General features: G+C 42.1%; 1 protein-coding gene across 3 annotated transcripts; it reads left to right on the plus strand.

The window, feature by feature from the left end:
* The first annotated feature begins 1,458 nt into the window (after window positions 1–1,458).
* On the plus strand, window positions 1,459–42,753 carry PPP4R2 (protein phosphatase 4 regulatory subunit 2). Of its 3 annotated transcripts, XM_034775782.1 has the most exons (11): window positions 1,475–1,628; window positions 2,026–2,177; window positions 2,351–2,432; window positions 23,894–23,972; window positions 27,045–27,215; window positions 33,876–33,969; window positions 35,942–35,979; window positions 37,779–37,853; window positions 38,187–38,330; window positions 39,081–39,349; window positions 40,364–42,753. In XM_034775782.1, exons 3-11 carry the CDS (start codon window positions 2,408–2,410, stop codon window positions 40,675–40,677), a joined length of 1,209 nt encoding a protein of 402 aa, XP_034631673.1. In that variant the 5' UTR covers window positions 1,475–1,628; window positions 2,026–2,177; window positions 2,351–2,407; the 3' UTR covers window positions 40,678–42,753. The 3 variants fall into 3 exon arrangements, with proteins under 3 accessions (XP_034631671.1, XP_034631672.1, XP_034631673.1); XM_034775781.1 differs by lacking the exon at window positions 2,026–2,177 and having other exon boundaries at window positions 1,471–1,628; XM_034775780.1 differs by lacking the exons at window positions 2,026–2,177; window positions 23,894–23,972 and having other exon boundaries at window positions 1,459–1,628.
* Window positions 42,754–72,089: the final 29,336 nt, after the last annotated feature.

Here is a 72,089-nt window from a genome sequence, read left to right on the forward strand (position 1 = left end):
ATGCCTAGAATAACAGTTGACTGCAATATTTGGCTACTTTATTTACAACTTCATTTTTATGGGCATTTCCATTTCCTTCTAGGAATAATCACCATGGGTGCCTTAATTCTACAAAAGTGTTCACAGTAGACAAGTTTCTGTGTGTGCAGCTGGGTGGCTGGTTAAAATCTGCAGATCTGGGGGCTCAGATTCCCATGAATCCCAGGCCTCTATGCTTCAATTTTAGGGCTTGTTCATAGGCCAGTTTACACCCCTGCTGATTCTGGGACCCAGTCCAGGGAAGTATGGGGAAGATTGTACAGATTTTACCACCACACTTGCAGAGTTGTGGTGTTTGTCCTCTGTGGGTTTTTGTGTAGGGAAATGTATGGACCATTATAAGAATACATATTGAAAAGCCATTTCTAAAACTGCTTTTAGAAGTCCATCACACTTCTTCAGTATCTGTATTCAGTGCATGGGTCTGTTTTCTCCCTTAGCACAGGCTGTCATTTCACTTAAACTTCCCAACAAAAGTCCTATTTGATGATGTTCACTCTAATGTCCTGATTTTGCAAATTACTACGTGTGCTTAATTTTAGGCATGTGAGTAGTCCCATTGACTTTAATACATTGTTGGGGGGGGGGGGTTGGGAGGCCCCCAGTCAGAGTGTGGAAGGTGTGTGCGTGTGTGTGTGTGTGTGGGGGCAGGTTGGGAAGCCCCCCAATCTGAGTGTGGCAGATGAGGGAGGAGGTTTGGGAAGCCCCACCATCTGAGTGTGGCAGGTGAGGGAGGCGGGTTGAGAAGCCCCTGAATCTGAGTGTGGCAGGTGGGCGTGGGAAACCCCCCAATCTGAGTGTGGTGGGGGAGCGGGTTGGGAAGCCCTCCAATCTGAATGTGGAGGGTGCGTGCGTGTGTGTGGGGGGGGAGGGTTGGGAAGCCCCCCAATCTGAATGTGGCAGGTGAAGGAGGCGGGTTAGGTAGCCCCCAGGCAGAGTGTGGTAGGTGAGGGGGTGGGTTGGGAAGCCCCCAGTTAGAGTGTGGAAGGTATATGGGGGTGGGTTGGGAAGCCCCCAGTTAGAGTGTGGAAGGTATATGGGGGTGGGTTGGGAAGCCCCCCAATCTGAGTGTGGCAGATGGGGGGTGGGTTGGGAAGCCCCCCAATCTGAGTGTGGCATGTGAGGGGGGTTGGGAAGCCCACCAGAGTGTGGAAGGTGTATGGGGGGGAGGTTGGGAAGCCCCCCAATCTGAGTGTGGCAGGTGGGGGGGGCAGGGGTATGCCTGCGGGCCCCACAGCCCAGGCCTGGCCACAGCCGCCGGAGGGTTGCGTTTTGTGCTGATACACCGGCCCCCGCCTAGCGCAACCCCCTCGCCCCCCCACAGTCTGTCTCTCAGGCAGGCGGTAGCAGCCTGGGCCCCGCCCCCCCCGCGCGCTCCCGCCCCCGGTGGGAGGGGGCGAGCCGTCGGGGGCGCGCACGGTGACGGCCCGGGCGCCATGTTGGAGCCTTGCTAAGCCCGCCGCGGTGTGTGTTTGTGCCGCTGCCGGTGCCTGTTTCCTGTGCGGGGCGGGGGGCAGGAGGCGGGAGCGGCGCAGAGAGGGGGCAGCGGCGGACCATGGACGTCGAGAGGCTGCAGGAGGCGCTGAAAGGTGGTGGCCGGGCTGGGGGGGGGTCCCCACGCGGGAAGGGAGCGGGCGAGCGAGCGAGCTCTCCTCCCCGGGGGCGGCAGGACCCCCTGCGGGTGGATCCCTGCGCTGAGGGAGGCCATGGCCCCCGTGGGGCAGGCGGTGGGGAGGAAAGCCCCCTCTCTCCCCGCCCACGGGCGGCAGAGCCCTCTGGGACATGGGGGAGGGGAGATGCTCTTCCCCCCCCCCCGGGGGTGTCCTGGCTTTCAGGGGGGGCTGCTGGGGGGTGGGGCCCCCCCTGCTTTTCCTCCCCCCCCTCCCCCGGTTCTCCCCCCCCCCTCCCCTTGCCCTGCCGGAGCCGAGTGCCCCCCTCCTCCCGTGTGCCCGCCCCCCCTCTCACCCCGTCCCTTTCTCTCCCCAGCCCCGCTCGTGCTAGCCTCGTCCTGCCTCCCTGGACGCAGCCGGAGTCCAGCAGTCTCTCTCTCGCGGCTGTAGCCGCTCCAGAGAAGTTGCAAATCAACTTCGAGTGACTTACTGCCCATTCCGATGTAGACGGTTCCCTCCTCAGAAGCAGTAAGAGGCTCGCAGGGCCCTAAGGCTGCGGCTCGAGTGGGGTGGAAAGGGGGTGGCTCTGCTTTCCAGCACACTGGGACTTGGAAAAGCTGCTTGGGGGAGCTGCATTTACAGACCAAGTCCATTAATGTTGACTGGGATTTTCTCCCCCCTCCACCCCTTCTTACCTGCAGATTTTGAGAAGAGGGGGAAGAAGGAAGTGTGTCCAGTACTGGATCAGTTTCTTTGTCATGTTGCCAAGACTGGAGAGACAATGTAAGTCTGATCCCTTCCCCCACTCCCCCCTCCTCTTCCCCAGTTGAGGTTTATAAGAACTCTCTCAATTTTGGGCCCAGAGATAGATTGAATAATGCCCAAGTTTTGTTTGCATATAGGTTGATTTGGTGAGCTAAATATATTCTCCTTCGTTCTAGTTGCAGTTCTTGATGGCTGAAGACCTCTTGAGTTTTGTTCAGTTTATTTCCTTTCACACTTAGAGTTGGTACACATTAGTCTGATACACGGCTACCCCTCTGATATTAGTCTGATGTTGATTGAGAAGTTTCTCCTTATGTTCAGGGTCATCTGTCAGGTTTCATTGATCCTATTAAATACAATGAGCCTGTTGCTTTTTCTGCATTTTATATAATACTCATATCAATTTTCATAGCCTGAAAGAGGAAAAGTTTAATGTGTATTGTGATCTCTTTTGAATGTGATATCTGATAGCATGGTTCACAGAAGTGAATGACATAATTTAGATTAATTTTTGCAGGCTGTGTGTAGCATACTCACAGGCTCTCTTACATTCAGTTGCTGCTTTTTATGTGGATGGGGGAAATAATTTAGGCGCTCTTTGCACAAGAGGCATATGGGAGCTAACTTGTTACTCTGCATTTCATTAGGTTCTCATTTCCCAGTCTGCACACAACTATTCCCATTTCACTTTCCCCAGACTTTCTTTCATAGATCATCATTAAGTGGGGCGGGGGCCATTTGGTTTTTTCTTGGAAGGGGTATTGTAGTTATAAAGGAGCTGGAATATCTCTCTCCTTGTCAGGGATAATCTCTGGTGCTGCAGTGGGTGACTTCCTTGTTGTCTCACTATTTGGCAGGAAGGAGAAAGGCTTCCCTGGGTGCATTGCTGGTGAGTTGCTCTCTTTCTGGCTCCCAGGCTGCCTCCTTGTTTTTGAGGCCTAGTACAGCCAGAGCACAGGCTTGAGAAAGGAATATATGTCTAGAACAGTGTTTTATTAGGAATCACTGATTCACAGAGTCTTTGTTCTAATTTATAATGTGTCTAAGTTGCAAGAGATCTGTTTTTAATGTAGTGTGCTATTCCTGCTTGAATTTGTGGCCTTGAAGGGAAAACTGAAGTTCTGAAATGTACTTTGCTTTTTGAATCAAAGGCTTCAGTTTAGCAGAAAAAGGCACAGCTGTAATACAGATATTTTTGCTTAATGAGTCTTTATGCTGTCTTAATTTAGGAGAAATTCTATTTTTATAAAGTGTAAAATTACTCTTTAGATATGCTAATTGCTTACATTTGTCTGAACTTTTCTTTGAGGCTTTTGTTTTCTTGTCTATTACTTTCTGTTTTGGAAACTATAAAATATTTTTAAAATTGATTGCAGGGGAAATATTTAAGAAATCACTTTTGATAGAGCCAGGTGATACAATGTAACAGTTTCTGTACTGTTAACTTTTGCTTGCTTTTTGTTTGGGAAATATGTGGATTAACTTTGTACTCAGTTACACAAACAAAGGCCTTGATCCTGCAACGGGCTCTGTGTTGTTTGAGATACAAATATTTTTCACACTTTATACAAATGATGGCCCTGTACATTCTCAGTAGTTTCTTTCTCTTTTGTTATCCCTCTGTATTTTTCTAAATACTCAGATATTCCAGTTGCTCTAGGCTGTTTGTTAATAGTTTCACATTTGTTAGTAACAGTTCAACAAGTCTCCAATGTTCTCCTTTGTACACAAACAAGGCAATATATGGAACTACATGTATGCAGGCTTCACCGTACATTTAATTCTGCTCCCATTAGATCTCAAGATCTGCATTATTTCTTTGTCTAATATTTTGCAAAATTTATTTACCCATTGCATATTGAAATATTCAGAGGCGATGTTTGTCAAAATGAAACTAGTTCTAAGGGTTGCTAAACCTCAGTAGCAGGAACACAATTATTTAAATAATTAGGGCCCTCTTTTTAGGGTGGGTCCTCTGTTGGAGATTCTGCATATTGGCAACATTTCTTTTATCAGTGCTATGTGGAGTTGTACATATTCCTGATGACACACAAGCTAGTGAACAAAAAGGATTTGCGTTAGTGGGGAAGGAGGTAAATGAGATAATATAACATGAGGATATTTTGCTTTCTGTCTTGTCTCAGCTCTCCGAGCTCTGGTCAAGTGAAAAAATTCTCTAAGTTATGCCTCTGGTTTTCAGGTAGAAGCATTGGGGCTTTCATAATGTTTCTTTCCAAACTTTATATATAACTTTATAAAATAAGGCTTAAAGAATAGGGTTTTTCCTTCTGTGGCAACTGTACTTTCTGGTAGGTAAACAGTTACTAAATTTAATTAGTATGGCTTTAAAAATTAAAATGAAATATGTCAAGAAAAAATGGTCTTGAGGTTCTCATAGGAGCATGGATGTGCTATATATTGCACATTTAATAGCCTATGTCTTAATCCTGCAAACACTAACTTATATGAATTGTTCCATCTGACTCAGTGGGACTTATTCACCTGAGTGAAATTACTTGGTGTGTATAGGATTGGGCTAGTATATGGTACATTGTGAAGCCTGGGTATAAATGTGCAAATGCTGAACTTGGTTTGCAGCATCTTGTAATAAAAGCCTGATCCTGAACTGGCTCAAGAATATGCATAACTTTACTTATTGGAGTCTATGGGGCTATTACTGTGAGCAAAGTTAAGTATATACTTAAGTGTTTGAAAGATTGTGGCCTGAATTTTTAACCAAGCACTATTGAGCTATGCAAAATAATGTTGGTTTCTTATAATTTGGGATATATACTGAACAAGAATTATGCCCAACCCACACTGTCTGAGAACTGGTGGTTGCAAGTTGTTTTTTAGTACCATCTTATTTGTAATGTGCATGTGAAACATCTTTCAGCTAACAGTTTTTGGCAGAAAGCAACTCTGCTGACTAAAAACCCTACCTGGAGATCTGTGAAGTTGCACAATTATTTTCTGCCACTCTGTAGGCCTTAAACTACATCACTCAGTAGTTATAAAGAAAAACAATCCAGTTGTATCAGTTGTGGAGCTGCACAAACCCTAATGTAATGTAGAAAAATGCTATTTTTCAGGAAGTCTCTCTAGGTGACTGGAGAGCTAGTATTTATGACATTTCCAATATTGCGGAAGTAAAATCTGATAAATTGAGCAATTTTTGTTGACAGCTACTTAAAACTAGGTGTGTGTTGGGAGGGGGTTGTTTAGTATTGCCACTTAATTCAAATGCCTAATAGTTGAAAGAAAGGGTCTCTGAATTAAGGATTAAATTATCTACCCTTTCAATAAATGGCAGAAGAGCTTCAAATCCATTTATTTGGGTCCTTTGAGGAAATGTAAAAACAGGGAAAGAAGATTGGACATTCCTGGTAATTCTAAGGTAGAAAAAACAAGCAGAGTTTTAAAAAAGTTTCGGGATGTCTTCATACACCCCAAAAAGCATAGATTATCTTTTCCCTCCCTTCTGTCTTAGGCGTCTCCTCTCCGCTCTCAATTCAGGTAACCTTTAATTTTGCAGTCTTAACTATTGCTTTTCCTATTGTAAAAGATATAATGCAGATGTTTTATTAGTTATCTATTTGTTTCTAGCGTCCTTAAGATCCTACCAAAACCTGGAGAAATCTGGGCTCAGGGCAGGAGTGATTAATTGTAAAATAGGTTTAGGCCTTTTCTCTGCTTGGGAACAGCTATGATTCATGACCTGTGACCAGGAATTGGTGGGGTTGCAGTAGTGCTTACTCTAAGTGCCTCTGAGTACATTACTCTGTGTTTATCTAGTTTTGGTTTTTAACTTTTTTACTTTAGGCTGTGGACTGCATAGTTGGTTCTTTTCTGTAGTCAGGTTTTCCCTCCTAGATGTTCTTGTCTTCTAAGTTTTCCCAACTTCTATCTAACTGAATTCATAGGAAGCTACCAAGAGTCAACCTTTCAGTTTCTAAGGTCGGCCTGCATTTGAAAAATACCTTGTAGTGAGTTTAGCATGTAGTGGTCTCTAAATGTTCTGTGCATCTGTATTCTCCCTAAGGCAATACAGAAAGGGGCACATTTTTAACCTCATTAGTATTTTGGTCCATTTTAATATCTCTTTGTTTAGTCCTGGTGATGGAAAGTCTTTAGTTTTTAATTGAACTCTTTTAAAACTTCCTCTGATCAGTTCTGTTTTTTTTTTTTTTTAGTTGAACCAGAGCTTAAAAAGGGATTGCCAGTTATAAAACTGGTCTAATGATGAAAATAACTATAAATATGGACAGAAGTTCCTCTAATTTTCATTCTGGCATTTCAGCTATATATTTTGGCATTTTGTATGCTAAATTCCTTTCTTGTGTTTCAGTGTATTTAAATTTTTGTAGCAACATATACTCTAACTTCAAAGGTTCCCCCCTATAATTTAAACCTTATTTTTATGAACAATGTTCTTGTTTTACTTTAAATTTGCTTTGCTTTATACATGGTTATGCTAGTGTAGAGCTTTCAGTAGTGTGGAAGTAGAGATAAGTATAGATAAGATCACATTTATCATCTGACTTTCACTTGTAACTTTTTGAAAAGCTCCAGGGGGGAGGGATAGCTCAGTGTTTTGAGCATTGGCCTACTAAACCCAGGGTTGTGAGTTCAGTCCTTGAGGGCGCCACTTAGGGATCTGGGGCAAAATCAGTACTTGGTCCTGCTAGTGAAGGCAGGGGGCTGGACTTGATGACCTTTCGGGGTCCCTTCCAGTTCTATATGAGAGGTATATCTCCATATTTTATACTAAAAGTTAGAAGTTTGGTCTCAGAATAAAATTGGATTTCTTTTGGTAGAAAAAATAAGAGGCAAATTCATTCAACTGTTTGAGTTACCAGAGAGAGATAAATAGAAAAAATAATCTTGATTTTTTTTTTACTTCAGCTGACCAAAAAGGCAAACTTTTAAACTTCAGCCAGAGGACATTGGTAGTTCTCAGTGAAGAGTGCATGTTTTTGCTTAGTCAAGTTTCTAATTAACTACCACTTAAAAATTCTGTGCTAAGTGCAATATAACACTTTCAAATAAATACGGTGCATGTGACTGTTAATGTGCACACTCTAAAAATGAAGTTAGTGGTCAGTCTTTCTTGATTTTCTTCGGGGATCATCCATCCTTGATCCCATACCAAAATGGGCTTATTTTTGAATGTTTGACCATCCAATAAGAACATAAGAATGGTCCTACTGGGTCAAACCAAAGGTCCATCAAGCCCAGTATCCTGTCTTCCAACAGTGGCCAGTGCCTAGTACCCCATAGGGAATGAACAGAACAGGTAATCATCAAGTGATCCATCCCCTGTCGGTCATTCCCAGCTTCTGGCAAACCGAGGCTAGGGACACTATTCCAGCCCATCCTGGCTAATAGGCACTGATGGACCTATCCTCCATGAATTTATCTAGTTCTTCTTTGAACCCTGTTATGGTCTTGGCCTTCACAACATCCTCTGGCAAGGAGTTCCACAGGTTGACTGTGCATTGTGTGAAGAAATACTTCCTTTTATTTGTTTTAAACCTGTTGCCTATTAATTTCATTTGGTGATCCCTAATTCTTCTACTATGAGAAGTAGTAAACAACACTTCTTTATCTACTTTTTTTACACCAGTCATGATTTTATAGACCTCAATCATATCTCCCTTTAGCTGTCTCTTTTCCAAGCTGAAAAGTCCCAGTTTTATCAATCTCTCCTCATACGGAAGCCGTTCCATACCCCTAATAATTTTTGTTGCCCTTTTCTGAACCTTTTCCAATTCCAATATATATATATATTTTGAGATGGGGCGACCACATCTGCACCACAGTATTCAAGATGTGGGTGTATCATGGATTTATATAGAGGCAACATGATATTTTCTGTCCTATTATCTATCCCTTTCTTAATTATTCCCAGCATTCTGTTGGCTTTTTTGACGGCTGCTGCACATTGAATGGATGTTTTCAGAGAACTATCTACAATGACCCCAAGATCTTTCTTGAGTGGTAACAGCTAATTTAGACCCCATCATTTTATATGTGTAGTTGAGATTATGCTTTCCAACATGCATTACTTTGCATTTATCAACATTACATTTCATCTGCCATTTTGTTGCCCTGTCACCCAGTTTTGAGAGATCCTTCTGTAGCTCTTCGCAGTCTGCCTGGGTCTTAACTATCTTGAGTAGTTTTGTATCCTCTGCAAATTTTGCCACCTCACTGTTTACCCCTTTTTCCCGATCATTTATGAATACGTTGAAAAGGACCGGTCCCAGAACAGACCCCTGGGGAACACCACTATTTACCTCTCTATTCTGAAAACTGACCATTTATATCTACCCTTTGTTTCCTATCTTTTAACCAGCTACCAATCCATGAGAGCACCTTCCCTCTTATCCCGTGGCATCTTACTTTGTGTAAGAGCTTTTGGTGAGGGACCTTGTCAAAGACTATCTGAAAATCTAAGTACACACTATCCACTGGATCCCCTTGGTCCACATGCTTGTTGACCCCCTCAAAGAATTCTAGTATATTGATGAGGCATGATTTCCCTTTACTAAAACCATGTTGACACTTCCTCAACAAATTATGCTCATCTATATGTCTGACAATATTGTTCTTTATTATAGTTTCAACCAGTTTGCCCAGTACTGAAGTCAGGCTTAAATGCTTGTAATTGCTGGGATCACCTCTGGAGCCCTTTTTAAAAATTGGCGTTGTTAGTCATCCTCCACTCAATTCAGTTTGTGAGGTTCTGGGATTAGTACCCCAAAGTACGCTCCGGCCTACAGAGCACAGGAGGGTTGACTGAAGGAACTCTCCCATTCGTCTCTTCCCAGGTGGTAAATTGGCTCCCTGGCTGCTATGGAGTTATTGATGCAATGCTTATGCTTCAAGGATTATCTGTGTAGTAATAGTGCAATTTCAGTGCTGTACCCTTAGGCATCATTGCGGTGTATACAAACTGTACTGGTGTCTCCCAGAAATGTGAACTAGTGTGGGTCTTTTTTGTTTTGTGATTTTTGGGAGTGAAGGGAAAGGGACCTCCGGTAGCTCACATTGTGGAATTTGGGTGTTAAGCGCTTCTGAATCTGTCCCACAGAAATTAAATGTCAAAGATACATTAATGCAGAATTAACATTTTGAGAAAAGAAATGGAGAATCCAAGATCCTCATAATAATGCTAACATGCCACATTGAATGTATTGTGTATCAGCCTTGCTAAAGTGTCAAGAAATTTTTCCAGCCTAGGCAATAATGTAGGCAATAACAGTAACATCAATGTGTGTGCAAGCATATGCTGTCACATACAACTCTCTCCAATGCCACTGTATGTACTTTCTGTTATGTGAATACCAGGCCTTATAAGCTCACTTCACACCATTGCTGTTCTTCTGACAAACATCAAGCTGTTCCTCTCTCAGGCTTTGTCTGCACTAGCACTTTCATTGGTAAAATGTTCGTCAGTCGGGTGTGAAAAAAACAACCCCTTGACCAACGTAAGTTTCACCGACAAAAGTGCCAATGTGGACAGCGCTATGTCAACAGGAGATGCTGTCCCACCGACATAGTTACCATCGTTTGGGGATAGTTTGCTGGCATAGAGCAACTACGTGGGAGACCTTACACCTGCGCAGCTGCAGCGGTACAGCTGCCAGGTCTGCAGTTTAGACATAGGGATGCTACACTTACTATTTAAAGCACAAAAAGTCCCTTTTTTTGCACTAAAACTGGGGGAGCATCTACACTTGTTAATGACTTTTTGCGGTGAAACACAGAAATTTCACCGCAAAAAGAAAACTACTTTCACGAGAGGCATATAGCTCTTATCGCTGTTGTGAAAGTAAAGACACGTTCTACCACCGTAAACACCTTTTGGCCTCCGAAGGGTATCCCACAGTTCCAAAAGTGGTCACTCTGGCCAGCATCTCCACTGCTCTGATGTCAAGTAAACGGACGTCCACCCCTCCCACTGTGAGCCCCGGGAAGTTTGAAACTCCCTTTCCCTTTGCTTGTAGATATGGCAGGGAAAGCAGCCAGACAGCAGGGTTGTTTTTTTGTTTGTTTTTGTTTTTAAATGCCACGAAAGAAACAAGGAAGTAATGGGGCTGCTGGGACATGAAGCAGGGCAGCATGGGACACTGAGCAGGGACCCAGAATGCCTTGCGCTCACCCCTCCCTTCCTACAAGACCTATGGAGAGAGCTGCACTGTGGGATAGCCGCCCTACAGCGCTGCTCTCATCTAGGATGGAAGTGCTGCTAGTGACACCTTAGGCATTAAGTGAGTACACAAACCAGTGCTTTTCTTTCACTGTTTCCCTATCACCGGTGAAACTTACAGTGCCAAACCTCTGCAAGTGTAGACATACCCATAGCCTCACACAGACAATCCCCCCACCTTACCTTTGATTCACTCTATACACCAGCTAATTTAATCACACCCTGACCCAGGCCTAGTCAGTTTCCCCTTCTATTCATTCATTAACCTTGCTTCATCAGTTCTGTTCCCTCTCTCCACTAATTAGGTTTCTTTTTCCCCTCAGCATCTTCATTGGTTCTTTTCTTATACTCTGGACTTATCTACACTTGAAATGTTACAGGGGCACAGCTGCTGTAAGCACTTCAGTGTAGACACTACCTATGCTGATGGGAGGGGTTCTGCCATTGGCATAGGTAGTCCACCTCCCTGAGAGGCAGTAGCTAAGTGGACAGTGCTAGGATGACAGAACAACTATCTATACTAGGTGTTAGGTTAGCTTAACTAGGTTGCTCAAGGCTGTGGATTTTTTGTACTCCTGAGGCCTTGGCTACACTGGGGCTGTACAGCGCTACAACTTGCTGTGCTCAGGGGTGTGAAAACACCCCCTCCCCTCCCAAGAGCAGCGAGTACAGCGCTGTAAAGCACCAGTGTAATCAGAGCCTGCAGTGCTGCACGCTCGCTTGCAGCGCTGCAAGCTATTCCCCTTGGAGAGGTGGAGTACATACAGTGCTGCAAGAGAGCTCTCGCAGCGGTGGTGGTGCGACTACACTCGCGCTTCACAGCGCTGCCATGGCAGCGCTGGGAAGTTCCGAGTGTAGCCAAGGCCTGAGTGACGTAGCTGGGTTGACCTAACTTTTTAGTATGGACCTGGCCTCTGTCTCTCAATATTGGCTCTTCAAAGATGCAGCAGCTGCTTTAGTACCTCCTTTGTCCTCCCCAGTTGGGACTTAAATTTAACTTCCCATAGGGGCTTCACTTCTGGCTACTTCTCTTGAAGTGCTACTCTCCCAGATCCTTTGTTCAGGCTAGGAGTTCTGTCCCATCCTAAATCATGCTTAGAGAGCACAATTGTTGTTTATCTTGCTCCTGCTTAGAGGGATAAGCCAGCTCTCTTGTCTCTTCCTCTCTGTAGACCTTGGGAAGGGATTGCTGAACAGGGCAAGCCTTGAGAGAAGACTGCAGAGTGGTAGTGCAGGACTGTTCTGGTCTAGACCTCAGATAGTAGATGTTAGGGAAGGGAACAGACCTTGCCCAGGTAATTGAGTCTCGAACAAAGAGGATTCAGCAGAGGGTATTGCAGCATCTCCTCAACTTGGTCTTTTGCTCCCTCAGTTCAGCAGGAGTGGCATTCCCACCACAGACCTGCCATTGTAACAACAGCACTGGAAAAGTGATTAAAACAAAAGTATTTTACAGTCTGCATAAGTTGATTGGTGATGCTTGCTTGGAACAACTTACTGTTTGCATTTCGTGAACAGGTAAATGGGATTTTGCAAAGCCATTGTGTGTACATATCAGTGTATTCAATTTAGCAATTAATAACCAAAAATGTTAAATTTCTATAATCTGTCAGCCTTCATTAGCATTTTAAAGGGAGAAGAATAAAGGATAGCTGAAGTAATGCATCCTACTTAGTAAAATTACCTAAAGATATACTCTTGTTTGAAAATGTCTGAACCCTAATTCAGATCTTGTTTACCTCCAGTGTGCACTACTGTTCTTCACTGAAGTAAGTGGAATTACACCAGTATAAACCTTGTGTGAGATCAGAATTTGGCTTTCCTGGCAAATATGGAACCTGCAATTCATGACCAGTGGAGCAGCACTGATGATCACCAATTTTGCCAGTGTAGATGCAGCCAGAGTGTATTCCTAATTCTTTAGGCCTGGATCTAACGTGTCATACGCCCAAAAAGAAAGCAAGGACTTCGTTTACACAAATAGTCAACAAACCAAAAGAACATCTTCTGAATTGTTGAGAAATTCCATGTTTTTCCCCTTTAGACTTTGTCTTCACTAGAGGGAAAAAAAGTGTTAATTTATTCATTAACATGAGGTAAAATCATAGTGAAGACTCAACTTGTGTTAATACTACACACCGCTAGCAGGTCCAGGTAAACCCTAGACAGCCCATAGTCCACATATTTCGTGCTTCTAACTTGTGTTAAAACTACAAACTGCCTTGTCTTCACTAAGATTTTTACCTTGTGTGTGTCAGTTCGTGTTAGCTAACATAGTAAGAAATACTTTTTTATGACTCAAGTATAACACCCCAATAAATACATAATCACGAGTGTTACATTCAGTGCTATAGATTTCTTTATGCTCCTACAGCTATCATTAGCTCACAACTTTTATTGTTAAGCCTGTAGAACTTAAGGGTTTGTTTGCATGCTGAAAACATTTAAGAATGTAATTTTCATTGATGCACAGGGGATCTTCATACATAAATCCTATTATCATTGTTGGGAATTTCCCATGTTAATCCTCAGTGCATCGATGTTGCTATTTTCACTGTCTCCAAACCAGAAGCATTGAAATGCTTTGGTATATCAAAATAGCAAGTGTGCAGGAGAAATCAGGGAGACTAAATAATTCTTAAAGTTGAGAAATTTCAAATATTTGAATCTAGGTTTAAAAACAATATAAGATCTATTATAGACTGATAGTGACACTCTCTTCTCACCCTAAATTACTAACTAGTTATCTCTACCTAGTACAGCAACACACTAGCTTTCAGATAGTAATTTTCTCTCCTGGTTCCTTAGCTCATTCACTAGCTTTGATGCAGCATAGGGATGACATATAAGTATCAGGAGTGAAATTCTGGCTTCATTGAAATAATGGGAGTTTTGCCATTGACTATAATGGCAACAGGATTTCATCCTAGATATTCAGAGGCCATCAGAAAAATGTCTTCCATTTCCTCCCCATCACCAAACAGTTCTGATTGTGTGCACAGTGATCCTTATCTTTTACCCCCCCAAAAAAATAAAAAAACGTGGGTGTTAAAGCATTTCCAAAAATAGTAAATGGTAATTATCTGTTTGGATACTGTTTGCATCAAGGCCAGGGAAGAATACTGCAAAATATGGCTCCTAAAGCCTGTGTTTAAATTGGATGCAAGTTTGCAAGAGTGTCTTATTTCTTTGCTTCATCCTGAATTTTTAGATAATCCTAGTGATAAATCTATTTCAGCTGTGCTTTCCCAACATTTGCTAATACTAGGAGAGTGGAATTGCTCATTTCATGCTGCTACTGCCAGTACCTCTGGGGAAGTACTGTGTTCAGAAGCATATCTTTCTCCACTATGGGTGCTATACAAAGGGGTAGGAGGATGACAAACCGTGAAAGGAAGAGCTAAAAACTTTACTAGATTATTTTGCTTTGTTATTGTATTTAAAGGCCATAGTGTGTACTGAGCAAACCCACACACAGAAATAAAAGAAAATGGAAGATAAAATGCTCAGCATTCAGTTTGCTTCAAAGTCAGCAATAATAGTAACTTTGGGGAAAGCTATTAACGTAATGAACGCTCTCTCTCCCCGCCCCCTCCCCCCCCAAATCACAGAGTATACTGAATGAAGCCTTCACCTCTCTGACTTAGTTTTCAGCTTGTCCTCTGGTTTTGAATTTTCATTTTTTATGACCCTCTTAGAGACAATACAGCTTCTTTTTCTTTAGGTTAGCTGGAAATGGAATGCTTGATTGTACTTTCTCAGTAAAGCTGTTTTTCAAATTTTAGTTTTTTTACTCTTCACTGGGCTAGTGTTGGGGGGGGGGGGAATAAAAATCCTCCTTTCCTATATCTGAAACAAAATTTTGTTTTGTTCTATGGTCTCAGGTGCACAAAATACAGTAGTAGGTGTCCATTGTTTCCCTTTTCGTTTTACTTTTTCTGGTATTATGACTTTTTTTTCAGAAGAGATGGAGTCCTCTTAACATTTAAAGTAACTTGGTAATGAACTCCTTAAATTCAGCAAAATCTAAAGATTGCCATCCACCAGGACTCCCCAGACTCTAATGCTACAAGATCATGGCTAGTTCTCCAGAAGTTCAGCATCTCCCCAGGATAATGTGATTTTTTTGTTTGTTTGTTTAATTAAACCTTTAATCTGTGACACAATTCCAGAAAGACCTGAGATAATTGCATACCTTCACTTCAGATTATTTGCTCTGATCTAAACCTTAATTCCCCCCCGTTCAGATTCCTTTAGACCTCATTCTGACTTTCCATTCCACATATGTTACTGAAGTTTACAGTTTTATTCTACATTAAATGTCCCATCTACTGTGTGAAAACTGTGTTGATCTGTTTATTATACAGTAGTTTCTTACATGGTTAAAACAAGGTGTTAATCTTAGTGTGGACAGATCTGAAATCTGCTTTAACTGTATTCTTTGCTGCAGTTCTGTTAAGACAAGTGCTGTAACTAAATTAATTAAAACATTCTGCTGCACCTCAAGACCAAACCTTATAGTAGTGTCAGATATTACAGTGTTGTTACCATGTTTTCCAGTGTGCTGCCCTCTTTTAAAAAAAAATAAAATAAAATAAAAAGAAATAGGACGGTAGGGTGTTCAAATATGTCTTGGATAGTTATCTTCAGGAACACGCCAATGGGCAGATGTGTGTTTTGTTGAGGACAGCTGCAGTTAGTGTACACTATTTTATTTATGTATGTATGTGTATATTTTGGCACAACTATCTTTGGTCTGCAGTCTGCCAGAGATCCAGCATTGGGGTACCCTTCTGAAATCCTTTGGATTCTAGGATTTTCTGCCTTTCTAGTTTTTATGCTGCCTTTTTAGAGGCCATTTGGATGCTTCATTTTGTGCCAAGTTCTTGGTTTAAACATAGTGTTGGAGGTTTTTTGACATTTTTTGTTTTTTTATTAAATAGTTTTTTTTTGTTTTGTTTTGTTTTTTTTTCCTGGTCAAAAATGTGAAGTCTGGTCGTTCCAGGAAGGATAATCCAAAAGCTAGTGAGATAATTGTAAAACTTACCTGGTGCCTGCAAAATGCATTCATTGGTAGGAAATGGCTTGATACTGAATGAGAACAGATGAAAGAAGCTTCCCCCTTTCCCAGTAGTCAGGGAGCCGGGGGAAGAGCTCCCATGACAGATAGGGGAAAAGGCTAGGACGAGGGGGAGAGATGCTTTTCCCACTTCCACAAGTGTAAGGCCTCCAATTACGTGGGTGGTGGAGCAAAAAGGGGAGTCTTCCACTTCATTGTTCTCCCTTCCAAACTCCCAAAGAGGTAGGAGGAACAGTATGATTGGGCTCTTCTGTATACAGTGAAACTTTGGATTTTCTGTTTAATTGGCTAGGATAAGCTTTTGTATCAGTATGATCTTGCACAACTTGGTAATGCACTAAAAAGTGAGTGTATTTCATAAAGAACTTAATGTGCTTATAGTTCTTGCATTAAATCAAAACATAGCACCAGATTGCTGAATGAACTACTGTTTTCTTTACGTTCTTTGAAAGGCTTGTTAATAATGCATTGCTGTAATGAAGCCATGGTAACAAGAGGAATGAAAACCTTAGCAGACAATGTCAAGCTATGGGGGAAGGCAAGCAGTGTTCCTTAGGTTGGGAAAGTATTCCTCAAATAGAACTGGTATAACTTAAAGGAACTTTGACAAGGAAACTGTTGGCTAATTTGTGCAACTTCTAAGAAGCAGTTCACCTTAACCCAACTCATCTTCATGCAGTGTAATGGCAACTTAGCTACCTTTGACTTCTCCCTTTCTTTCTTTCCTTTTTTATCCAGGTTCTCAGCAAATCTTGGTGCTTTTATATCATTTTTAAAATTCACTGTTTCCTCTCTATTTCCAGTTCCATGCTATCGTGGTCTTTCCTATGAAGTATTATAATCTCTTCCTCTGTCCTCGCTAACTTTCTTCTCTCTCAAATACATTCAACTTCCAGCAATTAAAACACATCTTCCTGTTCTGCTTTGACCATGTTATTGTTCCCAGCTCCTTATGTCTTTCCCCATAAGGGTCAAACTCCTTGCCTTCGTTGTACACAATTCTGCCCTCATCTCATCCTTTTGTTTCCCATCTCACGTCTTTATCTCTGTCCACTCTTCTTGCTCCTTTTGTCTATTCCTCACCCTCCGTCCTTTGTCTTTTTATTCTGTTCCTGCTTATAATGAATTCCCTGTCTCTGTGTGCAAGCCACCTCCTCTCCTTCTCAAATCCCACCTTTTTACTTTGATTCACATTAGTGACTTTCCACTCTAGTGCTGCCCACTTCCTTATTTATTTACTTCAGTCTCTCTAGTTAAAAATTTCAACCTATGATCTACACTGGGGCGGGCAAAGTTTTTGGCCTGAGGGCCGCCTCGGGTTTCAGAAATTGTATGGAGGGCTGGTTAGGAGAGGCTGTGCCTCTGCAAATAGCTAGGCGTGGCCCAGCTCCCCCTCCCCCCGGGGGACTCCTGCCCCATCCCCCCCACTCCCTGTCCCCTGACCACCACCCCATCCAATCCCTCCTCTCATTCCTGACTGTCCGCCCCCGGACCCCTGCCCCCATTCAACCCCCCTGTTCCCTGCCCTTTGACCGCCCCAACCCCTATCCACACCCCTGACCACCATCCCGAACTCCCCTGCCCTCTATCCAACCCCCCCGTCCCCTTAACGCACTGCCTGGAGCACCAGTGGCTGGCGGCGCTACAGCCACGCTGCCTGGCCAGAAGCAGCCACACCACCACGCAGCTCAGAGCACTGGGTCAGGCTGGGCTCTGCAGCTGTGCTGCCCCAGGATCTTGCCACCCAGAGCATTGCGCTGGCGGCGGGGCAAGCTGAGGCTGTGGGGGAGGGGGCTAGCCTCCTGGGCCAAGAGCTCAGGGGCCGGGAAGGAGGGTTCTGCGGGCTGGATGTGGCCCGTGGGCTGTAGTTTGCCCACCTCTGATCTACACTCTATCCACTATAACTTTTTGTTTGTTTTAAATGTTTTTCCTTCCCCTTCATGTCTGTTTTCTTTGTGATCTGTGTCTGGTTGTTAGAGTGTAAGGTCAGAGACTGTGTGTGTGGGTTTTTTTTATTATTGCATGATACTTCCCAGAATCATAGTGCAATATACGTTTGGTTACTGTTGCTATGTAGCAGTAGTGATTAACAGTTGTTAAAACTAGAACATTGTGTCTTGTTTGATTTGCTGAGTGCAACATGAAATGGAAAGTCTTGGTTTAAGAAACCAAAGTGCACTATAACATTAAAGCAGTGGTTCTCAAACTTTAACAACCTGTGAACCCCTTTCACTAAAATGTCAAGTCTCATGAACCCCCTCCTAAAACTGAATATTTCCAGGAATTTTTTCGTCTACCTGCACATAAATTATAAAAGCAGTGATCTTGGAAATATAAAATTTGTTTTTATGACATGCTTATTATGCACTATTTATTTATTATTCATTATTATTTATAATTACAGTATTTTTATTACATTATGAAAATGGCAACACATTTCCAAGATCTCACTTTTGTAGCTTGTATCACTTTGAATAAGCCTGTTATAAGACAAGTCTCCTATGTTTCGTCAAGGCGTATCAGATGTGAAACAGCATGAAGGTATTTAAGAAGCCACCTCAGAGTTCCTTCTACACAAACATTCAGGTCTTGAGCAGTTCAGGCAAACAACGCACATTACAACAAAGCTTAAATTTGTTCTTCATAATAATTTTTAAAATACTAGCTGCCTATTTAATTTTAAAAACAGCAAAAAATATCTACCTCCCTTTCCGTTTCTTATAAGGAGTCTTGAAGTTTAAATCTCCTCAGTGTGATAGATGTGCTTGCTTTGATCTGCTTAGCTTTTGGAAGTCCAGGGGCTCCGGGGTGCTGGCCCCATGCTGCCCCGGGGTCCCTAGGGACAGCTCTGTCTGCCATTAGGGAATTTTTCCCCCAAGAACCCCGTGTAACATTTCACTGCATTAAAGGATAGTTGTTTCCATGTTTGTTTATATTGCTGTACCATTTTAATACTTTAGTGTTTCAATTCTTGGGTTGCATTAGCCATTATTATTGACAGAAATGCTGCTTGTTACATATTTGCATCATATCTGGGGATTAACTTTTGTTCTTCCTATGCTGTCATTGGCATTAGATATATTGATAGAGGATGACGAAGCTATTCGAGCGTTTTCGAAATGTGTAGAATTTGGGTATTTTTTAAAAGTAATAATTCAGCCTAGCAAAACTAGAAAACTCTGGACAGCAACAAATATTTAAGGCCAGTTGATTTTTTTCATCCCGAGTATTGATTCTGAAAGTATTTGTACAGTATTTGTGGAATACTCGTAGGAATGTGATTTAAAATATTATATAGTTACACATGTAAATAAACTGCCATCCAGGGTTCTTGATAAGTTGCTAGTATAAATTCTCAAAAAGAACAGGAGTACTTGTGGCACCTTAGAGACTAACAAATTTATTTGGGCATAAGCTTTCGTGGGTTAAAACCCACTTCATCAGATGCATGCAGTGAAAAATACAGGAATATATAATATATATAAAACATGCATACATAGTACATGAAAAAATGGGTGTTGCCATACCACATCACGCAATCCATTGTCTACAGCCAAGCTCTAAGATACAACCGCATTTGCTGCAATCCCTCAGATAGAGACAAACACCTACAGGATCTCTATCAAGCATTCTTAAAACTACAATACCCACCTGCTGAAGTGAAGAAACAGATTGACAGAGCCAGAAGAATACCCAGGAGTCACCTATTCCAGGATAGGCCCAACAAAGAAAGTAACAGAACGCCACTAGCCGTTACCTTCAGCCCCCAACTACAACCTCTCCAGTGCATCATCAAGGATTTACAACCTATCTAGATGGACGATCCCTCGCTCTCACAGATTTTGGGAGACAGGCCAGTCCTCGCTTACAGACAGTCCCCCAGCCTGAAGCAAATACTCACCAGCAACCACACAACAAAAACACTAACCCAGGAACCTATCCTTGCAACAAAGCCCGTTGCCAACTCTGTCCACATATCTATTCACGGGACACCATCATAGGACCTAATCACATCAATCACACCATCAGTGTGTGATGTATGCCATCATGTGCCAGCAGTGCCCCTCTGTCATATACATTGGCCAAACCGGACAGTCTCTACACAAATGAAAAAAATGGACACAAATCAGATGTCAAAAATTATGACATTCAAAAACCAGTCGGAGAACACTTCAACCTCCCTGGTCACTCAATTACAGACCTAAAAGTTGCAATTCTCCAACAAAAAAACCTTCGAAACCAGACTTCAACGAGAAACTGCAGGATTGGAATTAATTTGCAAACTGGAAATCATTAAATTAGGCTTGAATAAAGACTGGGAGTGGATGGGTCATTACACAAAGTAAAAACTGTTTTCCCCTACTGTTACTCACACCTTCTTGTCAACTGTTTTGAAATGAGCCATCCTGATTATCACTAAAGTTTTTTTTTTTTCCTCCTGCTGATAATATCCCACCTTAATTGATTAGTCTTGTTATAGTTGGTATGGCAACACCCATTTTTTCATGTTCTCTGTGTATGTATATCTTCCTACTGTATTTTCCACTGCATGCATCCTATGAAGTGGGTTTTAGCCCATGAAAGCTTATGCCCAAATAAATGTGTTAGTCTCTAAGGTGCCACAAGTTCTCCTGTTTTTGCTGATACAGACTAACACGGTTACCACTCCGAAACCTATAAATTCTCAGTGTCAGGAAAAAACTTGTGGTACCTTATTTACCTGAACTTGCATTTGGGGAGAACTACTTCCTTACAGTGTGTAGATCCTGATCATATGTCAGTGGCAAGTTCTTGTAAGCAAATTCAGTGGGTGCATTGTCCTGAGAGTACTGTCCTGTCCATGCAGATTCCTCAGTTGTGTTTATTCACAGAGCTTGATGTGCAGGGTTTCTTTCTAAATTATTCTTTATGTAAGAACTTCATACATAAAAGCATTTTCTGTTTTTATTTCCATTCAGCTGCTGGTTGGTGGAAGCTTTCTGTTGTTCAAACTCTGCTATTCCTCAAGGAGAAAAATTCTGTTGGTTCACAAACTCTTCCCCCCTCCTCCCCACATTGTAGCAAATAGTTATATTTAGAGGTCTTGTATTTTAGTTTGAAGAGGGTATTCTCAAGGCATTTTTGACACACTACAATGTTGCTTTACTACTTGAAACGGAAATCGGCTCATCCCCATTTTTTTCCCTTTGATTACTATGCTGACTTCTTACAGGAATGCTTCAGGTGCTGAACTATTGGCATGCATTGATCTTTTCTAAACATGACAAATGAGTGAGCCTTTGAAAAATAATAAACTTCACAGACCTATCAAACAGCCTACCTTCTTTGATAGTCTCTTGTAAATAGATGGATTTTAAGGGTCTAACTTTCAAACTTTAGGTATGCAAATTATATGTCTAACTTGTGCATGTAAGTTCCACAGTTGAATTAATTTGATCTACAAATCCAAGTATATGTATGCAATTGACTCAGCTGGTTGATTGCATGTGAAAATTCTTCTATGTTCAGTGTTGGTATCTAAGAAAACCAAATTCACACCCTCAAACTTGTAAGTTAGACCATGAAAGTGAAGTTTGTGCTTTAGCTGCACCTACTGGTAAAGCTATTAAACAAGTTAGGCTTGAGTGAGGTGATAAAATGTTTTTAAAAAAGATTCAGCGAAGTTGTGTTCAGCAGTTCTTCTAAACAAGGAACTTATTTTGTTTGTAGCATTGCTATCTAGATAAATGGCTTCTTTCAATGCCCACATGAGAAACCACTGTTCCCAACAGTCTGGGAATGACAGGCTTTCTGCCTCTAATCCTATCTGTTGGTGACTTCTCTTGTCTTTTTTGTTACAGCTAGTTGCTATCCCCCTCTGCTGTCAAGAATGGGTTACTGCACTCATCAACAGCCCTACTCTGCCTCTGTGCCAGAATTTTTGGTTGCTTTTCCTCCTTCTCCCTTCAGCCTAACAGTTTTGGTAGTGAGATACTCCTCGGAAGCTTTGAGGGAATCTGGGGATGTCTTGTCTATGGCTTTTATAGCCATTGATCTTTCTTTACACAGGGCTCCACTTCAAGGGGCTTCCACTCCTGGCTCAGTTCTGTAAGCCTGCAGCAGCTCACTGGAAAAGAATTTGTAGCTGCTGGAGGCTGTTTTTCCTGGGCCAAGACTTGGCATTTCTTGGTACATAAAATCATCTTTCTTCTGAAGCTTAATCTGAATATGGCACCAATGGAGAAAGAGGAGTGAACAGGTTAATCAGAGGGGAAATCTCTGGAAAAGACTAGACTCTGAATGGTGCAATTTGGAAGGGAAGAAATAGAGTTAAATCTGGAGAAGATCAAGTTCTCTTTGGTCCAAAAGATCAACTTCTCTCCCATCTCAGCCAAGATTGCTAAACAGAAAAATCTTGATCCTGGTAAATGAAGTGAGAATTCTTGATGATTTTATGGACATGAAAAGTAATAGTATCATAAAAGACTGAATTTTCCTCCATTACCAAGCAGCTGTGAGCTGTATAATTTCATCTTGAACATGCTTTCCACTATCTGCTCCTGTTTCATCCAGTATTCTGCAAGATCCTGTAGACGTTTAAAATGAGAACAGGGCTTCTAAGAGCATAGCGTGTGATGTTATCCTGTGTCTTGTCTGATCTGTGGACTTAACAGAGTTGCTGTTGGTCCTTATCAGTCTATTGCAGGAGTACTCTCCAAGGGTACCACTATGTGGAAAAATGGGCTCCATAAAGTTCAAAATGGCAGCTCTTCAACAGGATTATCTAAATTCCAGCATTGTCTAGTGTTTAAATCATCGTATTAGGGATCAGGAAATTTAGGTTCTATTCCTAGTTGTACCACTGACCTGCGTGCCTCTTGGACCAATTACTTAGCTTTGCTTGTTCTTCAGTCTGTAAAATGGGAACACTACTTTCTGCTTGACAGGTATTTTGTCAAATGTTTTGAGATCTTGGATGGAAGATGCTGTTAAAACTGAAATCAGCATTATAGCCTGGAGAGGTGCAGTGTATTAAAGTAACTTAAAAATAAACTAAAACCAAGTAGATTTCAGATTCAACTTGTAGGGATAATTTCTGCCTTGTGCTTTGAAAATGTGATTCCCATATGCCCAGGTGGCACCAATATTTTCTGTGGTTTCAGGCATTTTAAAATGACACAGGACACTGTTGCCAACCCTCATGGCAGTAGACTTCCACTATAAACCTTCATACTAGACAGTACATATTAGACCACATGGATCTGATATCTGTCTACAAATAATTGAGAACCAATGATATTGTGTGAAAGGATAAATAGTAGTATTTAGGAAGAAATAATAAATTGAATGAAAATGAATAAGAGGAAACTAACCTAGGTTGGAAGTAAGGGGAAAAATCTTAATGGAGCTGTGAAATCTTTAGTGCAATAATGGAATCTACTTTCATGGGCTAATGTTCTAGAAAGTGTAATCCAGCGCTAGCATGGAGGTGATTTAGTGCGTCTCTTCTGTCTGAGTTCTGAGATTTGCTCACTTATTATAAACAGAGAAGATTTCAGAATAAATAGTATGTCTCCTTGAGTCTGTCATGGTTACAGTTTTGCAGAATCTGATGATGCTAGCATTGAGGGTTAAACTTAAAAAAAACAAAACAAACAAAAAAAACTAAAAATATAATACATTGGAAATGATATACTTTTTGCTTTAGGATTATGTAGCTAATTAGAGTGGTAAACACAAACAATTATTCTGTTCAGTTTATCTATGCCTTGTGATTTTGGGATTTTCTGTTTTTTCCCATATTTCTGCCCGTTTATCTCTGCCCTCATGTTTTTGGTATGGGTCTTTCTCAATCCCACCTTTTTTCTTGTCTAGTTAAGTTTCCATCCTCCCTTTTTTTGGGGGAGTGAGGGGTAAAGTGTCTTTTCAAGGTATGTCACTCACTTTTAAACCCAGTTTAGCCCCACTGTTATATTTTAAATAAAAGAATTTTATTACTTTGAATACACAAAATACACATTATTTCAAACTTTGAATGTTGTTGCACCTCCATTTTTTGCCCCTAATCGTATGTTTTAAAAAGACCAATGCCTCATATCTGAATCTCTTTGGGAGGGGATCTTGAATTATATTCTCCCCTCTTCAAACCCCCGCCCTCTTTAGTCCTATATTGACTTTGTCTTAATTTCCCTTTTGTCCTTGAAGATTATGTGGAATCCTTTTTCCAGCTGAAGAAGGCTAAATGTGGCTTCATCAACTATCCAGAATCCTATAAACCACACCAGTAGGAATAGATTGAAGTGTATTAAGATAACATATTAATCAGTTTCACAATTCTACCTGCACTGCTGAGGATGTGCTGTGTTGTGAAAAGGCCCCAAACTTTTCTTTGCAGTGCAGGTTCTATGTAGTGATCAACGTAGAGAAGCTTATTCAGAACCTGCCCATAATATCTGTAGTAATTTTCTGACCCATCCTTTTTTAGTTTTGTGGCAAGCTCCAATACATGGAAATTATTCTCATTGGCATCAAATTTAGATTGAAGTTATATGGTAAATTGCACTTCAAAAGATTCTCTATAAAAGTTGTTTAAAAGAATCGTGTAAGTTTGAAAATGACTTTCATAAACATGTTTTACATCTGAATCTTTAAGCACCGACAAGTCTGGGAGACAGATGAGTTAAGGCACCAAAAAAGTGTCTGAGTCGTTGTAAAGTTCTCCTTTCACAAATTAATATGGAAGCATATAACTTAAGCCTATTCTAAAGAGACACTTAAGACCAGTAACTATATAAGAGAATAGTTATAGTATGCACATCTTTTAGGTTAGCACAATTCTAGTCTGTTAGCCATAGTCCTATCTTACCGTCAGTACCTTGTCAGATTTTGTAGACTGGAGGAGGGCTGAATAGATAGTATCTTGTGTTAAGCAAAAAGGTGAAGGCAAAAATACTATTCACACCAACGTGGCCATTTGGAAGTAAAAGATGAATATATCCCAGCTCAACACAAATAGAAAAACACTTACTCCCTTATTATATAGGGCCTTGCTCCATTTTAAATTGAAGTCTATAAGACTCATATCAATTTTTAATTTGAATAAAGGAAATTGTGTGCTGTTTCTAGAAGCTAGGTTGTCTAGGTTGGTTTGAATGTATATTAATTCTTTAAACTCTAAATATTTCTCAGAAGTGGTTTCTTACACAGGTGCTAGAATGATTCTTCTGTTTTAATTTTCCACATGAATTACATTATAATTAGTGTAGATAGCTATATGAATTAAATATGGACAAAAATAATCAGTGTTATGTTCCATATTATTAGTGGTAAGAAGCACCTGGAAGAAAACAGAGCCCTTAATCTCCCACTCCCTGCAAACCCTCCCACCTACCTCATTTCTTGAACGCTGTGGACAACACCACCATTCTGCCTTCCACTCTCGCTCTAGGCCAGTGGTTCCCAAACTGGGGTTCGTGAACCCCTGGGGGTTCACGAAATGTTACAGGGGGTTCTTGGGAAAAAATTCCCTAATGGCAGACAGAGCTGTCCCTAGGGACCCCGGCACGGGGCCAGCAGCCCGGAGCCCCTGGACTTCCAAGAGCTAAGCAGATCAAAGCAAGCACATCTATCACACTGAGGAGATTTAAACTTCAAGACTCCTTATAAGAAATGGAGAGGGAGGTGGATATCTTTTGCTTTTTAAAATTAAATAGGCAGCTAGTATTGGTTTTTAAAATTATTATGAAGAAAAAGTTGAAGCTTTGTTGTAACGTGCGTTGTTTGCCTGGACTGCTCAAGACCTGAATGCTTGTGTAGGAGGAACTCTTTGAGCTGGCTTCTTAAATATCTTCATGCTGTTTCACATCTGATACTTCTTGATGAAACATAGGAGCCGTGTCTTATAACAGGCTTATTCAAAGTGATACAAGCTACAAAAGTGAGATCTTGGAAGAGTGTTGCCGTTTTCATAATGTCATAAAAATACATTAATGATAAATAATAATAGTGTGTAATAAGCATGTCATAAAAACAAATTTTATATTTCCAAGGTCACTGCTTTTATAATTTATACTCAGGTAAAGGAGAAAATCTCTGGAAATATTCATTTTTAGGAGGGGGTTCGTGAGACTTGACATTTTAGTGAAAGGGGTTCACAGGCTGTAAAAGTTTGGGAACCACTGCTCTAGGCCCTCACATCCAGGCTATACCTAAAATCTTGCCAATTCTTTCTGCACCACATCTATAAGATATGGCCTTTGTTATCTACTCGCACAGCTGAAACTCTCGTCTAGGCTCTCATCTCACACCTTGATTACTGCAATATCCTTCGCTCTGACAAATGAAACATTGCCCTGCTCATATCTATTCAGAATTCTACTGCAAAGATCATTTTCCTAGTCTATTGCTTTGATGCTGTCACCCCCCTCTTTGAATCCCTCTACTGGCTGCAATCTCATTTAACATCAAACATAAGTTGATTGTATTCACGACCCTTCACCGTGAACTCCTGCCCTATCTATCACCTCGTTCACTGTCTGGCAGTTGCTGCTCACCTCTGATCGAGCCATGATGCCCACTCGTTTAAAATGTCAAACAAGCATATGTATGCTTTCTCCTATGCTACCCAACACCCATGGGAGGTGCTTCCTGTAAACATCTGCAAAGCTATCTCATTATTAAGGTTACATGTTAGTCACGGGTACTTTTAGTAAAAGTCACGGACAGGTCACGGGCAATAAACAAAAATGCACGGCCCGTGACCTATCCAGGACCCACTATATACCCCTGGGTAAAACATGGTGAGCTCCTTGGGACAGGAACTTTTTTTTGTGTTCTGTTTGTACTGCATCTGGCACAGTGGGGTCCTGGTCCATGCATAGGGCTCCTAGGCCTACTATAATGGGAATAATAATTGGGATTGCTGATCCTAAGTGTTCTCCAAATGTAGAATAAAATTATCCATGTAATGAAGAGCTGACAATCTAACTGTCAGTAACTTAGTTGCACAACTGAAGAATAAGTTTATGTTCAGCTCTTCTTCAGGACTGCAAAAGAGCTTTTGTAAAATTTCATATCTAAATTTATTAACTAAAGTGGTGTTGACAGCCTTCTTGTTGAAGATAAAATGTTTAATTTTGTCCTGTCTACTATCCTTGGAATAGTCTTCTAAAATGTCTCACCATTGGCTACAGTAAACTACTTGTTGCTTAAAAATATTAAATCTTTGAACTACCTGGTTATAAAAATTCATGCTCTTCTAAGATTTTTGCTATGCTCTAAACCAATTATAACATGGATATTTTTCATGCGTCTTAAGTCACTTGTGTTTTGTTTTTTTTCCCCTCCTTGAATTTAGGATTCAGTGGCCTCAGTTTAAAGGCTATTTTATTTTCAAACTGGAGAAAGTGATGGATGACTTCAGAACCTCTGCACCTGAACCAAGAGGCCCCCCTAATCCCAATGTGGAATATATTCCCTTTGAGGAGATGAAGGAACGAATCCTGAAAATCGTCACCGGATTTAATGGGTATGTAATTTTTAACCAAATCTTATGTTTTTGAATAATTTTTTTTCTCAAGACTAGGCAATGTATTAGCCTTCACATATGACCTCTTGAGGTCCCTTCCAGTCTTATTGTGATTTACTTCCACATGTTTATTCTGCTCAATGCTTGCCATAGACAACTTCAGCTACAAATAAATCGGTACCTATCAATTTAAACGTATTTTATTGTGATCTTTTAAAAACCCAAAGTCCGAAATCTGTCTTCTAATGATTACTCTAATATCTTGTGACATTGGTTAGTGTCTTCAGTTGTTTTAAAATCTGTGATTAACTTTTTCTTTAATGGACATTGTTCATATAATTCAATAAGTATACATAAAGAGGCATGTTGATAGAAATCGGTACTAAAAGTCAGATTTATTTTAACCCATTTTTAGGTGCGTCGGTTTTTATGAACTGTAACCATTCAGTGTTTGTCCCCTTAACTTGCATGTGGCAGTTTAGCAGCTCATTGAGAACAATAAATTCTGTGACAAACAGTACAACAAAGAGACAGTGTATCTACTATGACTTGTTAACAACCAGTAAACACATGGTTGTGTTTTTCACCTACAAATCTGAATCTGTAGTTTAAAGTATACTTTTAGCATTTGAAAGATTACTTGTTTTTCTCCAGACTACAAAGTGTATTCTTTCTTGCTGTTTATTGCTTTTGTAAAAGGACTTTTCTGAAGTTCACTTTTGTTTCATTTAAATAAAGCTCTTGTTTTTCATGGGCGTCTACTCTCTTATTTGCTATTTCTTTGGAATGGCTTGATAGCACTTTCTTGAGCTTAAACTCAGTCACAAATTTATTATCCAGTTAGTGTTCTGTTCATTTGCACCAACCACTTATCTGATGTATTTTCAGCTTATCAGCAAATGGACATGTTGGAGCCTTCCTCCATGTTACCCCTGAGAATGCTAACTTTAAAGGACTGTGATGACGCCTCTTGAGAGTCATATGCTGGACTTAGATCAACGGTTCTTATCACAGTTCCCTAAGACTGACATAATTTAAAACATAAAACATGGATTGTGCTTCAGAATTGACTCTATCGAAATAAATGTTTTTGCATGTTGAAAGTTTCAGGTACTTTCACATTCAAATATCTGACTTAAGTGTGATGCCAAGAATTTCTCCATGAAACCTACAAATGGTAACATGATTTCTTACGTTCTGCTGGCTAGTATTAATGGTAGCCTGCTTTAAGGAAGTAAAAACTTGTCCTAATGTCTTGGCTTTTTGTTCTATTATTTCAAAGCTGTTTTTTGCTTATGTTGCATAGCTTACCTAAACTCATAAACCACTCAGAGGAAATGAATAGCTAGGCAACCACCACATCATATAGTTCCAAGGCACACATGACAAAACTTCTAGGTGTCTGAGCCTTTTACACTATTAAAATACTGTGACGACAAAGCAAACTTTTAAAAAGTGTTACTGTTACACTAAGGAAGAACTCCAAACACTTTCCTCATGTGTTCTTTAAAAGTGGAAACCAGCTAGTGTCACCAGTTGGAAAAAACAGTGGCCATATAATAATTGCCTTTAAACAAATGCTAAAATTCAAAACTTTTCACAACCAGGAATGAAATAATCCATGTAGCAACTCATATATAACTTTGTTATAATGAGGCTATGATTCTGAAACTTCTTAAGTAATCACAGTCCTATGGTGTGTATCTAAAGCAACATATAACACAGACAAGCTGCAGTTTGTACACTCTGATACCTGATTTGCTCATCACTATCAGTTAATTAAACTGATTCAGTTTAACAAATTCAAGACCAGTTCTACATTCAGACCTGTATTACAACAGCAATACATACAGTTCAAAGGCTTAAAAATATGGTCTATGTATCCTGCTCCATAAAGCCCATGATTCTGATAAAGCCCATGACAATGAAGACCTTAGCAATGTACTATAAGTTTCTGTTGGCAAAGTAAAAAAAATAACACGTAAGTTACTAGAGTTGTTGCATAAAATACATGTGAATTTTTGGTAATGTGACGTTAGACACTAGAACGTAAATAAAACTCAATTCTGTGTCCTCAGGTTCATCAGTCTCTATTGTTGAGCTATCCTTTCCTGCTCCTGACAACCAGGCAGCAGCAACCAATCAGATGAAGATTTCATATCACAGCACCACTACACCACCAGTATGTTCTTGTCTCTGTCAGGCTGTCCTGCAGACACCACTTCTCTTTTAAGAATGTAGGGTTTTTTCCTCCCTCATGGAGATAATGGAGCCTCTATTTTATCTATACCATTGCTGTCACTTAATGAACTCCTTTGAAAATCTTGACTCCAGAGAGCACCAGTTGCCCCAGAGCAGTTATTTCCAGGCCTTTTACCATTTTAGTTCATGTATCTTCTTATTCAGATCATTGCAGGTAGCCTAACAGAAAATGTGGATGCTTACTGTGATCCTGACCTAACAGGTTTTCCTGGCCTTGCTTCTAGGATGCATAAGATAGGAAGAAAAAGGACACATTTAATCTTTCCTCTTCATCGGTAAAGGAAGACATCATACAAAAGCAATTACTAAGAGATGATTGCCTTCTCTGGGTAATCAGTGACTTTGGCTGAAATGACTTTGACAGATAGAATAAGTATGCTTTTTCTTTCAGGTGGCTGCATAGTGACAATGCAGTGCTTGTTTAAACCCAAAATATCAGTTTGTATCCATCTGACATTGTATGGGGGTAGGGCCAGATTCTCCTGCCACATTTAAGAAACTTAAGAAGTTTCCCATGTCCCTTTTCCCCTTTTCTAGTAAATTGTGAATACTTCCAAAACTAACCACTGGAGGTGTAGGGCTCATGGAAAATTCTTTACAACAAGAAGTAAACTCTTCAGTAGTACAAATAGGGCTAATTTTCAGATTTATTCCTTGCACTCTTGCTAATCTGAGTTAGTTTCTGGCTTTTCAGCACCACTTCAATGCTCTGGTGTGTGGTGTTTTTTGTTTTTTTTAATAGAGGTAAGCTTCCTTAATCTTTGATATTTTTGGATGGGTACTGGTCCTCAGTTGTGATTATTGGGTTAGGAGAACTTTTTGCATGGGTACCTTAGAGAAATATTCATGTTAGAATATACAGACTTTGTCTTTGCTCACCTTTAATCATGAGACCAACTAAAGAAGTTTCTCCACATCTTGTCTTCAGTCCTTTTTGCTTAACACACTATAACATGGCTGTCATGATCAGGCTCTCTTTACAGCACTCTGACCAATGGCACTGGGAAGTGCAGTTCTGATCATTTTCACTTGATTATGGAATTCCTAATCCCTTTGGTCACTTGAAGCAATCTTTGGCCTTATCATGCAGTTTGTGCATGGATTTAACTAAGAGTTTAGAAACCTATTTAGTACTGTAGGTGCAACTTCCTCAGTACGCTCACTCTTAAATTCGTTTGAATGTCCGTGCACAAAATTGCACTTATTTTAATTAAATTGGTTTAAAGCTACACCTTTAATTTCTATAACATGTACTTGTATATGACTTTTACATAGTTCACTGTAGCTGAGATGTCGTTGCCTCTGGAAGTCGGCTAATTAAAAAAGTCAACAAAAAACAGTAACTCAATGTCAGTTTATTGTAAGCACATACTTTGATGCTTGGTGCCATCTACTATGCATTAAACAAAGTTCACTATTTTATAGACGCTTTAAAGGAAACAGTGTTGCTGTTGGCCAGAACACAGATTATAGTATAGGTTAAAATAAAAAATTAGAACCTACAATTTACTTTGAAGCTGCAAATCTTACATTGTATGGGGTTTGATATCACCTAAGTAAGCTGAATCCCACTGAGTTTTATAAACTACTTCATGTATGTTAGTCTTTCAAATTGTTTTCCAAACATCAAATACCTATTAAAATAAATTAACAAGATTCGACGCACTTTCACTTTTTTTATATGCTACTACTTAAACTATAGGTCTGAGTAAATGGATGTTTAAGCAGACAGGTAATTTAAATTTACTGTTTAAAGATTAGCTGTTACAGCCTTTGGTAGTATACTACTGTCCTGTCCCTCCCGATAGCCCCCCAAAAGTGCCCAACAAATAAACAGCAGTTATATCTTTATGCAGCTATCCACAGATTTAGATATGCAGCACATATATGGGTGAGTTCACAAATCAATTAAATCCTCCTGAACACTTACCAAGATTGGGGGAGAGAGTGAGTGAAACTACCAACAAGGGGAGCAAATTGAAGAATCTGTGCAGAGGTTTTCTGGTTTGGCATCTCTGAGTAGAGTCATTAAACACCTTGGCCAAAACTTGATGAAACACGAGGTATAACTTAATCCATAGCAAAGATGCTCTGAGCAGTATTAACAGGAAGTGAACCCTCACAGTCTCAAGGACATTCTCATTGAGTAAATTGAACCAAAAGGAATACACAAGCTCATTTTAGTCAAACTTTGTAGGGAACCAAGTTAGAAAAAACAGTCAAAATATCATTTTGGTCAGTGGTAGGCAGATGAGGGGTCAAACACCTGGTGGAGAAGTAAAATATGCCTGCCATAACATTCACTAAATTGCTATCTTTCAACTTACTTTTTTGATACAAAAGAAATTTACAGTGAAGGTTTGTTCTGGGAATATTCTTGTCCTCTTGCTTTATCACTCCTGTCGCAAGCCTCACATGCATTTAATTCTCTGCCATTTGAAGGAGCTATGTACTGACCCACAAAGATTAGCCTGTCAGACTGACTGTCTTTTTGTTCTTCAGGAGTGAAATAAAGATGAGATTCTGTCATGGTTTAGGTGTATGATGATAAACATTGATTAATCCACAGTACAGTTGATATGCATCATCTCTGAGGTATTTGGAGGTAGAGATGTTGACAACATGCCAAACATAAGATTTCTCCTAGATTCTGTTTACAGCATACCTCTTAGTTGTTTCAGATTATGGTTTATATACCTTCCACTGTACCATAACACATGGTAGAATCTGCAAAACGCATTAAAATGAGTGATATTTAGTCTGGTACAACTTCTGTTTATAGGGAAAACATTGGCACTTAAGGGCTTTCCAACAGAATTAATGCCTGTAACCACTCACTGGTTGAAAATGGTTCCTCCTGACTAAGATGGCATATTCTTGGTGAAAAATCAGATCAGTGTATGTTTGAACAAGATCAGTTTTTTATTTAATGAAGTAGGCATAAAATATGCTCTTTACCCATTGCAAACTCGATTCGTTTATATTTTTTTATAACAATTAGTAGTCTAATTTCTGAGTAACACAGTTGTAACAGTTCTCTGCAGGAATGGAATCGTGTTGCGTATAAACTGTTTTGGTGTAATTTTTTAAAAATTTCCTACATATCTAATATATGTCTTATTCTTCACATTGTACTAAGCACTTTGTGTTCCAAGTGTAATGACTTCAAACTCAGACAAATTCAGTTAGAATGCTTAAAAAGCAGTATTGCATTCCTGTACCATAAATCACAAAGTTTTGCTAGATGCTGATTATTTTGTAACAAAATATTTACCTTAAATGTATATTAATATTGCTACGGGAAGTGCATGTAAGATCAGCTAAACTTAAATATTTGATCCTGTTATGCGTTGCTAAAACGAAAATTTTCAGTTGATCTTGCTAGTGTTTGTGTGAAATCAATTACTAAATTGCTAGACAGAGGACATATTGTATGAACAAAATATTATATGGGTATATAGCCCTGTCCTATTTCAATGCAGCAGAAAAACTAATCATACTTGTTTTGTTTTATTTGAACTATTTATCTGAACTATTATTAACTGACTGTACTATTTACAAAATTTAATGCATTTCCTATAAACTGTAAAATCAAAATAGGTCTTGAGAATCACTTATTTTTGCCTGGTGTAGGAAGGAGTGTGAATCTTTAATTGTGTTAAAGCATTTTTTACTGTTGCTGTTTCACATATTTTGTTACCCTCATAATTTACCCAATAAAAGTAATCTTAAACTGTGACTGATTTTGATTTCTTGAATTGAAATCTACATGTAACTTAATTATTGAATACAGTGTGCTTAGTGAATTGTGATTTTTTTGGAATGATGTCTTTTGGGTTTTAGTTAGTTTTTGGTGGAGGATGTATTGCCCAAAAGTGTGCTGTGTTTCCTAAGTGTTTATGCAAAATGAGAAATGTAAATCGGAGATTAAAGCTATGTCTGCAGTTGGAGCAAAGAGTGTGATTCCCAGCTTGCATAGAAATCATTGCACTACTAATTGAGCTACTTGCTAAAAATGGTAGTGTAGATGCAGTAGCGTAGGAAGCGGCAAGCAGTGACATGGGCTATCTACCCCAAGTACGTACCCACAGCGTGTGCATACTTGGGGCAGCTACCCCATGCCACGGCTGCCCATGCTACTATGGCTGCACTACCATTTTTAGCATGCTAGCTCAATGAGAACTAATGAGATTATGTCAACATGATCTGGGATTTATACCCCTACCTCCAAGTGCAGAGGAAACCATCTATCCGTTTACTACAAGCTCTTTCAGTCAAATTCTACTTCCTCTGTTTGAACCTTTTCAGCCTGCAGGGAGAGCAATAATGCAGTTGCTTCCTAGCAGCCTTTTACCCATTAAGTACCATTTACATTGTTCTATATGTATTTCATTGCAGTATCCCTTTTACTATTCAGCGACTTTGTGAGTTGCTGACAGATCCAAGGAGGAACTATACAGGAACAGACAAGTTTCTTAGAGGAGTGGAAAAGGTATGTCTTCCTTTCAGAGGCATTGGAACTAAATTGTAACTACCCACTATATCATATTTAAATGACTCCCAACGTTTTATTGGCTTCATTATGGCTATAATAGCAACTCCAATATGGTTATTTTTTTAAAAAGATAACTGCAAAAAGCTATTCTAAAATGTTTTTTTTACCCAAAAGCAAATAAATGCCAGGATTAAGGCTGTCTCTGTTAATCAGTTTGTAGTGCTCCAATATTGCAATATATATAGGATTTAATATCACTCACTGTTCTGAGCCCCCCACCACTAAATAACTGAGCCATATGCAATGGGTGCAGCCATGTAAGTTATCAGGTCTGGGCAGTTCTTCCTTCCTCGCTTTGTGGGTTTGAACCAAACTCAAAAATCTCTCCTTTAGCTTTTGTTTTTCAGATCTTTAATTTTGTTAGCACATTAAAACCCTCATTCAGTGCATACAGAACTTGTTTTGTAGTATTTATATAGAGTGTTTTCCAAAAGCATGCAGTACTACTTCCAGAATTGATGTCAAATTGTTGTTCTCCTAGGAGGGCCCAGTTATATTTAGGGCATGTGTAAGTCATTGATCGCAAATTAGGGCCCCATAGTGCTGCTGATCTATAGTGGATCTGCCACTGATGCTTGTGGCTGGTTTCAGGGTAGATTATAGCCCTTATCTAGTAACCAAATTTTTATCTAGTAAAGCTGATGTAGGTGTTCAGCAGTGAGAGGAAAAAACATGCGTTTCTTTAGTTGCACCACTGTTTCTGCCCTTTGTGCATGCAATTACCAATATTGTGTGTACAATTGCAGTAATACGATGTTAGAAAATGTGGCTCTTGATCACTGATATCTAAAACTAAAACCCCATTGAAATGAATAGAGCACCCTTAAGAGTTGTTTCAGGCTAAGACAGTGCTACAGTGTTCACGTTCAGAAGGTACTTGAAATTCTGAGAGTTACAGACTTAGGCACTCAGGTTTGCAAATCTTGGCCTAGATTATATATATATATATATAATTTTTTAAAGTGTGTATTTTACAGTCTGATTTTTATCATGGGGGATCAAGAGCAGTCTGACACATACTTTGAATCCTCTGGTAGTTTGACACCTTTGTTAGCAGAAAGCACTGATTAGTTTTCTATCTGTGTTGATGTTGTGTCGAGACAGGTTCATGTTGTTGGACCATGTTTTGTGCTGTAATTAGTAGCAACCAACCAACACGCATACTGGAGTATATAACATTGCATGTTATCTTTAATTGCTAATTCAGAAATCCCTGTTGTATGATTCTTATAATGCATACTAAAAACTGCATTGGCATAGTCATCTTGTAGATGCATTAGCTATCTTTCAAACAATAATCAGTCATTTTTCTGAAATAAAATAAAAGGTCTTATACCTTTTTCACACTAAGGTTTTTTCTGAAATTCTCACTGTTGCTGTAGCACTAGTGAAACCCTGCCTGGGCTAGGACTGATGGGAGTACTAGTATAAACCAGCAGCTGGTGATTACATGACATAGGGTAAAAACTATTATAGCTTTGCTTCACCTACTGCTGTTAAAGAGCACTGGCAGCAGCTTGGGATTTTCACAGTTCCATGTGAAGTATCAGCTTAAGGTAATCAAAACATCTTAAGTTACAAACCTCACCAAAATGGCTTAAATTGCTTTGACCTCTACTGTAGCATATTGGAAATTGCAGTGTGGTGGAAACCTTGTTTGGTTTGTAGTCTTCACAGTAGCAAAGCACCTTTACCACTGAGGATTTTAGGAGGTAAAAATTACTTCCAAGGTTGTATTTGACTTCAGAATAAGCTAACTTAAAGTTCTGTAGAGAATATTACTTTTATCAGCTAGAGTTTTTTAAATCCAGTTGTCATGTGTTAATCTTCAAGTTTACAAGTTCTGTCAGGATCAGAAATGTTTCATTTTTCTGCTTCTAAACTCTCACTACATTTTTTTGTATTCCAGAATGTCATGGTTGTCAGCTGTGTATATCCATCTTCAGAGTAAGCATAAATTTACTTTCAACTACTTAAAGATTTGGGATTATATTAGGAGGGTTTTTTTTGTGTGTTCTCCTTGGTGCTGGCAATAATGGTGTATCCTCTTGCCAACAATAAGACATGCACTACAAAAATTCAACTTCCATGTCAATGGGTTAAACAAATGCCCTTCAAAATCTCACAAACATTGTGTGGCAAAAGTGGTGATGTCCTGCAGACATGTACTGCTTGCTGGTCTACCTGTGTGGTAACTTTGGGATGAAAAACAAGCTTCTGAGACAAAATTTACAGCACGGTTTATTAATTCAAAACCATAGATGAGTGCATTAAACAATGCCTGTATTAGAATTGCATCAGCCCCACTCTGTTACAAAGACTGACAAAACATTAGTATAAAACTCTTTTCCTCTTCAGAAATTAATTCCTTCTGCAAAAATACGCTCTGAACAGCAACTTGGCATACAAAGTGATGCTTAGTGGGGGCACAAAGATGGGGTTAGTTTGCGTCTTTTAAAAAACAAACATTGACGCAAAAGTGAAAGGTTCAGAGATTAGAATCTCATTGGAACTGAACCCAAGGGAATATAGATTCCTGCCTTCCACAACTCGTTTCAAGAGAGGATTCCCACATCACCCATCCCACTACTAGCAGGGTTGTCCTACAGTAGGCAGTTTAGTGCTCCTATGACATCTTGTGCTGTTCCATCTGTTTAGATAAAACTAGATTAAGTGTGAGTGCCTGGAAGATTGCAAAGTAAAGTACAGGATCTGGAGTCAATGACGGGGCAGTGAAAGGGAGTAATTAAAAAAAACAAACAAATCTACAGTTGTATGAAAGAGGAAAAACAGACTTCAGAAAAGTGGCTGTAGGCAGTTGAGTTGTCTAGAAGAGGAAGCACCAAATTATCTTCTACCTCAGTCTGTCTTCCTGGGCCTGCAGAAGCTACTTTCCCAACTACGAGAAGCCGTCTCTCTCCCCCTCCCCCCCCACCATACTAATTTGAAGAATGTAGGTAAAGCACAGAAACAAGCTCTTGCAATGCTATTATCTTAAGATGAGGCTGTAGAATCATAGAAATGTAGAACTAGGTCATGTAGTCCAGTCCCCTGCAGTGAGGCAGAACTAAGTATAAAAATGACAGTACTGTGCCCTGTCATAACAGTTAAGCATGGCACATGTCGCACAGGCATGTGAAAACCCCACTCATCACATGTCAGAACCTGAAGGATGTTGAGTGGGATCAGAGAGCGTAGGATCTGAAGGCATTCTTGCTGGATCAGAATCTATTCTGTGTGGAGAGTATTGTTCTCCAAAGGGTGTGGTGTAATGGGGAAATTGACCTTTAATGAAGGCCTAACGTGGTGGTGGTGGTTTTATCTTTTGCATCTATCCCATAGTCATGCATGACATTTTACATAGCCAGTAGACACGGTTGCTGCCCGCAGAGTTTAAAATCTAAAGCCCCAATCCAGCAAACACTTATGCATGCGCCTCACTTTAAATATGGGCATAGTCACATTGAAGATAAATTATGCCTTTTATTTTATTATTTAAAGGAAATTAGAGGATGTCAAGGAAGATATTCGGGGTATAAGGAGCAAAGGCAAATGACAGTGCACTTAATCACTTAATGGATATTGAAGTCAATGTGGTTGTAAAAATAAACCCAGTGTATAGGAATATATTATTCAAATCTAGTAATCTCTAATTACTTTTAACCAAGAAGATTTTTTTTTTAAATTTCCTTCTGTGAACTAAGGAACCTTAAATTGCTAAGTATAATATTTTTGATTTCTCGTAGGAAAAATAATTCCAATAGTTTAAACAGGATGAATGGTGTTATGTTTCCAGGAAACTCACCAGGTTATTCAGAGAGGTAAGTTGAGCAGTTTCAAGAGGCAACATGTGCTTGGGTGGGGGTGTGATAGGATGAAGAAATCTTATGGTTTTGGAAGCACCTGGCCCAGACACCCTGCCATAGTAGTGTATTACAGAATGCCACTGATGCTTTAAAATCATTTTTAATCCAGTTCATATACAGGTGAATTTTACTGATTTTGCATGATAGGATGTATGTTGGATTTTGGGCTAAATAATGCAGCTTTGAAAATTAAAATATTCTAGCATGTTCCTTTTCCAGGATTTCTGAATCTAGAGTATATTTTAATTGTTTAATCAAAAAGATTAAAAAATGAATTGTATTTTTTAGATCTAATATAAATGGTCCTGGAACTCCCAGACCAGTAAATCGACCGAAGGTTTCCTTGTCAACTCCTATGACAACAAACGGTTTGCCTGACAGCACGGACAATAAAGAATCAAACTTGCAGCAAAAGGAAGAAAAAAACCACAGGTTTGGGCGGAGTAATACATACTGAATGTTTCATTATTCTCATGCTTCACATTTACAATATTGTAAATACTTTTAAAGTAAAATGTCCCTTTTGATAAGGATTAGTTATTCAATAAGACATTTCAAAAGTACTGTGGTAAATACTCAGCTGTATTAGATATGTACTTGCTACTTTTTATTTATTGACCTGATATATCTAAAGTGAAGATTTGTATTGGACTGTGACTCTCTTCAATAGAATTGTCTAGTTGAAGAAGTTCCTCCGCTTTCTCTGCTGAGTTTTTATACATTTATAGTAGTCCAGCTCTTTTCTGATTGTGTGGATATCTAGTAAAAAAGTGTGACTGAAAAGTGAGTAATGTTGAGTTAAGAGGGGATCCCTAAGTTTCCACATTTAACTACTGCCAGGATGGTACGCTAAAACCAGTACATTTAAAATCATAAATGCTTGTTACTTATAGATCAGCCTTTCCTCAAATTATAATAAACCATAATCCAGACCCACCATTTATCAGCCCAATTATGCAGCTCCTTCCCAAATGCTGGAAAAAAGAATGGTCTTTACTTCATGCCTGAAAATTTAATCTATCTGGGCATTAGCCAATAATGAGCAGATTGAGTTCTACAGTGTAGGATCTCTCCTGGAGAATACCTTGCAAATAATGTTGATCTCAGATAAGCAGTATAAGAAGTGAGGCAAGATGTGGAATGTTTTTTGGTACTCACACATGACTTCTTTGGATCTTACAGTGAATCACCAGCATCTGAATCAGAAGGTACTCAAGGCAGTCCTGTAAAAAATAAGCACCCTGAAGATGACCCTGTGGAAGCAGAGGGACATGAAGTAAAAAGACTTAAATTTGACAAAGAAGCGGAAGCAAGAGAGACATCTAACCAAACTGCCTCCAGTGAAGTCTCTTCAGTCATGGCAGAAGAGTCTGAAACATCTTCTACACCTCAGGATAAAGAAAAAGATACTAGCTGTACCAGACAGCATTGTACAGAGGAAGAGGAAGAAGGTATTTCAGATTTATCCAAATGTGTAATGTTTTTCTAGGGACAGGGAATCCTCTAGGTTGTATCTAGATCTACTTTGGGACCTTCCTTCTCTTGAGGATGCCTGATTGGGGTGAGGACTACACTTGACAGTCAGTGTAATTCCTAAATTACAGCGAAGTGAACGTAACGTGATGCTTGTCCTTAAAGCTGAGCATCACACAGCAATTTGTAACTCTCTCAAACAGTGCCGGGGAGCAAGTCAGAAACCTAACAGCCTTGTGAGTTGTAGTGCTGAGTACTATCCAGAAGGCCCTGAAGCTGGCACTAGTGCAGAGTAAACAAATACATATTGTATCTAGAAGAGGCTGGCACGAATATGTATCTGCAGATTCTTCCTCTCTTCCGTTCTGATTCCCTACATTCAAGGTTCACAATGTAGTTTGTAAAATATCCTGCTGGGTGGAACTGTGATGTCCACATTGTGTTCAAAACAATTTTGTGTTGTCACAACTCATATCAAGAAGACTGGCTACTCTTGGGAAAAGATATGGGAATGTGGGGAAGTAAGAAAAGCCCATTCATCGCTTAAAAGCTTCTCTGTATAAAGTCACAAGGTTTAATGGTGTCAGACTACATTCATGTTTATATTGTAAACACTGTATATAATATGGTGTTGTGGAAGTTAAAAGCAACAGAGGGTCCTGTGGCACCTTTAAGACTAACAGAAGTATTACTTCTGTTTGTCTTAAAGGTGCCACAGGACCCTGTTGCTTTTTACAGATTCAGACTAACACGGCTACCCCTCTGATACTTGTGGAAGTTAGTAACTTTAGTATTTTTAAGGTGGTTCAGAGTTTAAAATTTACATCAACTCACTTTTCTATGGAGGAAAAATAGATTAATGCATTTTTATATTCTAAATAAATCCGTTTCCTAGTGTAAATGTTTGGGTATTCAAACTAACTTAATACTATTGTTGACTTGTTTAAAAAGAATGTACTGTTAATACTGATTCATGAATTAAATGCTTTCAGAGTCCTTCATGTCCCCAAGAGATGTTTCTCCAGAAAGAAAAGATCAAGAAAAAGACACTGAATCCTTAACTGTGAATGAAGAGATCTCCGAGGAGAATAATCAAATGGAGGAATCTGACCAGTCTCAAGCAGAGAAGGTTTTATGTTCTGAAGACAGTGAAAATAGTGGATCTGTCATTAGGGGAGCTGACTGCAGTGAAACTGAAGAATTAGGATCATATGCCAGTGAAACTCCTGAAACTTCATCAGAGACCCCTATGGAAAACAGCGATGAAGCCACAGAAGCTGCAGAAGAACCTATGGAGCAAGACTAATAATTTAAATACACTTAGATGCAGTATTTTCCATAAGGCTCTGGTTTTACACTGTATAAATAATTTTATGTAATAAAGTGGACCTTTAGTTTTACAAGAGAAGCAGGTTGTAAAATAAACTTCTCCATGGATTGAACCCTGAAAGAGTCGTACATGTTAAGAACTGTGAATACCAGCTCCTTCAGGTCCTGCTTACCGCTGACTTTTTGGTTTGGTCAAATCAGTGGTTTGTGTATAGTTTTTTTTATTTAGAATAAAAGTTTTTAAACTGGAAGGTAATAATTATAATTTTGACAACCTTTTTGGAGATTACCACATTTAGTTATATGTACGCAAGAAAGCTTTTTGTCTTGTCTTTCTCTGACAGCTATAGCAGTTACTACATATTTTGGTTACAGTTTCAACATTAACATGTGAATTATAGGGTTTCATGCTGGTTTCCAGACTTTTATTTGACTACATACTATGGAACCTTAAATTGTGTGTTTAAAATGTTACTTTACACACACACATATATATACACACACACACACTATTCTAAGGGGGGAAATGTTATATTTTTCTGTTTCTACAAAAGATGAATACAATGTACACTTTTTCTATTGGAAAAGACTGAGTTCACCTCTCAAGGCAGTTTTTTGCCTCTGAATAAACCAAATAAAATCTGGCCCATATGGAACACTGGAAATCTTAGCATTGTTGGAAACACCAAGTGAAACACATTCCAAGAAAACTGTTCAGACTACAACACTTTTATATACTTCTGAGGTGCCTGAGTGAAAGGATTTCATTTATTTATGAGAAAATGTGCTTTATGTGGAGGACAGAGTAATCAAAACTTGATCTTAAACTTTTGTAGGTGGAATGTTTGCAAATCTAATAACATCTCAGAAAAATTGGACAGCTACTTGCCTTTTGAATGCTTCTCAGAGCATTGTGAATATTACAGAGGAGTTTCTTTCAAAATTCTAATGTAGGCAAATGTCATTGGTATGATACACCACTGTATTGGAAGAATTAATATATTACCTTAGTTATGTACCTGAGCTAAATGACTAAACGTTTTAGGGGTGCATAGAAATCACCATAATTTGTATAACATTTTGGAAGTGAACTAAATATTTTTGAACATGCTACTTTGACAGCCAGTGTTACATTTTTTTTTTTCAAGCCAGCTCAAAGCACAACTACTGCTTTAAACTCACAATGTTTTCAAATTCCCATATTTAAAGACATGCAAACTGCAACCTCCCAATCACAATTACTGGCTGCCAAATTTATACCTGTTTCTTCAACTGTATCTTTTTGATATTTAGAGTTTTTAAATTTCTGTAAAGTAGATTTTTGTAGATTGTAATGAGTGCTCACTGCCATTGTGAAACGGTATATAATTGTATAATTTCTGTGTGTAAACTGAATGCTTGGGCTTTCAATACAGTATTCATATAAAGCAATAAATATTAATGTTATAAAACATTCGAGTACATTTTTATCACAATATGAAAGGATCCCATTTTTTAGTTGATGTTCAGATTCCTGAAGTACAAAAATGACCTCCAAAAACGCATGCTAACAGTTTCTTGTTCTATGTGGTATGCTTTATATATACGTTTGGGGAAATACAGGTTTTGAATAATACCAGAATAATTTGGCTCAGTTTGTATATTTGTAAGGTAATGTACTACTTACTGACTTTGCTTGCCCATCAAGTTCAAAGCAGACAGGATGTATTCAGGTGAGAGGCTTGTTAAAAAAATAAAATACTAATCCAAAAGGATTTTTTTTTTGGTTCCCTAGACAGAACAGAAATCAAACATTAACAGCTTATTTTCTTTCATTGTGCTGAAGGGTTGGATATGTATCATAAAAATAAAAGGACTGAACCAAAATGTTGGAATTAGGAAAGTTTTTCAAAAATGACGTAACATAGTGACATCTTACCTTTTTTGGAATTTTTTTTTGGAAATATTTTACCAATGAGAACAAAATTTTAAAATTAAGTTGAGAGATTTCTGAAATTTTCTTTAGAATGTTTATTTGTGAAAATATTGTCAATAAACCTATTCTTTAAGCACCTATGACCTTTTGATATGTTTATTTTAGCAAATGTTTAGTGTTGCAGAACTGTTAAAAACTTGCTTGAATAACTTTGAGATATGTATCCCCTTGTAAATCAGCAAATGTTGCTCTTTTGCAATGAGTGATTACTAAAGTAAACTCATGTTTGAATATACATCATACATTAAGTGTTGATTGCTTTTAAATATATCTGCATTTAAACAGTAGTTAATTACAAAATAGCACAGGTAAGTGCACACGTTGCTAACATTCTGTACATGCTAGTAATTGGTATTCAGTGGTTCCAAAGCAGAAGCATAGGCAGATCTCTAATGTGTATGACTGCATAGACAACGGTTTCCTACCATTATAAATGCATATAATTACATGTACTCATATCTCCACACTTCCGGCTTGATTTAAAAAAAAAAAGATGAATATCTACAAATATCACAACTGCATACATCGTGTACAAGCTATTTTAGTATTTACATACATGAATTAAGCATGTAGCTTATGTGCCATCTCTTTTTAAAAAAATCAGAAACTTATTTATTGGCCACCCTCACTTATAAGGAGTAGCCAGTTAGAGTAGTCCTACTCCAGCTTTGAGTTAGCGTTAGTCTTTCATACTTAAGGCCACAAACACTGAGTCAACGTTCAGAATGTAAGGTGTGTAAGATGACACACTAACTATAATTGCTACATTGCTTATTAAGTAATTTTTTTAATTAAAATGTCTGGATACTATGTAACACTATTAAAGCTTAGCCCTGGCTTCTGCGACACTTATGCTATTGTTAGTTTTATGTTACAGCAGATGTTCATGTTTCAAATATTAATACTATATTAGGGTAAAGCTTAAGATGGAATAAGGCCCTTTAGTTTCTCTGCACTGGAATTAGAATTTGGAATGTAGGTCAGGTTCTTGGACAGAAGTCTAAATGAGTGATGGCTCAGATGGAGTGCTTTGGCATGCTCTCACCTTCGGTATTGTCCATTTATGATTCCAGAACCAGTGGGCCTACACGAATGAGTTCAGCTTTACAGAACGAAAAGGGATACATAGCTCCTTATTTCACAAATTGAATTTGTGGTAAGACCCAAACCCTTCAGTTATGCCCTTCTTTGGATTATCCAATGTAAAAAAATTTTCTATTTTAGGTTGTAAGATCTTCAGGGGGAGGGTCTGTCTTTTGCATATCATACAGAGCCGAGCACAGGTTGGATTTAAATAATTAATCCCTTTTGGATCTGCTGCTCGTCTAGATGGGCAAGGTAAAAATCGATATCCAAAATTTTTATATCAAATCTATGCCTAAGGTTCCTCAATACACAGCACAAACGCCATCTGGCTATTTAAACATTTCAGCAGGGAGTACTTAGTAATTTAGAAACTGACTTAGAACTGCATTCAGCTCTCACCTGCTGTAGATGATACATGAAACTAGCTGAAAATTGTATTTCTTTGTCTGAATCACTGGGCACTTTTTGTTGTATGTAAGCTTTCAAAGTTCAGGAAGTGCACTGGCTGCAGGGATCCAAGCAAGTGCAGCACTGTGACTCCAGTTATAGAAAGGCACAAAATATTGTACTTGCCTTTCGTGGGTCCAGTACAAAAGAATGAGATGCATCTCTGAAAGAAACTAAAAACAAGAACTTTCTCACTCGTGGAAGAACTTGTCCAGATCTGGAGCTTGGTCATATCCTTATTTCTAGGAGTCAGGCAACTTCAGCTTTATTCACTGAAAATGACTGGCCCGTTATCATTATTAGCTGTCAATGGGAATCTATTTAATTCTTTAGACACAATGGATGCATCTCCTGTCTGCAATTGAGATATATGATACAAACATTCCTTTTAAAAGTCTGGCAGTTTCCTTGCATGTATTATTCTATGGCCAAACTTAGAAACACTGGGCCACCTCAGTGCAGGTAAAGGAAATGAGATTTTCAGGACCGTTGAACACTGAGTTGAACAGCGGTTCAGCCTAATGTTTGGTATGAGTCTTCTGTAATTGATACATTAGGAAATTCAGAGTTTAATGGGCCTTAAGCTCTTACTGTCACCTGTGTGCTGTCTTGGCTTATTGTTAGGTGGAGTTTAATATAAAATAAGCATAAATACTGACTGGTTTCAGACCTGTTAAAATGATTTCCCCCCCCCAAGCCTTTATTAATCAGCTCTGCATAGAAGAAAAAGCTATTGTTACACTCATGCAGTTGTTTATTCGTATGCTGTATTACCGAGCATGCCTTTCATACTTGATCTTCCATCTGTTCAAGAAAAGTATTCCAGCTTTTTGAAAAAAGCAAAATCAAACCAGACCTGTTCATAGCTCCAGGATTGTAAACAAGGACAGTCAATCCTGTTCTTACTCAGACCTGGTCTATGTTCTCAGTTCGAAAGGAGGCATGGCAGCCTGATTTTTGGGAGGGGAGTTCAGGAGGGAGTCAAGGAGAGTGGTGTTGCTTTGGGAATTAGCTGCTGCTAGTGCATATTTACCATGGGTGTTGCTATACTTGTGACTACAGGGAGTGCAATCCTTGCTGGTCAAGAACTGTAATAAAGAAGTAGTTAGCTGTAAGGTGCTAACACCCTCTCCAAATTGCTGTATGTCACCCTTCTTCACTGAATGTGCTTTGTTGGAGGTGTGTGGGTGCAAGAAACCCTGGAGCCGATTTGGGGGGAGGAGAAATAATGACACGGCTTGGTGGGTCAGATTTTGAGGAGTTACTGTTTATAGCAGGTGTGGGCAAACTTTTTGGGCTAAGGGCCACAGCTGGGTGGGGAAAGTGTATGCAGGGAAGGGGGTTGGGGTGTTTGTGTGGGGGGGGTGCAGTGTGCAGGAGGGGCTCAGGGCAAGGGATTGGGGCAGAAAGGGTGTGGGGTGATGGGGGCTTGGTAAAGGGTTGGGGTGCAGAAGGGATGTGTCGGGGCTCAGGGCAGGGGTGCAGGATTTATGAGGGGCTCAGGGTAGGGGTGCCGGAGCGATGCAGACTATGGGAGGGGGCTCAGGGCAGGGGGTTGAGGTGCAAGGGGCAAGGAGTTGGGGGCGGGGTGCAGGAGGGGTTCGGGCTCCGGCCCGGCACCGCTTACCTAAAGCAGTTCTGGGGTGGCAGCAGCGCGCACTGTCCCCAGAGCAGGCTGCCTGCCCACCCTGTCCCCGGCCCCACGCCGGTCCAGGAAGCGCTGCAGCCCCTGGGGGAGGGGGTGAAGGGCTCCACATGCGCTGCCCTTGCCGCGCCTCCAGGTACCTCCCCAGAAGCTCCCATTGGCCGCAGTTCCCCATTCCTGGTCAATGGGAGCTGCGGGGGGCGGTGCCTGGAGGCACGATCAATGCACAGAGCCCTCTGCCCTCCCGCCCCGGGGCCGCAGGGAAGTGGTGCCGGCTGCTTCTGCAGAGCGGTGCAGGGCCCATAGTGCCATGGGGGGCAATCCCGCTGGCTGGATCCAAAGCCCTGAGGGGCTGGATCTGGCCCACACACCATAGTTTGCCCACCCCTGGTTCATAGGGATGGGAGTGCACCTCTGGTAGCCTCTGTTTTTCCTTCTGTTCCACCAGCTACCAGTCTCTGGGTCAGATGGTGGAGTCAGCCACCACTGACCCCATGTGCATTGTGCTAAGGCAGAGCCTGCTGGCTCCTATGTGTCTCCTTTATCTGGATGTTCTGATTGATGGTTTTAAAAAGAAAGGGATGAAATCAGTGGCAGATACAAAACTACACCAAGGGTGGCAGGAAACTTCCAGGTTATGTAAGGAAACCTTAGAACCAGGGCATTTCCGCCTAGAGCTTTCCCTCTAGAACTAACTAGTTTAAAAAAAAGTGTGGCTGAGAAGCAGCTGAGGACAGTTCTTGGTTTATAAATGTGTATGTCCTGGGGGAATTTTAGGTATTTGTGCCCTGATTCTTTTAGTGCTTGTCTACATGGTGAATGGAATCAAAATAACTATTAGTTGTATTCCCCACTCTTACCTATTTTGGTGTTGTTGTGTGTGAGAACAGGCTTCTTGTGGTCCAAGCACTTATGTCAATTTAATGAAGCTGGCAAGGAATCGACTTAAGTTCTATCAAAGCAGGGCACTGCCACAGGCAGACTGATCCTTTAAGGGGAGTTGGGCTCAGCCTTGCCCTGTGATGTAGCAGTTAACCTCTGGCTGATCCTGATCTGGTGCCTCAATTAAAATTAGCCATCTCAGCTGTGAAAGGGTCAGGGTGGCTATAGAGACAGGGGAGATTGCAGTGGGAGGAGCAAGGGGACTTCCCTCTCTCTGGGAAGGGCCTGGTGAAGGCAGGCTGGAGAGGACTACAGGGAGCAGGTTAGGCCTGGAGAGAAACCTGTGAGAAGCTGCCGGAGTCCCTAAGGAGGGGAGGCAGTGGGGAAACCTGCTAGGAAGAAGGGCCTCCAGGGAAAAAGCCCATGGAGGCAGTGCTCAGTCAAAGGATAAAAAAAGGAAATCTGTAGTCCCCAAAAGAAGGGGTGAGGAGCAGGGAACTTTAGCATAGCCTGAGAGGGGCAAAGGATCTTCTGTTTGGAAGGGGACTGTCTTGAAAGGTGACCCAGCTGGAGGGTCAGAGACAGGCCATCTCTAGACCAAAGAAGTGGTGGGCAGGAGTGCTCGAGGTGAAGATCTCTGCAGTGTCATGTAGTGAAGATGGGATGCTAAAGCAGAGAGCGGAACCACTTACGAGCACTCCTACTGAAATGCCCACACATAGACTGGCATTGAAATAGCCAAAGGTATGAATCAAATCATATACGTATAGATTCCTCCTCACTTAAAGTTGTCCCAGTTAATGTTGTTTCATTGTTACGTTGCTGATCAATTAGAGAACAGGCTTGTTTAAAGTTGCGCAATGCTCCCTTATAATGTCGTTTGGCAGCTGCCTGCTTTGTCCACTGCTTGCAGGAAGAGCAGCCCGGTGGAGCAAGCTGATGCCGGGGGGGCTTCAGCCTCCCAGCAGGCTATCAATTGCTGGCAGTTCAGCTGTCCCTCCCCCCACTGCCATGTGCTGCTCCTGCCCTCTGCCTTGGAGCTGCTCCCGGGAGCCTCCTGCATGTTGTGCCGGGGGTGGTGGGGAACAGGGGTGTTGATGTCAGGGTGTCCACCTTCTCCTGCACCCTATCTCCACAGAGTAGTGGGGGACAAACATGACAGAGCTCAGGATGGAGGAGCTTGCTGGCAGCAGCTGCTGTCTCAACTTGCTGATCTACTTAAAAAGGCAGTGTACTTAGTGGGGTCAGTGTACTTAAAGGGGCAATGTGTGTGTGTGAGTGACACACACACATACACTGTATCTCTGTCTCTCTCTCACACATGCACCCCCCGGCACTTTGGAAAGTGGAGGGAGTGGTGCGCTCCAGTGGGATAGTGTGGGTTCATCATCACGTTCAGTTTCCGCAGGGAATGTTTGCAGCCCATGCCATGCATCTATTGTGTCTCCTCCCTCCATTCGTGTTGTCTTGTAGATTGTGAGGCTACAATAACGACGTGTTAACCCTTGAGGGCTCAGCTGAGTGCTAATTCATCATTTAGCAGCAAGGCATTCCCTGGGAAATATCCCTCCCTCTGACTCCTCCACCTCAACCAAGCTTCACAATCATCCTTGCTGTGTACAGTATTAAATGGTTTATTTAAAACTTATACTCTCTTTGTGTTTGTATATGTGTGTATGTCTTTTGTCTGGTGAAAAATATTTCCCTGGAACCTACCTCCCCCTATTTACATTAATTCTTATGGGGAAATTGGATTCGCTTAATATCATTTTGCTTAAAGTAGCATTTTTAAGGAACATAACTACAACGTTAAGTGAGGAGTTACTGTCTAGACAAGTCTGTAAAGTATCACAGAGTGTACTGTCCCTTAACTTGCTGCTCGAAGTTCTGGCCCTTTAAAGGTCAGCATTCTGGGAATTGTAGTCCCTAGAGGAATCCCATGACTGTAGGCCAGGAGAAAGTCTTGCTGGGGAGAGGGAAGCAGGATAAAAGGCCAAAAGCCAGGGAAGAGGGCACCCATGAATAGCAACTTGCAGATGGGGCTCTCCAGTGACTGGGGTTTGTGGAAGGACCAGCAACGGCTCCCTGAAGAGAGGGAGCCAGAAAAAGAGTTTGCCAGGAATTCAACCTGAAGTAGCCCTCTGAGGAGAGGTAGGAGGAGGCCCTAAGTCATTAAAAATTAATGTTCTTCTGACTTAATTTTCCCATGGTTGTGGGATATGGCACATGAGAACACTTCAAACTTGGGTTCCTGGAAGATGTATGCTGTCACAGTGCTAGAAGATTGGGCCAAGACTTTCACAAATCGGAGCCAAACTTTTAGGCAACCAAATTCATTTGTATGCACTGAACTGGGGGAGGGGGTGGTCTGATTTGCAATGGTGCTGTACACCACTGAATTCCCATTGGTTTTAGTGAGAGCTACTAGATGCACTTGTGAAAATCCGGCTACTTGGGTTTCTAAACAGGAGCCAAGCCAGCTGTTCTGAACACCTTGACTTCTATACCAGATCTATTATAGAAGTTAGGGATGATGAACACACTTTGCTCAGCTGCTCCTGCCTCTGTCGCAAGCAAAGGGGTTTATCTTAGAAGACAACTGCATCACTTGTTCCCTCTTATGCAGCCCTAAACAAATAGCTCTCGTCTTTCTTTGGCATTCACATCCATTCATGTGTCTTTGTCATGGCTTAGCCAAACTGCACATATTTGGCTCGAATGCTTCCTCCTAACTGTTGATCTTTGCTGAACTCACTTCTTTATGTCAATAGCTCTCTGGTAATGAGGTCCCTAGACTAAATGCGGTGATCCAGATGCAGTCTTAGTGGTCCCCCAGAGACAGCCATGCCCTGTCCTCTCCATACTCTGAGACACCTGCTCCCTAGGTAACCTCCAGTGTACTCTCTGCTTGTGACTTTTTTATTATATTGTGACTTGAGCTTCTTGTCGTTTAGGGTTAGAAATTCTTCTGAAACAATGGTGACTGAGGAACCAAAGTTCAAAACAAAACACCCCTTCCCTCAAATTGTTACATTAAATGCTAGAGATTAAGTAACTAACAACATTCCTGCATTTCGCTTGTAACATGCTACCTTGAACTCCATGCAATAGCCTAAGGAACTGATTCACCACAATGTAGTTGTGTTAAACTGCAGAAGTAAACCCTTGTTAATAGGAGGAAGCTGCTGCAGAAGACTCTTCCATTCTCTCTCCTCTCCCACTAGCCAAAGTCCCTGGGCAGATTCAGTTCTGTTAAAGCCAGGTTTGCCAGTTAGAGTACAAATGGTGTTTCATAGACAACCCACAATGAGTGATGGGGGCCCAAACCAAATCCTCTCTGAAAGGTTGTAGATCAGGTCTGAATGTTGCAGATGGCAGGACAGCGCTGCATGGGTCTGCATAGGTTACTGTGCACCTAACATGCATTGTAGAGTATTGACCCCAAAAGGAGTGACTTATAAAAGTATAGAAATTGGCAACTTGGGCAAAAGTCTAGGATCTAAAACTTCTTGTAAAACAACAATAATAATAAAAAAGACTAGATTACAATCTGATGGTGTCTCCTTATGCAATGCAGCTTGCAGTTGCAGGCGTTATGAAAATGATTGCCTTTAGTGATCAAATATAAGCCAGCAAGTTAAGAGGGGTTCATGGAGCAATCTTATTGCATGGGGAGTCTATACCTTTTTATGACCAAAAATTGTTCCTCAGCAAGCAATTTGCTAAAGCATCACATCAGACAAGCAATTTGCTCATCTTAGTCCATTGATACAAAAGGTTCAGTAACGAGGTACAAGAATAACTGGAGGTCTGCAAAACCTGCCTTACAATGCGAGATTTGACAAGCTCAATCTATTTAGTTTACCAAAGGAAAGGTGCGAGGTTACTGGATCAGCTAAACGTGCCTTCTGGAGAGAAGACTTCTGTGAGTGGAGGGCTCCTTTATTCTAGCAGACAAAAGCATAAGGAGATCAATGGCTTGAAAATGAAACTAGATCAATTCAGAGTGAAAATAAAGTGCACTTTTTTGTGCTGAGGGTGACTAACAATTGGAACAACGAACTGAGGGATATGATGGATTCTCTGTCGCTTGGGATGTCTTTCTAAAAGATGTTTTCACTCTAGTCTTAAAAAAATCTCTGAATCTGAACCATGAAGCAGGGCAGTTTGGAGTGCGAGGCAGACAGCTGGTTTGTGGTGTTGGGTCCTGGGGTGGAGCCTGGAGGAAAGGGAGTGCCTGATAGTCTCTACAGCACCACCTGGAGGCGCTACTGAGAACCCATGTGGTAAAGGGGAAGGACCTGAATTGGGGGGACTGAAGGACCTTGTTCTGTTGTTAGGACTTTTGCTTTCATTGGAGGACCAGTGCCAGGGCCGGCTTTAGCAAGTGCAGGGCCCGATTTGTACTCACCCGGCGGCGCTCCGGGTCTTCAGCCGCACTTCGGCAGCGGGTCCTTCACTCGCTCTGGGTCTTCGGCGGCATTCAAGGACCTACCGCTGAAGACCCCTGGAGCACCGCCGGGTGAGTAAAAATTAAAAAGGTGCCGGCATGGGGCCCTCTTAGGTGTGGGGCCCGATTCAGGGGAATTGGGCGAATTGGCCTAAAGCCACCCCTGACCAGTGCCTTAAATCATCCTGCCAACCCTACCAGGGAATCCCTTGTGGGGAAACTGAGACAGTCCAGGCACATCCCCTTCCCAGACCTGGTAAGGTACTATCAGCATTTGCACGGAAAGGACTGGACTGTGCTTACAAGAAGCCTAAAAGGTTTTAGACTCTGAAACAAGATGTTTGTACTTAGGACAAAATGGCTAGTGGGCAGTTAGTGTAGTGATTTGGGCTGATAAGTGACCAGCTGGTTGGTAGTTAGGTTCTCAGTTTGTTTTGGAGGTGCCGTACCTTTCTGACATCTCTATTATTTAAACATCAATTGTAGATCAAATATAGTAGTTTGACAGAATGTTGAAAACTGGCTTAATCTCTGCTTCTTTCTTTCTACTTCTCTTCGGGGAAGGAACTGTGAGTATATCTACGCTTCAGCACTGCAGCTATAGCACCATAGTATAGATCAGGGGTATAGTATAGATCAGCAACCTTTCAGAAGGGGTGTGCCGAGTCTTCATTTATTCATTCTAATTTAAGGTTTCGTGTGCCAGTCATACATTTTAACATTTATAGAAGGTCTCTTTCTATAATATAGAACTAAACTATTGTTGTATGTAAAGTAAATAAGGTTATTAAAATGTTTAAGAAGTTTCATTTAAAATTAAATTAAAATGCAGAGCCCCCCCAGACCGGTGGCCTGGACGCGGGCAGTGTCAGTGCCACTGAAAATCAGCTCACGTGCTGCCTTCAGCACGCGTGCCATAGGTTGCCTACCCCCGGTATAGATGCTTCCTATATTGACAGAAGGAGTTTTCCCATCCATGTAGTTAATCCACCTCTCCCAGAGGTGGCAGCTAGGTCGATGGAAGAATTCAATGGAATATTCATACATACAATATGATGGGGGCTAATTTACCTACAACAAGTCAGGAAAAAGATCTTGGAGTCATCGTGGATAGTTCTCTGAAGATGTCCACGCAGTGTGCAGAGGCGGTCAAAAAAGCAAACAGGATGTTAGGAATCATTAAAAAGAGGATAGAGAATAAGACAGAGAATATATTATTGCCCTTATATAAATCGATGGTATGCCCACATCTCGAATACTGCGTACAGATGTGGTCTCCTCATCTCAAAAAAGATATACTGGCATTAGAAAAGGTTCAGAAAAGGGCAACTAAAATTATTAGGGGTTTGGAACGGGTCCCATATGAGGAGAGATTAAAGAGGCTAGGACTCTTCAGCTTGGAAAAGAGGAGACTAAGGGGGGATATGATAGAGGTATATAAAATCATGAGTGATGTGGAGAAAGTGGATAAGGAAAAGTTATTTACTTATTCCCATAATACAAGAACTAGGGGTCACCAAATGAAATTAATAGGCAGCAGGTTTAAAATAAATACAAGGAAGTTCTTCTTCATGCAGTGCACAGTCAACTTGTTTACAATGCTCGCAACATCAGCAGTGAGCTGAGCAGGCTCCCTGCTTGCCATGCTATGGCGTCTGCCGGGTAACCCAGGAAAAAAGGTGTGAAATGATCGTCTGCAGTTGCTTTCACGGAGGGAGGGAGGGGAGAATGACGACATGTACACAAAACCACCCGCGACAATGTTTTTGCCCCACCGGTAATTGGGAGCTTAACCCAGATTTCCAATGGGCAGCGGAGACTGTGGGAACTATGGGATAGCTTCCCACAGTGCACCGCTCCATAAGTCGATGCTAGCCACGGAAGTGAGGATGCACTCCGCCAACTTAATGCGCTTAGTGGGGACATACACAATCGACTGTATAAAATCGATTTCTAAAAATTGACTTCTATAAAATCGACCTAATTTCGTAGTGTAGACATGCCCTCAGGTTAGCAGCTTGAGTTGAACCGCGGGCTCCCTTAGGATATCTCTGCACAGCCTTTGGGAGCGAGCAGGAGCGAGTCTCCTGGCTTGAGTGGACGGACTCCAGCTAGTGGTGCTCAAAACCAGCTACACAGACAGTGCTTTGAAGTTGCGGCTTGGGTGGAGCTTGGGCTCGTTAGGCTTCAGAGCCTAACTGTTCATAGCGCTAGTGCAACCCCTGCTGGCCTGAGTCTGTCGACCAGGGCTGGGAGGCTCGTTGCTGCTCGTTCCAAAGGGCTGTGTAGACAGACCCCGGCAGGCTTGAACTTGAGCTGTTAACCTGTGTTAAAATCCGAGTTGCCATGTCTTCATCGCTATTTTAACCGAGTTGGCTAATGGGGTTTAGCTAATCTGAGTTATGAACACTTATTTTTTTTGGGGGGGGGGGGGGAATTGTAGAGAGACCCAAAGTCCAGCCCACACATTCAAATTGGCACCCTTCTGGCAAGAGGCTGAACAATCAGTAGCCAGGGAGACTGAACTATTATGCTTCCCTCTGAAGTCTCCCCTCCAGAGTAGCACAGAACATGGAAATTAACGCTACTGCTTCCTGATCATCCTAGACACACAAACACATGGCTAGAGCTTCCTGTCGTTTCACTCTGTGATTTGTGAGTATCAAACTCACTAAAAATAAATGGAAACACCAAGCAATAGCAGATCACTGGGGGGGAAATGAAATGGGGAGCATTTAAAAATGCAGCTAGTGTCAGTTATCCTTGGGGTAAATGTCTTTCTTGAGGGAGTCCCACTGAAAATCTGTTAACTTTTCATCATTAGACTGTATTTCCATGTGCACAAGTGGAATACGGTAGTCGCATCAAAAGAACTCTCTTTGGCTTCTGCCAAAACTTCTTCTGCAGCAGCCTTGATACAGCAAGTTCAAGTGGGTTTGTTCTGCCACCTACTGGCGACAAGAATGGGTTGCAGGTCTGCGGTGTGTTTTATGGTCTTAATTTTTTTCTTTTGTGCTCCATATGTTTTTAGTCAGTAACAAACTCTGAAATCTGACAGCTCAGTCAAAACAATGTAATCCAAGGAACTTAAAAGTAACCGCACCAGAGGAACTATGGAAAACAGTCAAGTTTTCAGTACAAAGCACTCACAATTAAAGGAGCCAAGATATTTTGAAGGAATAACAATGAGCGTTAGAACGGAAACTAGGGTTAAGTCAGATGGGGAAACAAAATGAAATGAGATTAAGCACTTCAGCTGTGAAATAAATCTAACAGGATGAAAAGAAAAATAACCAGCAGGAAAGAAAGGGGAAGACTGGAACTAGCCATTCTTAATGCTGCTGGGAAGCAAGATTGCATGGCTAGCAATAGATGAAATAATCTTCTGAGGGCATCAGATCACATTCACGGTTAATCTGTTTAGTGCCCTATTGACAGACCCAGACATTTTTTTTCAAGCAGTCTCTAAGTTTTGCATCAGCAAACAGTGGGGTTTAGAAGTCTAACCGGCCAATTGCATGGCCTACTAGGAGTACAAAATTAGCAGCTAGACCCTTCAAAAATTTGCCCCCACTGTGTCTATTGCTCATTATGGTACCTGGGGGTAGCCCAGCCGAGGTAACTAATCCTGCTTAAAATCCCTTTGGATTTTGCCACATGTGGCGGAGGCCAGCAGTCCTGGGTGAACTGAATCTGTGATTGGCTAATCTACAAAATGTTAGTGTCCAGTCAGGCTTGGGGGGGAAAAATCACATTGGCTGATAGGATGATGACCAGGACTTTGTGGAAAGCAGAGAGTAGGGCAAAGCGTGCTCAGTATCATGTCTGCCAAGGGTTTTGTCCTGATTAGCTCAGTTGATGTGATGCTGATCAAGCTGTTGCAATGTGGTGGGTCTCGTGGGTTCTAAAGCAGAGAAGAGCTAACCTTAAAACCACTGGAAAAGCTGGGCACAGAGGAGAGTGCAGTGCATTTCTGAGTACTTTCGCATGATACCCAAGAGTCATTGAACAGGTGTGGGTTTGAGTCGAGCCAGAGTCCTACGCTGCCCACTGAGCCAAGCAGCAGATACTTTCCACTGGTATCGTGAAGAGTTCTCAACAATGTAGCCTTGTCTACAATGACTGCACAGTTAACTGACAACTGGGCTAACCACTGTAACTCTTTATAGGGAAGATGAGTCCTCCGAGTTAAACTAGACAATTGTCCTGAATTCTTGCTAATTTAATTGAAACACTTTTCAAAGCCAGTTTATTCTAACTCAGTTGAAGGTTGAAAAAAAAATCATCCATTTTCTCTGATATAACGTCAAAGGTGTTTGGGCTGCGTAAGGATAAACGGCCCTTTACCCAAATTCAGGGAATGGATGAAAACTTGGGCTGCTTCCTCTCTCCTCCCACCCCCAATCCATTTCTTTTGCATCTAGGCACTCACGTAAACCAGAGCAGTTTTGTCTGGCATTTGTAATATTAGAAACAACTGCTCTCTAAGAAGTAACACGCTGTAATTTAAGTTCTTGGAATTGCTTCTGAAAACCAAGAGGTCATGGTTGGATGGAGAAGCCAGAAATATAAGAAATAGCTTTAGTTCACTTTTCTCCAAGGAGTGCAAAGAGACTGGATCTAGAGAGTGACTCTGCTTATAACAGATCAAAGTGTGTGTGCATGTCTGTGAGTGAGAGACAGAGAAGTGCCATCAAATGTTATTTCAGAATAATAATTTGCCCATATGATCCTAACTAATCCTTGTTATGTAATTTACAAAGAGATGAGAGATCTTTTGAACAGGTGATATAGTCTCCTGCAGGTAGATCTGGAGGATTGTTGAAACCACCCACCAGCCAGATGTGCAGTGTTGGTCTTCCTTTTTATTTGGCATTTCTTTTAATACATTTTGTTTGAATTCATGATTATTTGTAATTATTTCATACCGGATGCCTTTTTATTGGGTCTTCGGTTTCCTTTTGGCTTGGGACTCTTGGCCAACGGGTGGAGAGGAAGGATCGTGCGGGTCAGGGAGTGGGATGCAGGAGATGGAGCTTCAATTCTCAGCTTTGTCACAGACCTCCTGTGTTGGTCAATCTCTCTCTGCCTCAGTCCCCCCACCTGTTAAATGGGGATGACACTACTTCCTTTGTGTGTTTGCTGTAGTTAGAGTGTACGATCTTTGGGGCAAGGACTATCACATTGTTTGTTTGTACAGTGCCTAGCACAGTGCAGCCTTGATCTCAGCTGGGGTGCTACTATAATAGAACTACGTCTCCTGCTTATGTAACCCACTGGTGACTGTGTGTTCCGTGTCTCCCCCTGTGCTGATCCACAGAGGATATGACTTGTGACAGAGCTATAGCTGTTTATCTCAAGTTGTAACAGCTCATGCTCTTAGCTCTGGAGGTCCCAGGTTGAATCCCCAGTGCGTTGGCCAAGATGGGGACTGTCATACTTTGAGACAGTTTTAGCACCATTTTACCCTCTTTATGTCACTATAGACCAGAGGTGGGCAAACTACGGCCCACGGGCCACATCTGGCCGGCAGGATCATCCTGCCTGGCCCTTGAGCTCCTGGCCCCTCCCCTGCTGTCCCCCACAGCCACGCCGCCGCGTGGGCAGCACTCTGGGTGGCGTGGTTGCATGCTCCTGCCGAGCAGTGTGGCAGCTTGTCTGGCTCCGGCCGGGCGGCGCGGCTGCCAGACATGCTGCTCTGAGCAGCACGGTAAGGGGGCCGGGGCTGGGGGGTTGGGTAAGGGGGGCAGTCTGGGGACAGGGAGCAGGGGGCGGTTGGATGGGGTGGAGGTTCTGGGGGGTGGTCAGGGGAATGTGTGTGTGGGGGTTGGCTAAGTGTGGGAGTCTCGGGGTGTGGATATGGGTCAGGGGATGGGGAATGGGAGGTTGCATAGGCGTGGGATCCCGGGGGGCCTGTCAGGGGGCGGGGGGTCCCGGGAGGGGGTGGTTAGGGAACAAGGAGCAAGTGGGGTTGGATGGGTCGGAGATTCTGAGGGGGACAGTCAGGGGGCGGGAAGTGGGAGGAGTCGGATAGGGGCAGGGGCTAGGCTGTTTGGGGAGGCACAGCCTTCACTACCTGGCCCTCCATACAGTTTTGCAACCCCAATGTGGCCCTCGGACCAAAAAGTTTGCCCACCCTTGCTATAGACTATTGACAACCGGTGGATACCTGACTCTGAGTCTGTGCCTCACAGCTGATCTGCAAGTGCTTGTGAAAATGACCTTTGCTTAGAATACACGCGTGTTACAATTAATCTAATGAGCAGAGGGAGCCATCTTTGGTGTCAGTGACTCTGCTTGCCTTTCCACAGACCCTACAGTCCCCATTACTAAAGACTTGAACCAGAGCGGAACTGGAATGTAAACAGGCTAGCGCGGATGCTTGAAAGCCTGCCCAGTCCATCGTTAACATTTCAGCACTTCTCAGCAGTGATTACAACTTCCTTTCAACTAATATGTTAAGACTAAACCCTGTAAATAAATGTATTAGCAACACAAACATTGATATAGCACACCTGGAAAATGTAGACGTTGCTGATGATATGATGTTACTGACCAACACGCCTGAAAAGCTGCAGAAAGAGACAGCAGGCCAAGCAGGGCTCAGAATCAGTTAACATCCTCCCAACCCAGACATGCAGCAGCAACATCACATTAGAAGGCAAAACCATAAAAAATAAAACTAGAACAGTTCATCTACCTGGGCAGCTTAGCCTCAAGAGGGTGACAGCAGGGATAGGAAAGGCATCCACAACATTCACTAAACTCACCCAATGTATGGAAAGCAAAGATATGCAGCACCAGAACAAAACTGAGAGTTTTCAACTCCGCTGCAAACTCAGTGCTAACGGAACACTGACAGACCCCGGTCGTCGGCGGGTGGGATCGAATTTGGAACCTCTGGTGCTAAATGCATGAGCCTCTAACTGCCATATGGCCCTTAGTTAAGGCTGTAGAGGGACTCATTAATCTTTCTCTGAGTGGTCTCGGAACCCCTAGAGCAGTGGTTTTCAAACTTTTTTTCTGGCAACCCAGTTGAAGAAAATTGTTGATGCCCATGACCTAACAGAACTGGGGCAGAGGGGTTTGGGTTGTGGGATGGGCTCAGGGCTGGGGCAGAGGGTTGGGGTGCGGTGATGAGGGCTGCGGGTGGGGCCGGAAATGAGGAGCTCAGGGTGTGGGAGGGGGCTCTGGGATGGGGGTTGGGTGTGTGGGGGGGGTCAGGGCTCAGGCCAGGGATGAGGGGCTTGGGGTGCAGAAGTGGGCTCTGGGTGGGGCTCAGGGCACGGGAGGGGGTGAGGCTCTCGCCTGCAGACACCGCCCCCCCTCAGCACCCATTGGCCGGTTCCTGGCCAATGGGAGTGCGGAGCTGGTGCTCAGGGTGGGGGCAGCGCACGGAGCCCCATGGCACCCACCCCCACTTAGGAGCCGGACCTGCTGGCTGCTTTCGGGGCGCAGCGCAGTGTTGGAACGGGTAGAGATCAGCCTGTTTTAGCACTGCACCATCGCTGACAGGACTTTTATCCGTCCGGTCGGCGGTGCTGACCAGAGCGGCTGTGAGCCAGCGCCTCACGTTCTGAGACCCAGTTCTGGGTCGTGACCCAAGGTTTGAAAACCACTGCGCTAGAGGGGACAGAGCACACCCTCAGGAGGGGTGTGAGTTCCATGCTTCCTCTAGCTGAGGAAGCACATCCTGAGCTTCAGAGACTTCCCAGTTGAAATCCTGGACAAGCCCCCACTTGTAACACTGACAGACCCCGGTCACCGGCAGGCGGGATTGAACCTGGGACCTCTGGAGCTAAATGCGTGAGCCCCTAACAGCATGAGCTGAAAGCCACCTGGCTCTTAGCTAAGGCTGTAGAACAGACTCATTAATCTCTCTCTAAGTGGCCTCAGTGCCACTAGCGGGGACAGAACACCACCCTCAGGAGGTGTGTGGGTTACACTACCATATAGCTGTGAGAGCTGGAGATCTACCAAAATGTTCAACACCACACTAAGACACCTTTGCAAATAAGTGCCTATCAAACATCCTGAGCACTGGATGGAAAGTCTTCATCGCCAATGAAGAGATCTGAGAAATCCTCAACCAGCAGCAGCTTGTTTCCACTAGATTTTGACGGAAGCTTTGGATGTACAACACATATTCCCACATGAAGTTATTAAGTGGAAACCAACTGATGTGAGCAAAAAAGGGTACCCAAGCAGGGCTGGTGCAAGGATGTTTCGCGCCCTAGGTGAAACTTCCACCTTGCGCCCTCCCCGAGCCCTGCGGCAGCTCCCCACGCCCCCTTCCGTCCTGAGGTACCCCCTACCACGACAGCTCCCCCCGCGCCTGGGGAGCCGTGTGGCAGCTCCCCACCCCAGCTCACCTCTGCTCCACCTCCTCCCCGAGCACGCCATCGCGGCTCCACTTCTCCCGCCTCCCAGGCTTGCGGCACCAATCAGCTGTTTGGCGCCGCAAGCCTGGGAGGGAGAGAAGCAGAGCGGGGCGGCGTGGTCAGGGGAGGAGGCAGAGCAGAGGTGAGCTGGGGCCGGGGGTTTCCCCGCGTGGCCCCCCCCCCCCCCTTACTTGCTGCAGGCGGCCCTCCCCGCTCCCCCCTGCCCCAGGTTCCTCCGCCTAAATGCCGCTGGCGACTGGGGCAGCCGAAGATCTGGCCGCTATGGTTGCCGCCGAAGAAAATGCCGCCCCCCAAATCCTAGTGCCCTAGGCGACCGCCTAGGTCACCTAATAGGTTGCATCGGCCCTGTACCCAAGAGAAACCATAAGAAGAATATTAGCAGTGAGGGCAGGACAGTTGATCTTGACACCATAGAGCAGATGGAAGCAGCAGCAAATGTCGGAAAGGAAGGGAAGAGACTAGTATCTGTCCTGTGTGCCAACATTGGTGCAGGAAGGATGTAAAAATAAAAAACAACCCTCATGCAAAGGCTGCCTAAAAAGTATAAGCAGGATGTAAGCAGTGCTTAGGTCTTCTGCTGGCCCTCTGCGGAGGGATGAATGTCATTCATATGTGTCTATGGTTTCTATGAAGCTTCTAATATGCAAGCTCAAAGGAGCCTGCAAATGGGAAAACATCCTTCATGATGCTATTTTGTCTTGCACAAATCAAATAAGTGAAAAAACAGATGAGAAAATAGATCTTCTCTATTTACAGGTTTTTTAATCACTTAGATCGATCCCCTATATACCACATGTCATTATGTTTCACCCAGTTACATCTCTATTGAGCCCAATAACTTGTATTTAATTAAATCATATCTTCCAGAAAGGCTTTTCTCTGCTAGATTAGAGAGCCTTTTAGTACCCAGTATTTTCTCACCTTTGAAGGTACTTATATAGCGTAATCAAATCACCTCTCAGTCTTTTTATAAATGAAATAAGCAGATTTAGCTCTTTAATCTCTGTCTAGAAGACATTTTCTTCAACCCTCGAATAATTTTTGTGGCTCTTTTCTCATTCTCTCCAGGTTTTCATCATCCTTTTTAAAATGTAGAGCCAAGACCTGTAAACAATATTCCAGTAATGGTCTCACCAGTGCTGCATACAGAGGTAAAATCTCCTCCCAACTTGCTACTCCCTTGTTTATACATCCAAGGATTGCATTAGCCCTTTTGTGCCACCACATCATTTGGGAGCTCGTGTTGAGGTACTCGTACGCTCTGAACACTGTATAGTTTTCAGACTCATGTTCCAGGATAGTCTCTCCCATTCTGGAGGTGTGGCTTGCATTCTTTGTTTCTAGATGTATGGCCTTACATTTGGCTTTATTAAAATGCATTTTGTTTGAATGGGCCCAGGTTACCAAGTGGTCCAGATCACTCTGTATGACTGCTCTGTCCTTGTTATTTACTGCTCTGTCAGTCTTTATCATCTGCAAATGTTATTAGCAGTGATTTTACATTTATTTCCATATCATTGATTAAAATATTGAATAGCAACGCCCATTCGATGATTCCCCATTGACAACTACTTTTTAAAATCTGCTAGTTAACCAGTCCGTAATCTATTAAAGATGTGCTTTACTGATATTTTATAGTGTTAACCTCTAGACATACTGTTTTGTGATGCTTAGTCAGATGCCTTATAAAAGTCCAAGTATACTACATCTATGCAGTTTCCTTTATCAACCAAATTTGTGATTCAATAAAAATGAAATCAGGTTTGTCTGACGAGACCTATTTTCCATAAAACCATTAATTATATTCCCATCCTTGCTTTCTTTATTGATTGAATCCCGTATTATGTTGTCTGGGATTGATGTCAGACTAACCAGAGTATAATTACTTGGGTCATGGTGCTTTCCCATGTCTATATTTTGGAATATTGGCACAACATTTGTATATTTCTTCCAGACTTCTGAAATGTCCATGGTATTCCAAAATGTATTAAAAATTAACACCAGTGAGCCAGAGATCTCCTCAGCCAACTCTTCTAGGACTCTTGGGTGTAAATGATTTGGGCCTGCTGATTTACAATGTTTAACATCCTCCTTAGTTACTAATGGACTGGAAAGTAGTTACCACTGGAGGAATTCTGTGTCAAAAAATTAAAAAATTCTGCATACAATATTTAAAAATTCTGCAAAATTCAGCATATTGTCAAAATGACACAATATAATCATGCCAGTTTCAATTACTTTGGCAATTTATTTCAAAATAGCTGTCAGCAAGTATATCTGTAACAATACAGACCACAAAAAAAGATTCAGGAAACGTTTTTGACAAATAGATTCCGTCTTAGGCATATTAATACAGAACTTTGAGTAATAATTCATTTAAACTACAATACAGCAATGTATTTCCCACACCCCTCAGAAGCAGTGCAAAATCTTGGGGGAAGTCAGGGGTAATGGAGAAGCTGAGGGAGAGAGAAGTAATTGCTGAAAAGAAGCCTGGGAGTGAACCTGGGGGTTGTTGGGTGTGGGTGGGCTAAGTATGGAACAGGTTTTTTGGGGGGATGGGGTGTGGAAGGATTGTTAGGGAGTTGGGGAGCCTCCCCCATGCAGACCCTGGCTGACCCCTAGCCTCTCTCATTCAGTCAAGCACATCCGCCCCTCCATCCCCATGTGACCCTGCACCCTCACTCCCATTCAGCCCACCAGTCTGTCCCCCACTAGCCCTTCTGAACCCCAGTCTCTGTGACCCCCCCCAGCAGCTCCATGCGCCCTGCTCTGTCTGTCCCCCCATATCCCGTGTCTCCTCACCTGGCCCTGTGGGCAGGGCACTGAGGAATGCAGCCTCTCCTCTTCCTTATCACCTGTTGGCTGCTATGAGTAGTGAGCCCTCTGTTCTGGTGCCATAGCAATACCTGGTGGGCAAAAGGCATAACTGCAGCACTTCTCTGGCAGAATGTATTTTCTGCGGAGAGAAAAAAATCTGCGGGGGATATGAATTCTGCATGTGCTTAGTGGCACAGAATTCCCCCAGGAGTAGTAGTTAATCATCCTCATGTCACATGCTTCTTTCCAGCTACAGAACAGAAATATTTAATATTTTTATTGTCTCATCTTGTAATGGGCCTACACCATTGTTAGGATTTCTTTTGTTCCTAATGTACATAAGGTGCTCTAGAGGTTGAGCTCTCAGTGGATCTGTTGATTGAACTGGGATAATTCAATAATAACAACAAATACAATCTAGGTCTGGTTCAGAAAAGCTGTGGGCCAAATCTGTCCTTGGTGAAGTCTGCAGAGTGCAATCCTGCGCTGACCTAGGGGATGGACTAATTCACCCAAAAGTCTCTTCCAATTCAGATTCTGGACTTAGATCTGAATGTCCCAGGAGTTCTGGAAGCATTCACATAAACCTCCCTCTTCCTACTAGAGAATCTAGGTGCACCGGGCTTAGGAATCAATCATAATGCAAGTGTAGCCCACTATTCAGTGTGTGGTAGGCCTGATTCAGAGAGGATATTGAGTCTGCTTCAGTGCCAGCCGTGGGACTAATTTAGCTCAAAGCGTAGAAGCTTATGCTGGTAGTTCTATGGGTCCCAGGTTCGGTCCCTAGTTATAGTCATCACATGAGCGATTTGGGTTCAAAATAAACAAGTTCTCTGAGTGAAACGGCATATGAAATGACTAAGAAACAATCAGCTGGTTCAAGCACATTATGACCGGGGGTTCTTGGATACACAAGCAAAGGCAAATTGTGCCTTGGCCTGTGATGCAGCTGGAGCAGAGAAACCTCTTCCTCTATGTACCTTGAGTGCAACATGGGCACTAGCCCCCACCCTTAGAATGTGCCCAGGCTGGTGCAGTGGGTGTGGGTCCATGAATTCACCTCTTCCCTACCCTTTCTATGGTGGAATGTACCTCTTGTGGTGGATGTTGGAAGGAAATGTTCCTTGCCCACTGAGATCTGTTAATGTACTGACCCCTTATAGTGAGTGTGCAAGGAGGGTGGAAAAAGGCTCCTTTCACACCTATCCCGCCTTCACACCTTGTACACCCTTGCCAGGACCAGGCAGAATTTGGACCACAACTTGCCAAACCTAGGTAGCTTCTGTACATGCCGTTCTCCAAGTCCCTGTTAGATACAGCAGTTCCTGCTAGTTAAAGATAAATCCCAAATCCCATTTCTGTTATCAGTTGCTTACACAGCAAGTCCCAAATCCTGATGCTGTTGCCCAAAGAACCTGAATCCCACTGCTCTGAAGTGTCCAGAAGGAGACTGCCAGTTTCTAGGTGTACTATGTGATTTGTGCACCAGGATCCTCCAAAGCAGGCCTGCATCTAATGCGTTAGCAAAAAGCTGGAAAGCAATTTGCATACAGAAACAGTACAGCCAATGGGGTGGTGAGGCCAGTGCAGCAGAAGGCACCTTAGTTCCCTGACTTCGTTTTTAATAAGTAAAGTAAAAGCCTGTCATCTAATTAAAAAGGATGGTACCATTTGTGGGGGGAGGCAGGGGAAAAGGAGTAATTTTAAAGTGGAGGGCAAGGAAAGCCTTGAGTAAGACCCAAAGAGGAATGGCACAATCTGAATCTTTTGGAAAATTAGAAATAGAAGACAAATGAGAGGCAGAAATACGTGAGGAGGCATGTCAAGCTGGTGACTGACCGGTACTATGGTAGTGCTGCTTCAGCAAGTCCAGTGATGATTTGGGCCAGACGGGAAGGATGGGCCAGACGGGAAGGAACAGCTCCCAGGTTTTACACAGAACCTCTTTGGGAGTTGGGGAGATGGCTGTGTGTGACCTGCATTCCCTTGAGAGACCGCTTGATGGCTCAGTGGTTAATTATTAGCTGCTAACAGAAAAGATACTTGATCTCCATAATTGGCTGATGGCTATCTGGCTTGCTTTTGTCTCTCCCAGAAGGGGACCAAACCTCTCCAGGGAGGGATGGCTTGCCGTTGAAGGACACTGTACTGTGCTCATTTAGTTTTGCAAACCATACAAAGATAGGCTTTCAAGTACATTGTATCTCCAGAAAGGCATTGCTATGCTACTTGGCGTATGGATAGCTGATGCTCCCTTGCATAACTTTCTGTATGATAAAATTGTTGGGGATGGGGGAAATCTATAGTATACACATCTCACAAACTTCTGAAAGCTGTGGAGCAGAGAAAATACCGCATCCTAATACATATAACACATGACAATGGAAGCCTATGGATCATTATATTGAGAGAGATTAATTCCCTGGCAGGAAAGTTACTCAACAGTTAGAAACAGACAGAAGGAAATTTTCCCTACAAATTAATGATTAGTTACAGTGAATGTACAACCTACTTTGAGTAATGTGGCTGGCATACTTCTATATATTGCTACAAATAAAATAAAAATAAAATAATTTCTCATAAATTTATGGATCAGTAATTAATTTTTCTTTAGAGGAGCACTAACATTATCTGTGCATATTTGTGTATATGCTTGAGTCATTCCTGGTCTCTTGTGTCTGATGTCCGACTGTGCAATATTTCTAATGACCAGTAGAGAGAGCACTATGTTTTGGAAACCAACAGAAACATACCCACATTTAGTAAGAATATTTAATGTTGATAAAAACCTGTGAATAATGTAAAAACCATAATCACCTACTATACATATGCAGAGTAGCTAATGAGATAAAGCTGGAAGGTCCCATCCTGACACTATGAGAAATTTAAGCATATACACAACTAATATGCATACATTTACTTTCTTAAATAATTAATGACAGGAGTGCAACTCTGAATTAGGTAATATTTGTAATTGGTTGGTGCTGAGATGCATATTTATCTCTTAATGAATAAATAACTATCTTGTCTCACAGGTCTCATTAGTTCTTAGTACATGTCATGAAAAGTGTTGTATACAAATATCAATTAATAACCATTTAACACACAACACTGCTATCAGATCATTATGCTCATGTATTTAAAATGGCCATTAAGAGACAAGAACGGTACATCTCTTTCTTCTCCTTAAGTCTGGAATGGATCAGAGGTGCAATATAAGTATTGGCTGTGAAAGATTAAATATAACAGGGAGAGTGGAGGGGAATGAAGTGGCCGTGAAACATTCTTTCTAGTTTTGGGTATATTTAAATTTGAAATCATCTTAATCCTTTTCCGAGTTCAGTTGGATGTAAAACTGAGCACAGCTAATTGTAGATGTTTCTTACTGGGGAAATGTTCCTGGTGTTTCATCCTACATTTTCCTTTTCTTTATTTCATCACATTATTTCTAGACATACCTCTGGGTATCCTAATAATTTTCTTAATCCTTGCAGTTTGCATCCTTCAAATATCTATAGATGATATCTGCCCCTTTCCCTCCAGTCATCATTAAGTTAAGCAATTCGTACTCAACTCTTTTTAGCTTCCCTCATAATCCTTTCCAGTCTAGGGTTGCCAACTTTTTAATATTTAAAAAACAGACACTCCAGAAGGAGTGCTGGAACCTCCCCTGCCCCGCCTCTCCCCCACAAGGCCCTGTCCTTTGTTCGCTCCTTTTCCCCACTCCTCCCCGTCACTCTATGTTTTCCCCCTCCCTCCCTGTCCAGGTTGAGAGGGACTCATCTGCAGAGCCGGGACGGGGAGCTACAGCTGCCCGATGCAGGTAGGAGGTGGCCCTGACTGAGTAGGGGCTGGTGTGAGTGATGACCCAGCACCTCCCCCGCCTGAGGTAACCAGACTTTTGGTTTCTGGTCAGTAGATCTGACTGGACACTGTCAGGTCCCCTTTTCGACCGGACTTTCCAGTTGAAAACCAGACACCTGGCCACTCTGATAATTTCAGATGTTCCTCTCTGAACGTCCTCCAATTTGTCTACATCTTTCTGAAAGGGAGGTGCCCAGATCAGAACACAGTGTTCCTGGTAAAGTCTAACCCGAATTCTGTGTATGCTTTTGCTGGATCATATATGTAACTTGCAGAGGGTGTGTAGAAGCCAGGGCAGGTGTTTTCTGACATTTCATGTGACAATCAAAAATAAGAAATAGTTTTGTGGGAGAGAGGCTGCTATTTCCCATCTGAGCCATTTAGTTCATGGGAATTTGAGTGAGAAATGGCTGCTAGCATTTAAAAGGGTGTTGGTCCATGTAGTTACTTCACACAGAATGCTCCCCACTTAAATTTATGGTGAATAAACCACCTGACCCCACATAACCTTTTCTGAGCATCTGTTCACATCTCCCCCTCTTACCACATAGTCCCTCTTATTATTTTTTAAGAGTTTGAATTTCTGAGCTGTGTATTTCCTCAGAATACTACTGTACTGCATGTGCACACCGATCCCCAATATATAGTGGATTTGGAGTTGATGATGTCAATCAAACCATACCAGAAACTGAAGCAGAAATAGGGCTTGATCCAAAGTTCACTGAAATAAGTAGGACTATTTCCAGTGTCTTCAGTGCGCCCACAGAAAGCAGCCCTTAGAAGAGACAAAGCAAAACCACAACATTAATTCCATGACCCTGTGTTTAGCAATGCTTTTCCTGTGCTCCAGGTGGGAACGTGATTATCTCAGATGAGCGGTCTGATGTAACAGACTCAGAAATCCTCAGTGGGTACCAGTACACTTCCATGTGTGTGCAGGTTTCTAAATAGGCTTTGCCCTTCTCTAACATGAGTTTCTGCTTGTCTTCATCCGAAGAAGTGGGCAGTAGCCCACGAAAGCTTATGCTCTAATAAATTTGTTAGTCTCTAAGGTGCCACAAGTACTCCTGTTCTTTTTGCGGATACAGACTAACACGGCTGCTACTCTGAAACCTGCTTGTCTTCAGGTGCTTGATAGGACCTTAAGAGCCTAGGCACTGATGTTGGTGCCAGTTTACTCTTCCAAATCAGACTGGCTTGATATTACCAAACCGGTGGGTTCTCTTATTATTTATTCATTCAGCACCTAAGAGTGCTATACACAAAATGATAATGAAAAGACAGGGTAAATTTTTCAAAATGCCTAAGTGATTGGGGAGCCTAAGTGTCATTGAAAATCAAGATGTGGGATTTAGGAGACTAAATCTGAAGTCACTTTTGAAAATGGGACTTAGGCAAGTTCAAAAATTTTTCTTACAATTCTTGCCCCAAATTGCTTGTAATCTAAGTAAAGACCTGGCAAGACCAAGGAAGAAACAGGGGGAGTGGGCGGGAGAATTGGAGACAAGGTCACTAATTACAAGTTTATCAATTTAGTGTTCTTTCTTAAATTATGGGCAGTGCTGGTTGTGTCAACTATAGTTGAGGTGGCTTAAGACTTTCTATCACAAGCCACTGTTTTTAATGCCTTATAACTTTGGCAAACTGTAAACTTTTAGACTGAGATTTTCCACACTTGCCCTCTGCCTAAGGCTGAATTCAGCCCCCTTATGAGTATATATTAGGCTGCTGTAATTAACTACATGATCTCAAACTATTTGTTTTCATTGTCTCCTTCAGCACACAGTGGGGGAGGCAGAGGGTTGTGAGAAGAGAGGCTGTTCACTTGGGATTAATGCACTGGACTGGGAATCAGGAGATCTTGTGCTCTGCCAAGATTTCCTATGTAACATTTGACAATGTATCATAATGTCTAGGCACAAGAGGGCTTAATTAATGTTGCACAGTGTGTCAGAGTGTACTTGGTCTTTGCAGCTCCCTACAGTGAGCCTACTACACTCCACCCTAGGAAGCAGCAATGTGGGAGGAAAGGAGCAGTGAAGGTGGGTCCTCCAGGCCTGCCTGGAGAGGCCTCTCTGGAGCAGCCATCTTGGAAACTACAGAGACCTAGTCCTTCAAGGGCTAGAAGGGTTAGCAACAGCCAATCAGAACCAGCAGGCTCAGATAAAAGGAGCGGCAAGGCCTTAGCAGGGCAGTCCCTGGCTGGGACTAAAGGGGCATGATGTTCCATTCCTCTCTGGCCAAAGAAGCCTGTGCACTAGCCAAGGTTTATCTCTGATTGCACTGGCAGAACTCGGTATTGAGGGACTTGAGAACTTTGGCCCTGAGATAACAGGGCCAAGTGGGAAGAGGCCCAGGAAAGTAGCAGCAGCAAATGGAATTGAGCAGTACATAGATGCTGTTCATAGGGTCCCTGGTTGGAACCTGGAGTAGTGGGTGGGCCCAGGGGGCAAAGTGGCATAAACCTTGGGGGGGGACAACAAGCCTAATCTAAGCCCCAAGAAGGGGACAGGGCTCATGTGGAAGTCCAAGTGAAGAGCTACATTTAAAAGGGATGAGTAGGGTGACCAGTCGTCCTGATAAAATTGGGACCGTCACGATATTTAGACGTTTGTCCCGCATCCTGACTGATGTTTGGTCGGGATGCAATTTGTCCCGATATTTCGCAGCACTCCATTTTTGTTTTTTTTGCTCCGCCGGCGACGCCCCCCGCATGTGTCCCAATATTTTTTTCCTCTCATCTGGTCACCCTAGGGCTGAGGACAGGAGCTGAAGATCCTGGTGAGGGCAGATAAACTTTATTTTTTGGACTCTTTGCTACCCAGGAAGGGGTTCATTTTGACTGTGTGGCCCGGCTGAAGGGCTGAGCCACAGAAGACCAGCAGGGGCAGGCAGATGGGTCACAGGGGGTGGCAGGAGTGGGAAAAGTGATGCAATACCACACCTAGTCACAAGGAGATGCTCAAGAGGTGAGTGCCTCCCTGCACACAGACAACCTTAACATTCAGTCAGTGTGTTGAGGGGGGAGGGGGAAGATTATATGTAATACACAACCATATGCATGTGTTGTATTATTACAAAATGGATTTCTTTAAATGCTTATTTTCTTGGTGCTCTCTTAATACAAAATACAGCTCTGCACCAATCAGAACCTTACAGGTTTCATTCAACTTCCTCCCTTTGATTCTTTATTCCCTTTTTCATTCTGTTTGACTTTCAACTTGGCTGAAGAGCTTTGCGCCAGACTCCAAAGGCGTCTCTCTTCTGATCTCGTTTCCTGACTGTAGGTCTTAGATATATTTTAAAATATATCTCTAAAAAGGGGAGGGGTATGTGTGTGTGTTAGGATCAGGTCCTTCCTCCGGCTACAGAAGAGAGTTGTCCTGTGTGCAGCAATTTACAAGGTAACAGGGCTTGGCCAGCTCCTGTGAATTAATTTTCCACTCCTTCTCATCTCCCTGAAGCATACTATAGAGGGATGTGCTGGTCAGAGGTAAGTTTAGGAATGAGAATCAGGGAGGAATGATCTCTTTGAAACCTGCTGGAGTGGAGCAGAGCACTGGTGGCATCCTTTTCTCTCTGGGCTTGCCTGAAGAAAACCAGACCTCATAGCTTTTTGCTCTGGACTTTGACTGTAGGAAGCCCTGTCATAGTAGGCCCTTCTTTACTTTTCTGTTGCACAACACAGAGGTGTTCAAATCTACCTGGGCATGCAGAATCCATTCCTGCCTGTCACACAAATCCCTGTACAAGCGGTGTTTTCTAGAACTTCAGAGAGTTGAGATTCCCTAGTTCTAGGGTTCTCTTCAGAAAGTGGATCTCTGCCTTTGGGGCCCAAGAGGGCAAAGGTCACCTGAACGCAGAAGGTCCACACAATGCATGTTCCACCATTTAAACCAAAGCCGTTAATGAAGGACTCAAATGGTTCATAGGGCCTATGCTTGCGGGTGAATGTGCCCCCCCAAAACTGGTATGGCCATTTTGTAAACCTGACAGCTATCTGTGGACCTGAAGTTCACGAGCTAAAATGTTTGGAATTAGAGTAGAAAATTGTTTCTGTGCATGCACAGTAGATAGCCTGTGTCTAGGTTTATTGTTTGTCAAACTGGAGGCAAAACCTATTAATGGTGATATTTTGATTTTTAAAGTCTTCAATACTTGCTCGATTTTTAGTTGATAAAATGATTTGTTTTTAGTATGAGGTCTTAATACGTTTAGGCTTCGGCCCATGGCATGTGTGTTCCCTCTATGTGCCAGCAGAAAACAGTGGAAGGAGTTTCCTTTCTCTTTCTCTTGTGCTGAGCGCATCCTCACTTAACAAGAACCAATCAACCACTTAAAGTCTGGATATAAAGCCCTTGGAATCTGCTTTGTAAGAGGGGGCCTAGAACTCTAACAGGGTAAACATGCCATGCTCTTGATGTTATGGGAATAAAATCAGGATGAGGAATTGTAAACTATTGTAATGACACCTTCCCTTGAATGGGCCATCAGAAGGGTTTGAAGCTGGAACCTGCAGCATAGACATCTACCACTCGAGGGAAGAGTAAATCTGGTAGCAGTAGTAGATTCTTATTTTCTAGTCAACCAGCCACTAGAGGGGGATATGATGTACACTTTGCCAGTTGGTTACATTCTTCCCCTGTAAGAGAAAGCTTGTCCTGTGTACCTGGGGCCTATCAGAAGAAGCCAGCCCTTGATGGGATGTTGCTTTTACAATGACGCCTTTTGCATGGATCCTTAGCAGGGTTTGAACTTGGATCCTTTACTGTCACAATACAGATCTCTGTTACCTGAGCAAAAGGAGTAGCTTCACTACCTAGTAGCAGGAGCAAGTTGTTATCCTTTAGTGTACCTGCCGCTAGAAGGGGATTTACATGCACGGGTTACACCTGATCTAAAATGAAAAAGAAAAGCCTAGAAAAACCCCAAACCTGTCTGGTTACAATAGCCCCAAGGAGACTGAAATGCAACATATATTTTAACACATTGAGTGTACAATGTGACTTTCATCAGCTTTCTGTTAAAGGGACAAAAAGCAACTAATCTGCTCCTTAAAACTCCCCCATGAGACCTTAGGAAGCAACAATGTATGGAACAACTTCCTTGCCACAATGTAGGGCTGTTGACTTAAAACATAGGGATCATGCAAGCAAGAAGGTGTGAGGTGGATTCCTTGGGGAAATGAAGCACCAAAGAGGGTATGAACCATATGGCTGTTACTGGATACCAAAAAATTGTTTTGATGTAGTGCAGAAAAAGTAGAAGGTACAGGACTAGGGTGACCACCCATCCTAAATTGGATGGGACAGTCCCAAAATGGAGACTTCAAGTCCTGGTCCTGGGCTGAATGACTCTAACACAGCATTTGTTCTGGATTCCCTGCAGTGCTGCGCGACACCTGCCCGAGGCTCACGGGCGGTGCCAGCCTCTTCCTGGTGGGGGGCCCTGCTTCTCCTCTTCCCGCCCCCTAGGCCACACCCCCTGGCCAGTCCAGAAGCTAGAGCCGGGCAGCAGTAAGAACCACCCAGGGAGCCTGGGCTGCTGTGGGAAGCCCCAGACTCTCCACCTGCTCTGGGCGGCGCACCCCAGCGGGTGGGGACACAGGCTGAGGGCTGCTCTCGGGCAACCCAGCCTCCTGCCCAGGGTAGGTGGAAGGTTCCGGGCTCCCCACAGCAGCCTGGGCTCCATGAGCGGCTCTTACCACAGCCCAGCTCCAGCTTCCGGCCTGGCTGGGTGGTTGGGGGAAGAGGAGGAGCAGGGGTGGGGCCACATAGGGGGCGGAGCTCCTGCATGTGTCCCACTTTTGCCTTTTGAA

This window comes from Trachemys scripta, chromosome 7 (genome assembly GCF_013100865.1).
Source record: "Trachemys scripta elegans isolate TJP31775 chromosome 7, CAS_Tse_1.0, whole genome shotgun sequence".
Taxonomy (NCBI): domain Eukaryota; kingdom Metazoa; phylum Chordata; order Testudines; family Emydidae; genus Trachemys; species Trachemys scripta.

Excerpts from the sequence above, each read along its gene's own strand:
- PPP4R2 (XM_034775780.1), top strand. The coding sequence starts at position 1,595 with ATGGACGTCGAGAGGCTGCAGGAGGCGCTGAAAG. Across the intron at positions 37,854-38,186 it reads TCACCAGGTTATTCAGAGAG|ATCTAATATAAATGGTCCTG; the intron begins GTAAGTTGAGCA and ends TGTATTTTTTAG. Across the intron at positions 38,331-39,080 it reads AAGGAAGAAAAAAACCACAG|TGAATCACCAGCATCTGAAT; the intron begins GTTTGGGCGGAG and ends TGGATCTTACAG.